This window comes from Biomphalaria glabrata, chromosome 2 (genome assembly GCF_947242115.1).
Source record: "Biomphalaria glabrata chromosome 2, xgBioGlab47.1, whole genome shotgun sequence".
Taxonomy (NCBI): domain Eukaryota; kingdom Metazoa; phylum Mollusca; class Gastropoda; family Planorbidae; genus Biomphalaria; species Biomphalaria glabrata.
Window position 1 is genome coordinate 60415817 of NC_074712.1, and position 72089 is coordinate 60487905.

Genomic DNA, 72089 nt, shown 5'->3' on the forward strand with positions numbered 1-72089 from the left:
GGTGGAAGGGGTATTACAAAAAGCAAGGGTCACAGTAAACAAAAACAAAAAAAAAACAGCCTCGAGCAGCAAGAAATAAGTAATCGATAACATTATTTTTTAAGTCCGCACTTTTGTCTAACGCCTTTATCATTGGATAAAAATATCATACACTACATATACAACAGTTGTTTTAATTATATATATATATTTAGTTGATATATAGATTAATATACAAAAAGCAAAGAAAATTTTTAATGAGCATAAAATCGCGATATCAAATAGATCTAGTTTCTTTTATACATAACAAAATAAAAATGCTAACTTAAATAGTCATTCATCAGCCAGAACATTGTAATCGAAATTTTATTTACTGAGTGAGGGTTTTCTATCTTTAGCAACGTGCTTCTTAGGAATAATCCACAACGTGGTTGTAGACTCTAGTTAGACATAAGTATAAAGCATCCCTGAAAAGCAAAGTAGACCAAACAGAGGAAAATGACTGTCAAAGGTAAATTCTATAGACCAGTAGATCTCTTTAGAATCTAAATTTTATAAAGTTGAATAAATAATTAAATTAATCTCTCAAATTCAAATCTCTGGAACTCACAGTCATGAGTCAGTGAGTGACTGAGAGTGACAGTCTCACTTTGAAACATTTGATTTAGACTCTATTGAGTCTATTTGAGTTATGACTTATGTCGTTATCATGAGTCTATAATGAGTAGATAGTAAGATACTGATAGGAAAGACTCCATGTCAACCTATGTTGAATGCTAGGTCAAAACGCCAGAAAAAAAATCATAACTTTCTAACTATTCAACTTCAACTTAGTCATAATTTATACACCATTGGTCGTGGAAAGTTCTTTCAAAGTATTTTATTTTTAATGATGTACTAACGAAAAATTAATTTTTCGAAGATAAATTTTTTATTTCACATCCCTAAACTGGCTAAACAATGGCAACATTTTTTATGTTTGAATTTGTGCATTTCGGATCTCCGCTTAGTAAGAATTAGATCTAGACCTAGGAGGAAAAAACTGTATCTATGAACTCCTCATCCATTTCATTTGTCTTAACCTTTTGAACCCGCCAGCCCATTTATCGGTCTGCGTGTTAAAAACTCCACGCCCCGCCAGCCCAGGCCCAACATATGGCGGAAAACAGATTCTCTATTGAAAATGCATTTTTCGAGTTCAATATTCATTATCTCTGAATATAGACCATCTGTGGTATATTTGCTTTTATTGATGGATAGATCTATGTTTCTGGAAGCTTCATTAGCAAAATTTTTTTGAAATTCGTTTTTATATGGAATTTGTGCATTTGTGAATATCATGAAGTATTGCCAAAAAGACAGACAACATTTACTTCTGGATTTATGTGATCCCATTTCAAAAGGTAAGAAACATATTTTAGAAATATAACTCATGTATAAAATACATACTTAGTATTTAAAAATGATTGTTATACACCATAAAGAAAAAAAAAAGTAAATAAAATGCTTCTTTTGTCTTAAATTTGAAAAAAAAAATAGCCTCGATGCAATTTTTGAAGTTGTGATGTCGCCAAACAATGTGTACATTTTTTTTTTAATATAAATTACATTTTGCCGATTTTCGTTTCAAAACACTTATTTTTGTATTTCTATCATCATAATTAATTATTTTTTTTATTTTTTGGTTATTTAAAATAAAAAAATATTTATAAAATCTCGTTTTTTTTAACACCAATCAGAATGGAGGTCGCCGGAATTGACTTCATGACCTCCCGTTCAAAGTGCTTTTTTTTTTTGTCATTCGCTCAGAAATACTCGAAGCGATAATTCTAGCAAAGGTAATTATAGACAGAATCTATTACAGATAATTCAGTTCATAATATCAACTGCTTAGTTAATTATTCTGCTTTAATAATAGGATGTCGTTTTCTTCAATAATTAACTTCAAGGACGGGAACACGGGTATCTATCTTTAGCCAGGCGCGCGCGATAAAAACAAACAAACACACGTTTTGACTTAGTCAACCTGAAGGCGCACCTCTGAATTGAGATCTTAGTCTGTAAAAGCTAAAAACCTATAATTTTTAAATTAATATCGACTACTACGGCAATTATTTTACTTTAATATTGGTGCATTGCATGCGTCATAAAATCGGTCCGGCAATGCGATGTTTCAGCGCGAGGGGGGGGGGCACATTTTGAACTTAGATTTTAGATCTAAATTAATCTATCTCTAGATCTATAATAGTTTCTACAGATCTAGATCTATAAAGACTAGATCTTAACCATATTTTAAAATCAATCTAGCGAAATGCTTTTAGATTAGTTAGACATAGATCGATCTCTAGGTCTAGGACTAGATCTAGGTCACTGGACTTAGACTCTGAGATTAGATTAGTCTAGATCTAGTCATTAGAGTTAATAAGCGTGAAATTATTTAAATATTTACTGATCTAGATCTAAATTCTCTTATCAAGATAGATTAGATCTAGAGCTAGATGATTTAGATCTATATTTATATATAGTCATTTCTAGTAGATAGTCAAGTAGCGATGTACACACGTGGATCAAGAATCAAGACCGTAGTGATCTAGTCTAAGTCTAAATGTAGACTCTAGGTCTTAGATCTATATAATTTATATAGCCTTATATCTACGTCTAAATATAATTCATAGTAAGACTTAGGACTAGATTTTAAAATGGAAAAAAATATGAGATCTAAATCTACTATCTAGATCTAGTCATTTCTAGATCTAGTAACTAGTACTACTAGTAGATAGTCAATTAGCGATGTACACGTGTGGATCTAGGAATCTAAATGTAGATTAGATCTAAGATTTTATATATCTAAATCTAATTCATAGGATCTTATAAACTCAGTAGGGTTAAATTAGATCTGATCTCTAGATCTACATCTTAAATTACTTAAAGTTAAAGTGGAAAAAATCTAGATCTAGTCAATTATAAACAAGAGTAGAAGAGATTCAATAGACATAGTGACATAGTTAAAAATAACAACAAACACATATTAACCAAATTATAAAAGTTGTTTTTATTTTTTTCTCAGCAACAGTTACTACAGATACAAAGATTGAGATTATTTGAGATAGTAAACAGAATAGTCAATAGATATAGATCATGCACCATGCAAGTTAAGCTTTATTAGGTCTAACTCTAAGTAGAGTACTCTAGACCTAGATCTAAAAAGTGATCAAGAACTAGAATAGATCTAAATCTTGATAATATTTCATTTAATATTAGATCTTTTCTAGTCTAAAATTATACATATCTATAACCTTTATCTAAAATTGATATAAATAGTATCATGTTTTAACATGAAGATAAGAGAAAAAAAAAAGACTTTTTATTGGTAGCGTGGGCCGAAGAGGGGGCTTATTTATTAATTATAAATACTTTTTAAGGTTGTTGTTTTTTTTTTCAAATGTTATATAAATATACTTTACTTTGTGACATAGTTTTAAGCAAATAATATTGTGAATTTGTGAAATTCATGGATTATTGGACATATCTTCTGTGAATTATGGATTTTTCATTATTAGGGGTAAGTGTGTTTGACCTCATTTTTTTATGTTAAATACTTGTCTGATGATAATGAATTTACTTTTTTGGATTCCTCTCTTCTTGGGCATTAAAATTGATACATAATATGTCTAAACTGATTATGTTTTTGTTATTTAGGATAATGATAAAGTATAATTTGCAACCTATTTTTTTTTACGGAGGGGGTGGGGTCTGGGGTGGCTCAATTAATTTGCATAAATGACTTAAAAAACTTGTTTTTATATTTTTTTCAAATGTTCTATAAATATACTTTACTTTGGGATATATTTTTCTATAAATAATATTGTGAATTTGTGAAATTCATGGATTATGGGACATATCTTCTGTGAGTGATGAATTTTTCATTATTAGGGGTAAGTGTGTTTGACCTCATTTTTTCAAGTTAAATAATTGTCTGTTGCTTCTGATTTTATTTTTTTTGAATTCCTCTATTCTTGGGCAATAAATTTGATATATAATATGTCAATAAAAGTAATTTTGAAATTGGTCAAAAAAATGGTCCTTAAAGTAGAATGTTGAGAGCTCAATCTGTTTTCCGCCATATCAGTCTCGCGCACCTTACCTTAAACCTAATGTCCGTAATTAAAAATCCAAAGAAAAAAGACAATCCACGCAGGACTATTCGACTTATGGTAAATGACAATAATCTCGAATGAGTTTTGTGTTTTTAAATGGTAAATTAAATTACAAAATGAAAAAACACTTAATTGATTTAGGTACTCTAGTCTACTCTGATCCAAAAAATTGAAAAAATACAAAATTATACATTTTGCATGAAGCAGGAAACTATATCCTCAATGATTCTAAGAAATGAACTAGATCTAGAAAATTATTACAAAGATACTAATGATAGGGAAATGGAGATTGACTCAACGATCATCTAGATAAAATCGGTACAGTTACAGTAAATAAAAACACTAGATCTACATCTATACCAGCAACAGATTCATCGAAGGAATGGGGGTCTACATGCTGATAAGACTGGCATACCAAGAAAATATATATGAGATAAAGATTCTAATAAATTTCTCTCAAAATAAAATAGTTCATTTAAAAGTTTTAATACCATTAGTTTGTTTTTAATCATGCTTGTGTAAAGCGTAATTTTCCCCAGGAGCCTAGGGGAATAGGAAAGTAAGGGCAGGGCACTGCGAGGATCCAAAGGGTTAATAAGCTTAAGTCTTAAAAGATATGTTTCATTGTATTACTACTCATCATTAAAATTAGATGTGATGTTAAAGTGGATCAGGTCGATGCTTTCAAGACCTTGAAGTATAAAGTTTCAAACATTTTTCTAGCGCTACCTTCAAGAATCAAACATAATAATAAACTCTCGAACACATGAGAAGTATGCCAGTATGGTGTTTTAAAAGTGTTAAAATCTTAAAATTGTGTGAAAAGTATGGTGTTTCAAAAGTGTTATAATCTTTAAATTTTGTTATTTAGAATCTACATTGCGGCCATATCAAGACAAACAGATTTTAGTCATTTTCACATCCTCCATAGTCCATATGGAAGGTGCAGCTCCATATCACCCATCTCTGCTTAGAAGTTGACAATACACATAAGTCTTAAATGTAAGATGCCCAGTAACGCATCACATAAACAGACATATTACAATACCAGTACTTATTTAGGTCTAAGCTAGGTACTTTGATAAACTGACCTAAATCCATTTTTTTTAATCTCCCAAAAAATGGCGTAAAAGTGTGTCAGTACATTTTACCCTTTTTTAGGGGTGGTCATTTCCATCAAAGTTTTAGTACATTGTATTTGATTTCAGGGCTAATTTTGATTACTTTTTGTAAACATAAGATATTAGAGATCATTTTTATTTGTATTTTACGCCAATCTGTTAAATTTTTCTCAACAAAAGTTTATGTGAATTATGCCATTTTTACAACTTTTTTCCTGTTAAAGATACAACAATGCTGTTCTCTACAATAATTGATCTTATGGTTTCTCAAACCTGTTGAGACAGAGATTTAACTCTGAATCAGTCAAAAAGAATATGGGGCTCGTTTTTCCCTTCCTCCCTGCAGTGGGGAGACATTGAGTCAAGGTGTGGCCTGTGTGGTGTGATATATGTGCCAAATGGACTGTGGCCTTTCTTATACTGTGTTAAACGAGCTTGCTCAGTCCTGGGCACCCACCACTATAGTCAATAGGGAGGTCAGATGTGATCAGGGCATCTCATGTGCTACGCATGCTTTTTGGGACTTGTCCCAGCATTGAACTATTTTTCCCATTATACTTTATTGGATTGTTGCCAGAGTCAATGTTAAACTTCTTTAGATGCTTTATGCATCTTCCCTGACTTGGTTTGAAAAAATGTTATGCATTGAGTTGATTCACTGAAATGAGTGACCTTTTATTGATTTGTTTACTAAACTATTTTTAGATCCTAAATATCCCAGGTATGAAACGTGTATAAAAAAAAAGACAACCTTTTTACGATGTAGTTTATTCTTTAAAATGAAGCACTTATGTTAATCTCTTTGTTGTGTGTTAAATAACAGTATGTGACTACAACATCAAGAATCACTCAGTCAGCGAGGATTGTACAACAAAAGTGTTGTCAAAATAGTTTGATATAATGTCAGTAATTGCTCTTGGCTAATATTTGTCGTCCCTGTTCGTCCATTTTTTTTTCCATTAAAAATTAATATTTACACTTCTACTTGTAGTACAAGGATAACATTGATACAGTTAGAAATATAAGTTTATATTAATAATGTACGTTTTATTAGGATTATTGTCTATTATGAAATTTTTTATCAAGCAACTCTCTTCTGGAGCAGTGGCATGTTTTAATTAAAGTTGTGAAATGATTTGTTTGTGTTGGATGATCTAAATTTAGTTCTTGTTCTATACTAAAAAAAAAATGATAAAAAGTAAACAAAAAATTAAAGTAAAATGTTATAAAATAGCTAGATTTGAAAATAGGTACATCTGTGAAGATTTCTGTTTATTCATGAATGGGTATTTCTTCTAATATTAGTTATGGTTCAAACAGAATCATCACGCTGGAGATTATATGAATAATTTGATAATACACAAAGAAACATTTGTGTCATCTTTCAACTTATTTAGTAAACTTCTTCAAATTACTTCTCAATTCAATAACTTTACTTATATATCTTCATAGAATGAAACTTTAACTGATATAACTAATTACTGAAATAACTTTATGTTACAAATTCAATTAAAATAACTTCAACTGCTGGACCCACAAACGTTTAAACATAAGATCGTTATTATCAAAAATCGTTACAATGCGTTACAAAACTTTCCCCATATTTATACTTTTCTCAATCATACTTTCCAGAATCATAGAAACTTCTCCCCTAATTATTTTAGTAACTGTGACCTTCTAGAAGCTGATGTGTGCTTTTTTTTTCTCCCTTATCCTTGTTTTCTGATTGGATGACTATAATTAACTTGTTTACTCTGGTCATCTCTGACTTGACCTGGGCTTCTAGAAACTGATCGAATTAGGTCAAAGTTGACTCGTGACAATCTCATTTATACATAGCTAACCTAACTGAATAGAAAAAAGTTTGGCCCACTGGTATGGTAAAACTGATGGAGTATTAATTTAAAAAAAAAAAGAGGATGGAGCATGTTAATTGACACAATTTGGATTTTTTTTTCAAACATTAATTGCTAATGTATAACATGTTTTGTTACAGGTCAGCAAAACAGAAAAAGGAAATTATCAGATTCACCAGCACAGTCAAAAGTCCCTCCAAAATCTCCCTTGTCTACACCACAAAATAAAAAAGTTAACACACCTCAACCACAGAAATCAGCGCAGAAGGCCCAAACTCCTCAACAGCAGCAGCTAAAAAACACTCCCAAATCTGCCAAAAATTCTGGGAAGAAACAAATTGTGAAATCTAAAACACCAGCCAAAAAAGAATCTGAAGAAAGTGAAGAGGAAGTAGATTCAGAGGATGAGGCTGGGGAAGATGCTGAAGTTGTTCAACCTTCTAGCAAGAAAATCAAACTTGCTTCACCTGTCAAAGCTGATAAATCTGCTAGCAATGTAAAAGTAGAACAGAAAACATCTCCCATCAAAGAACCTGCCTCTAATACAGGTAGGGGATTTTTTTTTTCTGGGGTTATCGTCAGCTTCCCATTATTTTCATTTATGGAAGACACTATCTTTAACCTTTGCTCCTGTCACATCATCATTGCTAAAAAAAAAAAAAATCCTCATTATAGCTAAAACCAGAAATATAAAAGCTCCTCAAGTAAGCTCACTATCACATTTAAAAAAAAAAGGTTTATATGCCTGAACAGCATTCCATATCTCCTTCAACCAGTCTGAACAAAAAATAAAAAAACTTAAATTAAAGACCCTTTTATTGCAAAATATTACTCCAAGTCAATTTAACACATCTGCTTGTTCAAATTGTGAATAAATTTGAAATTGAAAGGTAAATGTGAAAAAAAACTAAATAATAGATCTTTGTCAATTTCTCATAAAAAAAGATAGAAAGTAACAAATGGCTAGAATAATTATGCAATTGGAACAGGGTAATAATCAGCATGTGTGATCCTAACTCATTGACTGATGTAATGTTTTTAAAAAAATTAAAATTGTATATTTGTCTAATTGTCAGTGTTGTAAGACTGGGAACAATAAAACAAAATAATTGAATTTTCTTTTTCTTATCTCATTAAGCTTCAAAGATTACGACAGACACTGAGCGAAAAGGTAAGCCATCTGTTTCTCCATATTAAGTTTTTAAGCATTCTTGAAATCTTATTTTAAGTCTTGATATATATATATATAGATAGATACCGGTATATATAGATATATACAATACAATCTTTTGCATAATGTTTTAAATACTTTTTTTTTTCTCTAGGCAATTATGATGCAAGAACATTGTTTGTTAAAAATTTACCAGGAAATTGTTCTGTCAAAGAAATCAAAGCACTTTCCAGTGACATCAAGCTTGTTAGGTTAAGGATAAATATGAATAAATTTAATGAGAAAAGAAATAGATCAGCGTAAGTTTAACCAAAACGTTTTGTTTGATTAGAAGACTGTGTAGCTAAAACATGTATATATATAAATTCGCTGGCTATGTTGAGTTTCCCTGTTTCTGATGTCAATACTTAGTATGAGGGCCCTTTGGCCTGCTCAGCTCTTTCCTCAATAAAGTACCGACCAATTACATCTCATTGTACTAAAATATGTCAGTGCTATCTGATATCAAATTCCTACTTAATCATTTGCACTTAAACTAGCTCTTTCCCTTTCTCCTTTTGGTGAATCTATACTTCAAGGTACCTTCAGGTGCCAATCATTTAGTTAGGAAGCAAAGCATTTTTTAGATGACCACATAATACTAACCTGAAGTCAAATAAAAAATTAATTACACAATATATAAGAGCTTTAAACTGAACTAAAGTTAGCATTTATACTTTATAATGTCTAATCTATTCTGATAAACAATATATTAAATTTATTTTAGTTATGCATATGTTGAGTTTGCTAGTGAAGAAATAGCAGAGAAAAATGTCAAAGTCTTGGAAGCTGCTTCCATCAGGGGCAAACAGTTAGTGGTTGACTATGTTGGAGAAAAAAGCAAACATAAGAAGGAACAAAAACAAACAGGTAAATGGTTAATGCTTGCTAGTAGCTTAATTAAAGTTAAGGATTGAGGTCTATGCTTGCTAGCAGCTTAATTATAGTTAAGGATTGAGGTCTATGCTTGCTAGTAGCTTATTTATAGTTAAGGATTGAGGTCTATGCTTGCTAGTAGCTTAATTATAGTTAAGGATTGAGGTCTATGCTTGCTAGCAGCTTAATTAAAGTTAAGGATTGAGGTCTATGCTTGCTAGCAGCTTAGAGTTAAGGATTGAAGTCTATGCTTGCTAGTAGCTTAATTAAAGTTAAGGATTGAGGTCTATGCTTGCTAGCAGCTTAATTATAGTTAAGGATTGAGGTCTATGCTTGCTAGCAGCTTAATTATAGTTAAGGATTGAGGTCTACCATTGTCAACAAAAATGTGGGACATCTGTGTATTTTCAGAAGAGTTTGATCCACTGAAGCTGTATATAGCTGGTCTACCTGCTGATGCAACTGAAGCAGACCTACGAAAAATTTTCCCCAAGGCTAAAGAAATTGTGATACCTATCAGGAAGAAAGATAAAAAAGCATATGGGTATGTAAAGCTATTTATTTCTAATTTGCTTTGAATAATACAACTACCATGATTTTGTCTTACCAAAGAAGTGTTGCAAGGTTGTAAATCAAGTTTATTTTACAATCTGTCTGATTTTTAAGTCTATGCCATGATTGTCAGTGTATGCCAAAACTTAAATATGTATGTCTTAGACACGCTGTACTTTTAATTGGACATTCTGTTAGCAAAGTTGTAAAAATAGGAATACTTGGCAGACAGATGTAACTTAATCATTCAAATATTTAGGCTTCTTGTTGTGAGACAAAACTGTGAATCAACATATTAGATGTCTAAATGGAAGTGCAATATTTCAATGAATTGTGCATTGTATTCTTCATGTAAAGACTCTGATAGCTTACCGGAACAAGCAATTTAAAAGTAGAATACAGTTGACATTTTATGATCAGTGTCAGTTTCTACACCTAAAATTGTACCTCATCTTGCCTTGTTCACCTTTAGAGATAGGTCTAAACTTTCTGCAGGTCTTTTTTTTTTCCCTTCTCCATTTACCTTTGTCTTATCTCCTCTTACTGGTGCAGTCTCTCCTGTCCCTACATCTGGTTTGAGTTACTGTTTTAATCTATTTCAATTTCATCCTTTTAGAGGCAACAACTCCATATTTTGTTGATAGACTTAATAATGCATTATAGTTGTTATATAAGTAAAAGGTCTGCTTTTATTGTTAAAATAATCAAATTAAATGTATAGAGAGTTTGTATAATTATATAATTGAACTATCTAATTTTGTCTTGAAATTTCAACTATGTTCAGTTCATTTTCCTGGTTAATTTTAGCAACTCTGCCCAGTGGAAGCTCGTTTGGTCATCTTCTGTGCTATTTTACAATTGTAGTAGAGATGTTTAAAAACAAACAAGTCTTTTATTAGATTCAATGCTTTTAATTTCCTCATTTTTATTTCTGTAGCTATGGATTTGCCACATTCGCCACTGCTCAGCTTGCAAAAGAGTATCATGATAAAACACAGGAAATTAGCATGAAAGACAATACTCTAGTTGTTTTGTATGCCAAGGTTAGGAAGCCAGAGGAAGAGAAGAAATCTGAGAACAAGAAGGAGGCTCAAAAAAAGCAGACTAAAACCAAAGGTGAGTTTCTACATTGAAAACATCAGCACTGTTGAACTAGTTTTAAGAAGTTGTTTGGCCAGCACACACAATATTTGAAGAAAATACAAACAGCATATCATGTTTTTTGTAACAGTTCTACATAAATCAGTGAAGAGCCCCATTCAAACTGAAATAAAAGCTTGTAGAATTATTAAATTAATAGGATCCCTTTACAGACATTGGGATCCATGAAGCTGATGATGTAAGGTTGGCTGGTGGTTGGCAAGGGTTTCATTTGGTTAGCACAATAACTTACTACTTTTACTTACTTTAACCCACGAAGCGTCGTCGGCCATTTCGTTTCTGTGGCGTCCCGGCCGATATAATCGGCTGACTTTAGACTGATGATTTTCTATTCCAATCCACGTTTTAAAGTGACCATTTTTAAACTTCAGATCTATTAGACATTCTTCTTCCTGTCAGATCCAAAAATAGCCCATTTCCCCATCTGTTTTTGTGTTTACATGCTGATTATTCACCGGCGAATTTTTCTTGCAATGTCCGATGCTAGCCCGGGTCCATGAGATGTTACAAAACAAAGTTTCAAATACTTTTAGTTGTTCTTTTTTAATATTACAATTAGATTTAGATCTAGGAATAATGAGAATATTTTATATATTAGATCTAGATCTATTCATGAAGTGGCCGATGATTTATGTCCGTACTGTCCGTAGTCATCTAAAGTCTAGAGTCTATATCTAGACTCTAGACTCTATATCTAGACTCTAGACTAGAGACCGGACTCGATCTGCACCTAGACCTAGTCAAAATTTAGTGAAATTTAAGACATTTTAAGATAGATTGAAGCATATTAATGATAATATTGACTTCTTTATGCATTAAGTATTCTATTTTTTCAATCTTTAAATGCTTTTAACTTAACTGAACAAAAAAAAAACGATTTTTATCTATTTTTTTTTTCCTTCACTGTTACTTGTATTAAAAGGGTAACCAAGTCACTAAAAAAAATTTTTTTTTCAAATCTAATGGTCCATTTTTAACAAAATTATATCTATTTATAAAGGAAAATGAATGGGCTATCCAATTACATCAAAACTTTTGTTATAGCTCTAAAAATGTTTCTCACAGGTCAGCAAACAAGCTTTTTTGTTGATAAAAAAAATCAATCATACTAATTAGGTCAGGGTCAAGGTCAACTGATCAAATTCAGGTGTTCAATATATGATCTATAGTGTTCGCTGTCCAATTACCTTTCAGAATATATATAAAACATGGATATCAACCTTCACTTTATGGCATTTTAAGACCATTTTCTAACATGCATTAAAAATGCTAAAACTCCCCGAACGCCACTGAAAAGTTTCTTAAGACGCTTCGTGGGTTAACTTCTATATCAGGTACCCATTAGAGTGGACTCCTAGAAATCCTGAAGCTAAATATTCAGTGATAGTAATTTTTCTGAAAATTTTCAAAATTGTGAAAATTTCTTCTGATCCATTTTTTCTTTGACAAAGAATATCAGATTTTTTTTTAATGAAAAAAAAGAATGCAAAATAAGACTTGATTTGTCTTGAACATGTGAAATCCGTATTGGTCTACTGACAAAGTTAAAGTATAGATCTAGAGAGATTTATAACTTTTAAAAAGAGCTAAAAGTCTAGATTTGAATCAGTCTAGATAAGATTTAGATTTTTAACTTCAGTACTTTTGATCCATATCTAGACTTTGAATGGGCAATTTCAGAGTTGTAAGATTATGCCTGACCCCTATTAGCTTTGCCTGTCTGCCATCTAGAAGTTTTTGGAAGAAAATGGGAATAGAATAGATCTATATAGATTTTATTGACAATGAAAGATACCATTTAAAGGTCACAAATCTCTTGACAGCAAAACAAAATGTATGGATTACCACCTAAATTTAGATCTACATTACTATTTATTTAGTAGAAAGACTCTTACAGATCTAATAGTAATAAAGTCCTATATTTATATTTTCCTATATCTAATTCTAACTAATGCGTTAAAAGCCCTTTGTGGTAGTGCCATAGTCCTAGAGACAATCATCTTACAGACAACTTGTATCTGCATGAAAAGAGTCACACAAGGAAGCCTCATATGCAGTTTTATTGCTGAACATTCTCTCCATCATCTGGTTCTTTTTGATTCAGAACTCAGCAGAGATTCAACAGCTTTCTCACAATTGCTTTTTTTTTAGCATTTTTAGTGAGCCTAAGTAAAGTTCCTTTTCATCCATTTACAAATTAATGAGTAATGAAACAGACATACTTTTGAAGCATTTCCAATACTGAGGCATGTTTTGATTTTCAAGCACATTAATTCTTTATAGTTGTTTTAGAGAGAAGTTGTTACAGTACCAGTAAAATGTCTGCAACATTAATTTATTCCAATAGAGTGGTTTGAATAGAATACTTGGACAAGATATAAATTTGCAAAAGTCAAAAGTCCTCTTATCTTAATGTACAAACAATAAACAATAGTGTCCTGCATGCATTAATATGTAAGACTAATTAAAGAAAATATTAAATATAATTAATTCTTTCTATATAATTTAAAAAGAATTCAGCAACATCTTGTTTAAGTCACTGTGATTGGCCAATTAAAAAACACAGGTGTAGACTAAAATTTATGCAAACTCTGTTCCCATCACTGCTCTAGTCTTTGTTAGGATTACTACTAGAGACTCGTCATTTGAGAAGCTAAGCCATTTACCACACCACACATTAAGATAAAAAGATAGCCAATACTTGTATAATATTAGATGCAAAAACCTTATTTCAACCGGTACTCAAGTTTTTTTTTAGGATTAAAAAGAAAAGGATAAATTTTCAGTATCGGCCCACTTATTTAAAAAATAGAATATGTATCTGTTATTCAATGTTCTTTGACTCCAGAATTATTTTCCATATTTGGACAGAATTTATCTTTTCGCCCCTTTTGGAGTGCGAATAAATACTCTGATTAAACTTTTTTCCCTTTTTTAAAATTAGAAAATGAAATATTTGGTATTGGATTAAAGTAGAATGCATGCCCTTGTATATAACAAAGAATAATACTTTTAAAACACAAAACTTTTTATGATAATTTGAATAAAAAATTCACTGAGTCCCAAAAAGTCTCCATGATCTAGATGTTTTAAGCCCCCCTCTCTTTAAAAACATCTCTCGTTGTAGAAACACATTGGGGAAAAGGGAAGTTATAACATTTTAATTCTGGGAGCATTGTTGCGAAGTCAGAGTTATTGTGTTAAACATCTTAATCTGATATCGACCATTACAAATAAATATATAAACATATTACTTTTTCTTTTTTCTGAATCAAATTTAAAAGCAACTTATATATACTCATCACTAGTCATTAACAAATTTGAAATTTGATTCAAGTAACTTAAAATGCATAGTATACAAAATAAAAAACTAAGAATCTTCTTGTTTACCAGACTATTTTATACCGTATCTAATTTTCTCTGGTTAATTCACTCGAAACTTTTTTGCTGTTAAATATAATTCTTACATTTACATTTCTTTTCCTGTTTTAGATTTAAAAAATAATGGCTCAACACAAAATACTAGCCTTTCAGAAAATATGGCAAGCAGAATTTCACAAAATTAGATAAGAATGTGAAAAAATGAATTTTATTTGTTGATACACAATTTAAATCAGTCCAAACTGTCTCATGCTCCTCTACATGTACATACAGTAACCATTGGACTGATTCTTGTAAACTTTTTTTTTCTTGAGCAGAAGTAAAGAAAGCACAGCCTGCAAAGGGTAAAGAACCAGAAAAAATGGAAGAAGATGATGATGATGACGACGACGACGATGATGATGATGATGACGAGGTAGGATAGTATTTTGTTTGTTGTGGTTGTGTATATTGTCACCATTCATAATTATTTCCCTTGGCAAAGGAGTCTACATTAATGGGTGTTATGTTAATGTGTCAATAGAAGTCCTTCATAAACCTGGCATTATTGTAATTGGCTTATCTTCTAGTTCATTAGGACTAAAATGTTTACCTCTTATGTAGATGTAACATAAAATTTATCAAATTTGAGTTGTGTGCTTTTTTTTTAACAGGATGATGAGGAGGAGGAAGATGGAGAGGAGGGTGAAGGAGATGATGATGATGATGATGAGGAAGACGACGATGATGATGAGGAAGACGATGATGATGATGAATAAACTGTACTGTTTTTCTTGTTTTATAAAAAGAGACCATGAGTTTATGTATATTAAATTTAATTATCTTAAATGTGATATCCATTGTTTTTGTTTTTTATCTGTGTGCTCACTGAATATTTGACCAAGTTGTTTGTATGAACTAAATATAACATTTGACCAAGTTGTGTGCATGTAAGCTAAATACTTAACAAATTAACAACTGGTTAAAAATTTTTAAGTATTGAACATTTGTCCCTTAAACAAACAATAAATATACCTACACCTTTGCAGACATAACAGTCTCCTATGTAACTGTCAACCATACCCTCTTTGTAGGACTCATTTTAATTCACTTAAGACATGGGTACACAATGACCTACCAGTAACAACTTTTTACAAAAATGTTTTTTAAACTACTTTACTTTGGCACAACATTAAAACCATACAGCTTCTCATCAAATAGCTGGCTAGTAGATGGTTTGATCCACACTACTGTCACATCTAGCAAACTGTCAAAAAAGCTGTTCCCAACAAATAGAAGCAATTGTTACAGGTCAAAATAATTGGTTAGGTATTGTTACAAATCTGCCATGCACATCACAAGCCAAGTTGGTGCAGAAGCTGCGCTCTGTGCACTGACATTAGGGAGTTTAGGCCAAGTCTAGGGACTGATGAAAAGCTTTGCTTGAGGGTAGACTTTGTCATTGTGTTTGTGATGTTCTGCCTGTCCTCGTGTCTGAGCATTGACTTAAAGCACCAAACTGCTGGTAGACAACTAAATCTCTGTAGACGTATTAGATCTTAACTTGAACAACTTCTGTTGTGAACGTAACTTAAAATAACTTTTGTATGAAATAAATGTAATAGACTTCAGTACACTGGCGGATCCAGGGGGTGGTAGGGGTGTTCGACATGTACACATGCATACAGTGAACACCAAATCCTTATAAGTAATATAGGTACCGTCTTTTGTTGTTTTTTAATTTTGCTTTCTCCGTTCGAGGCGGCACACGCAAGGCCTATAGCAGGGGCTGACTTGGTGTCAAAATCAGCCCGGGCCTTTCTATACAAGAAGAAGCTTGATAAGACACTGGCCACAAAACACTCCAATAGAAAGAAAACTATATGGAGAGCTCCCTGATTTGAAAATCTCTGCACAGTTCATTTCATATATTTGTCTAGTCATCTGAACACTCCAACATAAAAATGAGAACGAAGAAGAAAAAAAAAGAATAACAAATCATGTCTCATCCTCATATGTACTATAGCACAAGCCTCATCAACCTTATCTGCAACTCATATTTCATCAGTTATGTCCACTACTCTTGTCTTTACCATATCTACCGCTGAGACACATAAAACTACCATCAGGCACAGTCACATCTATGACAAAAGTACCCATAGCAGGTCCAGGATCTAGGAAAAGGAAGCATCCTGATGCCCCCTAACACAGTGTCTCTCACCAAGTTAAAAAAAAAGTTTTCTTAATACTGAGTTTTTCATCATGTTGAGTGTTAGGCCCATAAGTGTCTTTAAGTTTTTTTTAAAAATCAAGTTGTGTATTATATTAAAAGTTTAATTTTGTCATGATCTACAATTTTAAACTTATGTTATTGTTTTTTTCAAGCATTTTTTTTTACCAGATGAAGTTCAAGTGTAGGCCTACTTGTCTTCCTAAAACCAAATTTATTTTAACTCTTTGTTTCCTAACTGACGATACCAACGTTGATTCCACCAGAATGTGGTAAATAATTACGGAGAGAAAGAGTTAATACATTATAACTATTTAAATATGACTATTTTTTTTTTTTGGTACAATTTTGGTGATAAAATAGTATCTATGCCAAGTTCGCATGGCTTCATAAGTTTGTGGTTTATGATTTCAGACCATTTCAGGGTTTGTAAAATGTGAAAGTTTGCATTTCAGGGTTTACTTGACTTCAATAACTAAATGCAGCGACAAATTTATGACAGTGCGTCTACCAAGGGCCTTACCCTTCACAAACTCAAAATTATACACTTTTTAAAAATATGCATATTAATTTTTTCAAAAGGAATATAAGATTACATTTACAAGGACTCCACTTCTTTCTTCTAAAATAAAGAATGTTTTTAGATACAAGTATATTCATTCATTCATTCATTCAATCTTTAAAGCTTTTGAAAAAATTGTAGGGGCCTCTGCATTAAGAGATAACAACCGACTTGGGCAACAGTATTTGGCTGATAACTGTTTTCTGTTCTCTCGATGCAGAGCTTATCAGCTTCACTTGCTGATATGGAGACAGACAAAAGATCACATGAGCTGATAATGCATTAAGACACAGGCATCTGAATTTGAACAAATATATATGTTGTTTTAAAAAAACAAACGACAGACATATAGATCTTTAGACTACTAAGAAAGTCATTGAATAAATATGCATTCAATAGCACACGAATCGCCTTTCACTGTCACAAGTAATTAATAAATTAATCTAATGCTAAAAAAATGCCATTAGCTGTATCTTATAGACCTGTATTACAGACGTTATTAAATAAAATAATTACGTCCTACGCATTTCATGTGTCAATAGAGTCATGCATGTTAATCAATGACTTCAACTCTGCTAAGTCTTTGGCTTTCCTGCCATAATAATTATAATAATAAGGCTTGTCTACGACATAGAAGAGAGCACCTGGCTGTATGCGCCCTCGGAACGAGACAGCCGGAGGTCACTCACAAAGGCTGCGGGATACACATTTGAGACCAAAAGAAAATCCGTTGCCGAGGACAAACGCAGACGGCGAAAAGAAAATCTAAATGGACCACCTGCGGACAATGGTTATGCTTGCCCTGGATGTGGAAAAATATGTAGGTCACAGCTGGGGCTGCGTAGCCACGGGAAATACTGCATTCCTCATTAATCTTCTGACTCGAAGACAGGCCTTATTATTATTATTATTATCAGAGTAACACCAGTAGAAAAATCACACAATTTAGAGATAAGAATAAAAAGTAAAGTAAGTTTTTAACAGGTAGATCTCTTAATGTTCTTCTTGAATGGAGTGAAGCATGCTGTTTGTCTGAGATCAATGGGGAGCGAGTTCCAAACTTTTGGTCTTTGCACCGAAATAGCCTGCAAACTTTAGGGAGAAACGTGGCACAACTAGAAGCATTGAGTCCAAGCAGCGCAGAGCTCTCGGAGGAACATATGATGTGATCAGTTCACTAATGTACATAGGTAGATTGTAGAGGATGACAAAGTGTGGCCACCTTGTAGTCGTCTCTTGCATTCACAGAAATAGGCATGTTATAAATAATTGACATCTCTCCCAATGGCTGAGTTATTATTCCTTTATATATATCATATTAGGTGGGGTAAAGTAAAGGCGGTAGGTCGTTGTGCTGGCCACATGACATCTCGTAAGCCGTGGTCTACAGAATTAGATGACCTTTACATCCTATTCCCCTTAGATTGTTAGGTCTGAAAAAAGGAAACTTTATTTCTTTTAATAGCATGTAAGAGAAACATCATCCTATGCACAGCAGTGCACTTTTGGTTGATCAATTTTCAATCTGACACTATAAACAAAATTCACAGAAAATGAAAAGGATTCGTTTTGTTCTCCACGCTTCAGTTCTTCATCATCTAGAACTGAAAACTACATCCTATCCCAAACCTTCTGCAGGTCTGCTGGGGTATGGCAGCGGGCAGGGTCCGAACCCGGGACCATCGAGACGAGTTAAGAGCGCTTACCACACGACCTGGCAGCCATCCAACAGGTAAGAAACTAAACAATTGCGAAAGTAAGTTTTTTACCCTTTCAGAGATTGTGGTCTATAAGGCAAATGATGTTAAGATCATCTGTTTCTTTGGCCTACGGTTAACGAGGGTGTCATGTGGCCAGCACAACGACCAACCGCCTTTAATTTTTCCCAACTAGTGTCAGGTACCCATTAGAGCTGGGTGGACTCAGAGGCGCCTAAGGATCCCGAAATTAAAAAATCCCAGTCTACACCAGGATTCGAGCCAAAAAAATGAACACAAAATTTGGTTGGATATAATGAGATTAAATTCATACTTTGTGTCCTGGTCTTTAATTTACACTGAAGGATCCTAGTGAACAGGAGCGGCCTTAGGGGGTGGCAAATGGGGCAACCGATCCAGGCCCCGCGATAGGAGATTTTATTGTCACCAACTTCGAAAACCAAATCAGTTTTAATAAACTAGGACTTGTTGCTCAAATTTTCCCAGTATCTTTAGGATACCAATTACCACTTAAGCTCTTCGCATACCTAAGGATCCCGAAATTAAAAAATCCTAGTCTACACCAGGATTCGAGCCAGGGATCTCGGTTCGGAATCCAAGCGTTTTACCGCTCAGCTCAATTCTTGAAAAATGCCAAAGTCTTACTGAAATGGAAAGAGATTTTTTTGTTGATGGTCGGTAGGAAAAGAATGAAAATACGAAACTAACGAATAACACTGGCGATAAACTGAGTGTCAGAATTTGTCGAGCAAAAGCTTGCATCCCCATTGTTATAGTTTTTTAAATCCTGTTAGCGCTAATTTCTCTATTATTCTATTTGAAATTAGCCTACATATAGTTCCCCACTGTTATAGTTTCAGTGTGTGAGCTTATATGCTGTCCATTTAGTTGGTCTACACGTATTGGGGGGCGTGGCATTGCGTCTTGATCTGTTAGACAGAATGTTAGTTCTTCTCCCGATATCACTGATTAACTTTTTTTCAAAGATTTGATAAAAGATTTGAGTCAAACTATTTGATTAAGTCAAAGTTTAAAAAAAAATATAAGATAGTCATATGATGATATAGTTGCTTGCTTCACTTGTGTGGCTGTATCTCAAGTCATTTGATATCTTTATTTGCTAGCTATCAGTGAAAATCATATGACAGAAAAGGGGAGACAATGAATCTTATAGACTTCACTCCCCTTACCACAGAAACAGGGCCGGTCTTAGGCCACTGCAACCTATGCGGCCGCAGTGGGCCCCGCACTTTCATAGGCCCCGCGCTAATATTAAGTGTATATTATTAATTAAAATAAACCATTACAACTTATATTTCAGGGTTCCCGCTGCCTCCTGATTTTCTACGGGCTCAAGAAATTTCCTGAAAAAAAAAAGACAAAATTGTCATATTGGGATGTCATTCAATTACTTGAGGTCAACAATTCACGAAGATATATTGAACAATTTGGCAATATTTGCTAATGCTTTTGAGCGTGATCTATGCAAGAAACAAAATTTTGAGAATATACTGTATGACTTCGCTACACGCTAGGTTCGTAAAGTTAACTTGATCGAGGTATTTTACTTGGTAAAGAATGAATAAAATGCAATTTGCACTTATTATCCTTATCCTTACCAGACTGGGCCCCGCTCTATACGTTTCGCATAAGGCCCTGCAATCGCTAGGACCGACCCTGCACAGAAACAAATCATAAAGCAATTGTTTCTTACTGGGTCTTTGATCATTCATTATTCTAACTATTAAGCTTAAATCTCTCACAAAAAAACACAACAACACTGACCCATTCAATATTTTAATTTAGATGTTGATAACCTTGACCTTTTTGTTTTGTGGCATTCTATTCAGTCATGTTCTGACTTAGCCAGGAATACCAAAATGACTTTGTCTCTGATTAACATGCACTAGTAGATTATATGATTAACAAATGGATACGTATAGGACGTAATTACCTTATCTTTCCAAGGAACGTCTGTAATTTATAAGATAAGAAAAAAAAAGTTAGTGCTTTATCCGGCACTGCCTGGTCGAGTGGTATGCGCTTCGGACCATCGTCACGATGGTATCAAGTTCTAACACTGCACTCTGCCATGCCAGGTCGTCCTGCAGAAGGTTTGGGTTATGACATAATAGTCTTCATTGCTGAAGAAAAGACCAAAACTTATAAAACATTGCAACAGTAAAAAAAAAAAAAAAACAATGAATTAGCCTAAATGACACCCTGGGCATTAGTTATGGCCGGAACTATGTTGCCCTCACAACAGACCCCTCCCCTTTCCGATGATTTTCTCAAAAGAACGGCAAATGTCCCATACTGTCTGGGATGTCTTGGGTCGCTGGTTATACCAGACTGTGTGCCGCATGCTGCATAAGGATAGCCAGCTGCTGATTTTTCCTCAGCGTTGTCTCTCAAAGTCTTTCCGATGTTTGGGTGTAGCCGCAAGGCAGCGGAAGTTTGGATTCAGTTTTCCTTCTTCTAGGCAGGTAGCCAATCAAGGCTAACGAACCCATTCGGCCAGAAAGTTTATGGTTTTTAGAGTCAGTTTCTCCCCTTTATTCTGTTTATTGGTAGGCCTAATAGAGCGTTAAATAGTGTGTACTGTTATAAATCTGGTGGTGGCACAGATGGGGGTAGTGGTGTGTGTGTGTAGTCAGCCGACGCAAATCGCCCCAGGCCAGCGCTAGACGAGCGGTCAACCGTGACGAGCTACGACGGTCAGCCGAGTCGAGCATCAACAGGATGGTTCGGGAAGGTTCGCCGTCGTGAACAGAGCTCAGGAGCGTCACGAGAGTTGTAGTCATCTGACCACCTAGAAACGTCCAGCGGCGTTCTGTCCGGTTCAAGAAGGCCAGTAAAGACCCTATATAAGAGCGGAGGTGTCGCAGTCAAGACAGTTCAGAAAAGGGTGTCACGACAGAAGGTTCCCTACAGCACAGTTCAACGGTGTGGTTCTGTACGGAGCATTACGACGGTTCAGTGCGGAGTACTGTCAAGTACAGTTGAGACGACTGGCGTCTTGATCTTGGTCTGCGATCGAGTCCGACACAACGAGCCCACAGTGTGTGAAGTCAGTCCTGAACTGTTGAACCCGGTGCAAGCCCGGTACGAGACGGAGAGGCCAGTGCAAGAGTTGATACGGCGGAACGGTGTTATCGGAGAGATATTTGTACAGTGTACGTGTTGCCAATTGTACAGTATTGGCTGTTATTTATTCAACTATTAAAGTGTTACGTTACTTTGGAGCCCTGAGTTGTCAAGTTCTTTAAGTTGGTGGTGTCTGGTGCAGTTTGCAGAGAGCTTGGATAGTGAGATTTGTAACAGTACGTTAAATACATATCACCTAAAAACTGAAATGAACACAAAATTTGGTTGGATATAATGAGATTAAATTCATTCAGTAAAGACCTGGTCTCTAATTTACACTGAAGGATCCTCGTGAACAGTAGCGGCCTTAGGGGGTGGCAAGTGGGGCAACCGATCCAGGCCCCGCGATCGGAGATTTTATTGTCACCAACTTCGAAAATCAAATCAGTTCTCATAGATTATGACTTGTTACTCAATATTTTCCCAGTATCTTTAGGATACCAATTAGGAATACCATTTAAGCTCTTCACATACATATTTGGTTACGAAATACCGTTCAGTTTCGGTAAAAACAGCATCTGCCGACCTGCCACGTAGGTGGAAGCAACCAATCCTAAATCGTATATTTCATATTTAAACATCGACGTCCAAACGGATTTTATTGGAAAATCATGGTGTTATTGAACCAGTTGATGTGCTTGTACAGCTATTTCGGACAATCAGCTTCCAGAAAGTTTGGAGATGACGTATTAGTTTTTTTCCCAATAGGCTACTGTGCATGGATAATAATAATAATAATAATTTTATTTATAAAGCGCTGTTAACAAACAAAATGTAGGCTCAAGGCGCTGTAATAACATTACAAACACGACAACTACAATCAAAAACTAATCTAAAAAAGTTTTAAACAAGTAGGTCTTAATGTTCTTCTTAAAAGTGGTATAGCATGTTGTCTGTCTGAGATCAATGGGGAGTGAGTTCCAAACCTTTGGTCCGTGCACTGAAAAAGCCCGCAGACCGTAGCTTTTGAGGGAGAAACGTGTATCCTAGTGACGGTTGATGGATATCGTGCGGCCGTTGGAAAACCCGTGTCACCATGTTAAAAAAAAAACGCGGGAGTTTTTTTTTTTTTTTTTTTACAAATTAATTTAGGAAAACCCCGTGGTAGAGCCCTTCCGCAAAAGTCGGGTCTGCGAAAGTGTAGGAACCACTGTAGCTCTTATAGGACACTTTGTTCTTATAGAACGTCCAATTGGCTTCAATTTGCAGAGTAAGAGAGGAGACATAATATTAGTAGTGCGCGAGTGTTTTCCTTTTTATTTGCTTCTGTTAATGCACAACAATTACAATGCAGCATTTAATGTACTTACGTAATGTTCTATGTTTTTGTAGCAAAACTAAGGCCCCCAGCTTAGAGGCGGACAATCTGTATTGTTATTGTTACAGCGTTAGAGACGGATGGGCGTGATGAGTTTACAGTATATATATAGTCTACCCTTACCGCTAAGGGCCCCGCACATGACGCTCGCCCAGGGACCCGCGAACTGCTAAGGCCGCCCCTGCTAGTGAAAAGTGGTGGTTGACTCCCTTTCCTACTGAATCCACGCGCCGCCACTGACCATGAAGGTATCATTCAGTGCAAATAACGGAGCTGTGGCCTATATATCTTTTATGTGTGTCATTTTCCAATCATATCAACGATTAGGAGAGAAAAAAAAAAGGAGGGCCCTGATTGATGTGACAACATGTGATCCACTCATTGGGCCTGATTAGACAGATATATGATCAGGGTGTCTGAGGCCCGAGCGACTCACTTCTCAGGTTTAGGTTTCACGAGCGGGTCTTGTCGATTCAACCATGTACAGTGTATTAGCACTCACCCTTCTAGGGGCTGCTGTGGTCTACGGCCAAGTCCCCCACCACTGTTTCTCACCCCCACAGTTGACGGTAAGTTGCGCTAGTTACATATTTTATATCAACTCACCCCGTCTGTCTGTCTGTCTGTCAGGTACACATTTTGTGCACATTATTTCTCCAATATATCAATCAAAACATTAACCAAATTAAATAGTGGTAATTGAATTAATTTTATTTGATATAGAAAAGGGGGAAATAAATCTTCCAGTATTCAGGCATATGGCTGTAAATGTACAGTTCTTTCCATTATATTTTGATTGTAATTGCCTTCAGGCAGTGTGTTTAACTGGATTTAATACTCAAATACTTATCTATAAACTTAAAGTTCTGTAGAGGAAGACAATGAGACGAGTTCATGTTCAGATTTAAAAAGTTATTTGCATGACATGTAGAATAGTTAAAGAAAATGTGAAATAGTTTTTGAAAGCATTGGCCTACAACTATTGAACTATACAGTCGATAATAGTCGATATTGTCTGAAAAATAAATCTATTCATCAGTGTTACTACGCATGCTTTGTTCATAGAATATCATGTGAGCATCACCAGCCATAGATTACACTTTCATATTTAATTACGATTGAAAGTCTCTGCCAATAACTTTCTTTGTCTTTGTGGGATTTCCTAATTGTAGCCTATTATGGAGTTAGTCATTACAATGTCTTCTACTAGCTGAAAAGAGGAGGGTGGTAAATGGAAATGAGCGAACGAAGTTTTATTTAGCATAAGGCATAAAAGACTACGAATACTTCTGAATAATTCTTGGACATGAAAATGTGAATTCTCAATAAAATATACACTGGAGATTCACTTTACTACATTACGACATCAGCTGCCTTCTCTTTGTAATATCCAGATTTGACCTACTCTCACAGCCAAATCTAGGATAAGTGCGCTTTAACTAGACTAAGACTAGCTCCAGCTGGAATAACCTGCCCGGTGTGCAGCCGAACATTCCGGGCTCACATAGGACTCACCAGCCACATGAGCAGGCATAAAACCCCAGTGCAAAGCCCTCAGCCCCGTGGATGACAAAGTGGTCATCATCGAACCACGATGGACGAACTATATAAGACTAAGACTGCTTTATTGATCCTTATGGAAATTTGTTGTGATTACAAGGACTCTTTTCTCATATAAAAACAACACAAACAGAAACATTCACATAAATAGAACAGAAAAAAACAAAGAGAGTTCATAGATTACTCAAGATGCCAAACTGACACATTGTTGTTGATTATCGTTGACTTGTTGCACCAAACTGTTGATAGACAACTTGACCGCTGTAGACGTTTTATATAACACGTAAAACTTGAAATAACTTGAGTAACTTCTTTTGTGAAAAAAACAAACAAAATAAATATAACGTTTATTACACTATAAACAAATAAAACGTGAGATACCGGTATACTTGATATTTTGGATTTTTTTTGGCACATCGGCACAATTTAGGCCCTGTTGTGCCCTAAACTTGAGACGAAATAAGCGTAGTAGACTTTAGTAATAATATGAAATGGTATTCTGAACAAAATCTAACTCATAATAAAAACACGTCTTTTTCACTGGCAATCTGGAGAGTCTCTTCAATCTAAGACCGCTGACGAGACAGTCGCTTATCTTGCATCATCCATAACCAATCGCTAACCTCTTCCCACCGTCACCATAGAAAAACACATACACACTCCATCGCACACATTAAATGCTTAGGACGTAATTATCTTCTTTTCTCAAGATAGATAGATAGATAGATAGATAGATAGTAGATAGATAGATAGAGAGAAAGATAGATATATAGATAGATAGATATATAGATAGATAGATATAGAGATAGATAGATAGAGATAGATATAGAGATAGATAGATAGAGATAGATAGATAGATAGATAGATAGATAGATAGATAGAGATAGATATAGAGAAAGATAGATATAGATATAGATAGATAGATAGATAGATAGATAGATAGATAGATAGATAGATAGATAGAGATAGATATAGAGATAGATAGATAGAGATAGAGAAAGATAGATATAGAGATAGATAGATAGATAGAGATAGATATAGAGATAGATAGATAGAGATATAGATAGATAGATAGATAGATAGATAGATAGATAGATAGATAGATAGATAGATAGATAGATAGATAGATAGATAGATAGGCATGCGGTCGTCTCCAATGCGTGATAGTCATTGGTAATGTTGTCTTGCCAGAGTATGCCCATTATGGAGCAAAAGCACCTTTGATGGAAGCGATCAAGAAGCCTTAAATGCCTTCGATAGATGACACACACCCACAAATCAATGTGAATGGCCATATCTTTAATGTTGTTGATCACTTTACCTAGCTGGAAAGCACAGTGTCCAACGATGCGCCACTGTCCAAAAAAATTTGACAACGGTCTTGCAAATGCCAACTTCGCTTTTGGTCGCCTTAAAGTGAGAGTAAGGCCTAATAGGTCTCTTCACCTAGCAACGAAAATCAATGTTTATAAAGCGGTGACTCTCTACACACTTTTGTATGTATACATTACACGCTGTTAATTGGCCAAACTATCTAGGTTAATAATGAAAGTGGAGATAATGATAATGTTGCTGAACTGACTGACACTTTATTTAGAGTAGTGCACCCTTGTTTGTAGGCTCGTGACCATTTGAAACATGTAAAAGCAAAGAAACATTCATACGCACATCTGTCAGTTTGAATGAAATATTCATTGACTGTTCATAAAAGTTTGACGTCGTTAAAAGATGGCAGAGTAGTCAAGGGGGAAAAATCAATAGAAATTCCAACAAAAAGGAAAAAGCAATGTATTAACTCCCGTACTTCCACCTATGTATCTGGGGTGTATGGTTGTAAATTAGTGATGCCAACCACATTCGGCCAGCGGGCCAAATAAGTGTCCGACACTCGTGTCGCGGGCCAAATAGAAAGCACCGTAACGTGATGTTTTTCTCTTAATTTTTAAAGTAAATGCTTTCCCCGATCTAGCATTAGTGTTGTAGACTATTGTGCTAAAAGGCAGACGGCTTCAACTGAATTCTTCACATTTTCTCTATCAATGATAGCAAGAACTTTTTTTGTGTGTTTTCGTTAGCCCTCGATAAATGACTTCATATTTCTTAAAATTTGAGCAACTCAATAGTTTGTTATTACCTCCGAGTGGCGTAGCACCCAGGCTCATGACCAATAGGTGCACAGAGAAAAAAAAAAAAGAAAGCACAATTTTTTTATTATTTTAAAATTTTGAATGTATCGTGTTCCTACATAAGAATTTATCGTCTATTTATAATTAAATGATATCTCTGATTTGGTTTTCCTCATTATCACACTCAACCTCGTGAGAGGGGCCCGAAATCATCTTCTTGAACCCGGGCCCATGATTACCTTGCCACGCTATTGTTACAACTGACCCATTTTCTTGCCTCGCTTTGGTAAATATTTTAGTCAAGCGGAAATTTCCAAGAACCATCAATTTGTCAACGATAAGGCCCCTGTAGTTTATAGACGTTTACTGCCCTTATGACAAGAACATTAAAATTATTATTACTCAGCATAATAAATGAAATGCATCCAAGAAAGATTTTGATTGAGATTCTCAGTGTAACAAAAGATACATTTAAAAAAAAACACATTCCAATTTTCGACACTCTGCGCAGACATTAAGATGGACCGGATGTGGCCCCTGAAACGAAATTGGGGCATGACTGTTGTAAATAAAAGTAACTCTGTTGCACACTAGACATCAACAGTAATGTTTGTTTCTTCTAGTTCCGTGCCACTCAATACAACCATGAGTTCACAACATTCAGACAGTTCGATGCTGAGTACGACGCCATGGGAGAGAAGATTGCCTTTGATGAAGTCGAACAATCCGGACCTGCCCCAGGAAGACAGTAAGTGACTCTTGTGCATTGCTTCCCCTGTCTTATGTAGTGGAGTGGATACCTTTTTCAGGAAACACCGGCCACCCCGATATCCACGTGACCTTTCCCCCTAGATGGCACCTTGTGTCCGCGCATAAAAAGGCAGACAACGTGGGCACTGTCCATTCTACCGGCATCTTTTGTCACTGTAGTGTCCGTACGTTACTGGACCTACGTCGTCTCCACTCCCTGTTTGTGCCTGGTTCTACACCATGTGTTTACGTATAGCTGCAGGTCTTTAATGTATAATAAACAGTTTGGAATCGTCCTACGAGTTGCCTTCGTCATGTCATTTAGTTTGTTCTGTGCCCAAACCCACCACACTTATAAACTGAGATTGCTTACATTGCCCCCCCCCCTTTCCCCAACACGCACATGAAGAAGAATGCAGGATTTACGTCATTAGTTGACATGCACAACTAAAATGCATGACGCGTAAGACGTAATCATCTTTTTTTGTAGTAACGTCTATATTATATAAGGTAAGAAGGTTATTGACTGTCATACATATATTGAATTTGAGGTTGTCAGTAAGTGCCAGCGCCTCGAGTTTTCAGTCTTTCTATATCTAGATACCTTTCAGTCTATACAGATATCATTTTTACATTGCAAACCATATAGCCAACAAGAAATCCGCAAAGCTTACATCGCCTTACTAACTAGCCAGTAAAATTATATAATGATAAGCAGGTAGAGTAGAAGTTAGATTAAATAAATCTCCACCCCCGAATCAAATAATAATTTACTCGTCTTCAATCAATACAAGGGACAAAAGAAATAAGTATAGATCTTATAGATTTAGATCAATACAAGGGACAAAAGAAATAAGTATAGATCTTATAGATTTAGAAGTCCGGGGTTCGAATCCTGGGATTTTTAATTTCGAGACCTTCGGGCGCCTCTGAGTCCAACCAGCTCTAATGGGTACCTGACATTAGAAGGGGAAAAGTAAAGGCGGTTGGTCGTTGTGCTGGCCACATTACATCCTCGTTAACCGTAGGCCACAGAAACAGATGACCCCTACATCATCTGCCCTATAGACCACAAGGTGTGAAAGGGGAACTTTACTTGACTTTAAAGGATGCATGGAAAATTTAGGCATTAGAACCATTATATTTTTCAGAATAGGTAATTCGTACAGAATATATACGCTTATTTTTACGTCTGCTTATCTACCAAATCTACAACTTTATTTAGGTATCAGCTATGCAGCCTAGAATTTAAAAAAAAAGGTATCTTCATTCTTCTAAAATAAGATTGGGTGCCTGCGGTTTGCGCGCTGGAGTGTCGTTCAGACTTATCGATGGTCCCGGTTCAAATCCTGCCCGCTACCATCATCCATCGTCCTGCGGGAGGTTTGGACTAGGAAAAAAATTGTTATTAACTCTGAAGGAACATCCGAAACAGTTATAACCTTTTACAAACAAACAAAAAAGGACAAAAACTATTTAGAATAAAAACAATGTATTTCATATATAGGCCTATAGGCTATCTCAGGTCTGAGAAATAGCCCCTCCTTCTCCCACTGCCACACACATTGTACACTGCTTGTTTAACTCCTTTCGTATTATAAGTGCTACTAAGAGCTAATCTCTCGTGTTATAAGTACTAGAGAGCTAATCTCAAGTGTTATAAGTGCTACTAAGAGCTAATCTCCCGTGTTATAAGTGCTACTAAGAGCTAATCTCCCGTGCTTTACCTCTGCAGATATTACCGTATCATCATCCTGCACAGAGAGAACATTGCCTACGAGTACAACCGTCAGACCAAGACCTGCAAGAAAGGACAAGCTGGACCATTCTTCCCATTCGCTGTTCCTGAGAATGCTACCTTCGAGGCCGAGTTCTACGTTGGTGGACCAGGGGAGGAGGTAGAGGCTGTTGAATGGTCAGACCGCAGTGCAACTGCAAGTAGGTCATTTTGGTGTCCAGACGCTTCTTTATTTACATTCGATTTTTTTGTCACTTTGTAAACATAATAATTCACATGTAGTATAGCTGACTTTTTTTTTTTCTTTCTTAAAATATGAAATTATTTTTTTTTATAATGATAATTATGGATACTACATAATGAGGTAGCCGAGCACTTAACTTCTGGACTGAAGTCTTAAGTTTGATTACTGGTGAAGATCCAATTCTAATGGTCAATTGACATACTTTGGGGAAGCAAAGGCAGTTTATTGTTGTGCTGGCTGCAAGGTACCCAGTTAACTCTCATTCATTGTTACGGATGAGCTATACATCTTATGCCCCCTTAGATTGTAAGGTCTGAAAGATGAACCTTTTTAAAGATATTATAGATTTTTATATATGTAAGCAAGCATATCATTCTTCAATTAGCAAGGACCTAAAGGTGTAAGTCAGTAAATCCTTCTTCAATTACTAAGGACCTAAAGGTGTAAGCAATCAAATCATTCTCCAATTAGTATGGACCTAATGGTTTCAATCACATTTTTTACCAAGTAGATTTAATAAAGTTTATATTTTTTTAACTTAAAGAATACATTGCAATTTATTTTGCTATTTCAGGGGAAGCCTGGGTTGGAGTCTTCAGTAGATTCAACTGCTACCCTCTTCGTTCATTTTTCCTCAACGGACGCAACAATGAAACCTTGACCACTCAGTACTTTGACTTGGTCCAGGGCATCGTTGATCCTCAGTTGTTTATCCCCCCACAGGAGTGTCTTCAGGCTGAGAAAACAGAAGGCATCTCTGACCAGGTTGCAAGACTGACCTCAATGTACACTCGCAGATTCCAATAAACTACTCACAGACAGTGTGATTGACTAAATGTTGACTGCATTTAACTCTTTATATTAGTATGTTGTGTGTCACCTTGTAAGTTGAAGATTGTTCAAGTAGTATATCAATATCTTTTATATCAACTGTAGGCTTCAACATGAACATCTTGTTAAAGTTGACAGTTTTATTTTGTTTTCTTAAAATAATGAATGTGTGTTTTGAATAAACTTTGATTCATACAAAATAAAAATGTGAAACACAAATCTATATCGTATCAGCATCTATCTAAATGATAATAAAGACATCATCTTCAATTCTGAAGATTAAGGATGAGTGTAATCTTTCCTGAGGCCACACAAACTATGTTGTGTTCTGCATATTTTGACTAAATGATGCAAAGAAATAAAAACAATTGTCCTCCAGGATCTAAATAAGGAGACAATAACAACACAGTCACCACTTGTGTTATATTAAAACAAATTGTATTCAGAAGAAAAAGAAAACAGAATGTAAATAAAAAGATATGTTTAAAATACATTTTTGGCATTGGTGATAAAAATAAACTTCACATAATTATCATGGGAATATTAATACATTAATAATATTTTGACAATTGCACTTAGAAATCTGATAAAATATCAGAAGTAAAAAAAAAGACTTTGATCTTTAGACAATGAACAGTGCATAGAGATTGAGACATGTAAGTAGCATTAATGTACATATTGATATGCACAACACATTTATCTTCAAAACACAAGGTAAGAAATATCACAAAATTAAACCTAAAGCCAACATCTAATCTAATTATAAAAGTAACACCACAAGCTAAGAGGAACAAACGTATTCTGCCACACACCCCGGAGATTCAAAACATATTCAACAGTTAACATTGAAATGATTCCTCAGTACATGAGTTATAAATGGGCACAACAAGAATGGTTTGACTGGTAATGTGATATGACAAAATATTCTAATTTTATCACAATATATATAGAAAACTAAAGCTTCTTTCAATGTTTCTAGACAAGTTAGTGAACCAAAAAATTGAAAATGTTTTCATAAAATGCTTTGTGCAGAACATTGAGAAAGTAGACAAGACTAGATATTGCAATGTTAATAAACTATTGATCAGAGACTAGATAGTAGAATATCAATAAATGTCATTGATTGTTAAAGGACTAGAGGATGTAATATCCATAAATATCACACATTTCTAAAAAGAAAAGGTCTTGGAATGTGAATAAAATGAACACTTCATTTGGCACAATTAAAAACCAAAAAGAAAAATATTTAATAAAGCATGAGTAAAATTTAAAGCTAAAAATGGAATTAAATTTAATGAAACATGTTAATCAGTGAAGTGAAATACTTTATATACTTTAGAGGCAAAACAAATATGAACCAACATGTTTTGTTACTAATATCTTGCAGGATAAATATTTTCATAACATTGAAGTTAAAATTCAAATTTAAAACAATGTAAGTACAATATAAACATTCAAATACAAAATTAAATAAAAGTTTTTACTGGTAACAAAAAAAAACTTTAAAAAAAGTTGAGGTTAAATCAGAGTTCAGTGTGTCTCCTAGTTCTACAATAGCTGCTGCATAAATCTGCTTCAAACGATACATCAGGATCATCCCATAGAGCATAGATGCCATCCTCTTCAAACTCCCCGACAAGTTCCTCACAAAGCTTTTGCATCCTGTACATATGACAATATTAAATTATGTTAATATATTCCATGACATCAATATAAAGGTTATACAAATAAGTAAAGCTCATATGAAAGGACCATAGACTCAAAAGTTAAACTAGAACTAGTGTGACAATTTTAAACCAGACTGTTGCAAATAAATGAGGAAATATTCTCGAATTAACTTTTAAGTGAATTAGGGCATCCTGAAACATAAAGCATCGGATCCCACAGAAATCATAATTATGATGATTTCCTTCCATTAAGTGGAATACAAATTTGTATTTACAGATTGGTATTGGCTTGTAGCACCAAACTGCTGGTAGACAACTAAACCGCTGAAATGACTTCAATAACTTACTAACTACAGCTTTTACATTTCAAATTTTCAAACAAACTTTCTTGCAGTTGTTTTGTGTTCTTTGTAAAAACAACATTTGCTAATCACACTGATCTAAAGATAATCCTTCACATTCACCCTGAGAATTATCTAGAGGAAATTTAGATCTAGATATGTGTAGAAATAAACATAAATGAAAAAACTGGAATGAAAGAATGTAACGCACGATAACAAAATAATACCAGTAAGTGCTTAAAGCGGAAGGACATATAATTTTGTACTTTAAACATTTAAATGTCAGTTTTAAAACAAATGATGGGTTAAAATTGTGAACAAAAATTATTTTTTTTTGTAAATTGAACTCAATCTGTTTTGATTGTGAAAAGGACTTGGTTGTTCTATGTACCTGAAAAGTAATAACAGGTGAAATTTTCTTATTTTATCTTCCACAGCAAATGGGAGAATTAGTGATGATCAGTGAGTGACAAGGGAAAGGATTCTACAGTATAGATACAGCAAGCTTCAAGTTTCACAGCTATGCCAGTTGGATAATCAGAATTAGAAAGCAATTAAGTTAATGATGCTTAATTTTTTATTTTATTTTACAATTACTCATCTCATGGAAACTGAAACTTGAGTGAACTCAGCTCTTGAAAAATGCTCTAATTATTTTCCTAATTTGAGAGTTGATGTATATTTTTGGGAAAAGAATTCTTAGCTAATTGGTCATATTGGGAAAACTCGAGCTTGACTATTATAATTTTTTAAAAGGATTATCTTCTTAAATTAAATTTGGTCTAAACAATCATTATCTTGAACGAAAAAAATGCTACTGGTATCCCCACATATAGACCATATTTATTTAAGATTTTAATAAATTAACAGACATTCAGGAAAATTTTGCTCACCGTCTTGTTATGTTTATGCGCATGATCATAAGAATTTTATAAACGCAAAGTGGATTTAAACATTCACTTAACCAGGATTTTTCCTGTGGCTGGGTAGGGGGGAAAAAGGGGCAGGTAAAAATTTCTATTTTTTAAAAATCAATTAATTATAGCAATAAAATAATCACTTTTATAAAAGGTTTTCAGATTCCTAAAGGAAGAATTGTCTTTTTAAAAAAACTTTTTGATGCTACTTGTTTGAAATTTGATTAGAAATGGTGTTTAGTTAAAACATGACATATTATCAACAATAAGCAAATGACAAAAAAAAATTTAAAAAAGCACACAAAATCACATAACAAATAATTATTCTGCCGTTTTACCGTTTCGTCCACAAACCACCAGCATCAACCATGCCTGACATTTTTGCAGCAGGAAGTCCTGGCCCTGAGAATCTATTTTTGCCTAGAACATTCTTAACACCACATCTGTGGATTCAAACAACCACAAAATATTTAAAAGATTTGATTATACTCTGTTTATTTATGACCTTTGAGAATAGCATAAGTCTTCACTGGTAAGTTTAACAAGACAGACCTAATTACTTACTCCTTAAACTCATCTTGACAAAGTTCCTCAACATTTTCTAGTATCTCTACATATGTCAGCTTGGATCCTTTCTTCTTACTTTCTGCTTTAGAAAATTTCTGAACAAACTGAAATCAAATAGGAAACATTGATTTGAAATGAAAATCTAATTATCTTATATAAAACAGACGTTACTTCAAAAAAGAAGATGATTACGTTTTTATTTAAAACTCAACCACAAGAATCCTGACTTGCAAAGTGTTTTTTTTTTATATGATATGGACATTCATTGAATAAATGAAGAGTATTATTACACCTATTGGATTGGGATAAATGAAGAGTATTATTACACCTATTGGATTGGGATAAATGAAGAGTATTATTACACCTATTGGATTGGGATAAATGAAGAGTATTATTACACCTATTGGATTGGGATAAATGAAGAGTATTATTACACCTATTGGATTGGGATAAATGAAGAGTATTATTACACCTATTGGATTGGGATAAATGAAGAGTATTATTACACCTATTGGATTGGGATAAATGAAGAGTATTATTACACCTATTGGATTGGGATAAATGAAGATTATTATTACACCTATTGGATTGGGATAAATGAAGAGTATTATTACACCTATTGGATTGGGATAAATGAAGATTATTATTACACCTATTGGATTGGGATAAATGAAGAGTATTATTACACCTATTGGATTGGGATAAATGAAGAGTATTATTACACCTATTGGATGGGAACGACCGAGGCAGGGTTCAATCTTGAGACCAACATGATGACAGTCTGAAGCGCATACCCCATGACCAGGCAGTAATCAGTACTTCTGAGAATCTAGTAATTTATTAATTAGATTTTTTAAAATGCCTCTTCATCAGTATGGCTGCCTGCCATGCGCTTTGGACTGTTGGGATGATGGTCACATATAAGACATAGATATTATATTGAATATCTTCAACACAAACTGAAGGAACATCCAAAACAATTAAAACACTTTATATTAACATACAAACAAATATAGATATCGATCTAGATTCTAGATCTGACTACTTAAGAACTGGACTCTCTTAGACATTATTATAACATATACAGATCTAAATCTTTATTCTAAAAATAAATAATTCAATACAATAAGAATCAATGTATTTAAAATTAATTATTCGGCTAACTCTAGTAGATCTAGAATAGACTATCACTAGAAGTGGATCTCTGACTCTAGTAGAAGTTAATTAGTTATAGAACTAGATTTTACTAGATCTAGACTAGTTACCATCACTGCATCAGTAACCATCTAGATGATACTTTTGATAGATCTACTAGATCTAGATTCTAGCTAAAATAGCAGTTTCTAGACTCTACTCTATTTATTGGATTATCATTATTAATTAATCTAAAATTTAAGTTACTGGATTTAATATTTGCTTACGTGATGAGCCATAGAACGACAGGCATCACATCGATAGGCTTCAGGCATAAACTTAGAACCTTCATCTTCCTCTGTCAGCTTAGGTGGACTTAAAATGATAGCATCGTCTGAGACTTCGTTTGGATCGATTCCAGTTTGCTCTTTTAATTTACTTAACTCATCTTCAGTCAAGTCTTTCTTGCGTTGAGCATTTGTACAAAGTGAATACATAACAATCAGTATAATTGCTATGAAATGCATTTCTTGATTAAATTTAGTTTAAAACTATAAAATCTAAAAAACGCTTAAAATAGTTAGATCTAGAATCTAGATCTAGTTACTAGGCTAGTATTGAAAATGTAAGCAGACTAACGGCTGGCCCGGCCTTTACGGTATTTGTTTACACAAAAGTTCTACGGGAAAAGCTATTTAAAAATATGAGCCTTAGAAATTTGTATACAAGAGAAAGTTTAAAACATAGATATTTTCATGCTCAAATATTTTTTAATTATTTTTTTTTAATTACAAAGACGATAAAAAGAAGATAAGACCTAAATAATCAACATGATTGTCGTAAACTAGATCTAATGCAAAAAGAAAATTAAATTGTTAATTTGTTTTGTTTACGAACGTAGCTGCAGACGTTGCTAAGCATCAATATTTTTAAAGCATAATCTAATGTAGAACTAGATCTGCTTATTAAAAGTTATTAATAGTTCTAGAAAATCTAGAGTGACTAGAAAAAAAAGAAGTTTATTTCAATCTAAAACTTGATCTAGTCTGAACCATAAGCTTCGAATACAAAAACAGAATATAATAAAATACTCAGAAAGACACAACGATAAAAGCACATCCCTCGTTCCATATGATAGGATATAAATTTGTACAAATGCTCCTTCTTCCCTAGTGCTATTAGAGTGGGTTGCCTGAGCCAGCCAGGAAAACCAGTGAATTTAAGTCATTGGTTAAAGGGAAACTCCGATAGTTTTTCAAATTTTAGTTATTGACATATTTAAATTCTGCGTAAAAAGTTGTAATAGTAAACATTATATCATTTTTTATTTAAATGCTCGGAAAATTTTATATTTAATAAATTAGACAGAAAATTCTCCACGCCCCCAAAAAAACGGGATTCTGCGAGATGTTTTTAGTTTTTAAAAACGTGACGTCACGAAGGTGCTGGCTAAATATAGATCTAGACCTATATAACCGATAAACTCTCTAGTCTAGATCTAGACCTATCGGATCGCATTTATTGTTACGCTTCACAGCTAGATCTAGTCTCCACGTTGATTTATAATCGGTCATTGTTTATAAACCTCTATTTCTACTTGAAGAAAATTAAATATTGTTCTTCAGCTTGTTGCAGTAGTTCCAATCACAAAGATAAAATCAGCAAGTATGCTGATACAGAAATTAGTGTCTCTTTTCATTTGTTTCCAAGAGATGAAGTTTTAAAGGGAAAATGGGGAAAATTTATTCGCCTGAAGAGCAAATATTTTACAAAGGCATTAGCTAATTCCTGTTTATGCTCAAACCATTTTGAGAGAAGCTGTTTCAGCAACTTCACTGCTGTGGAAATGGGATTTTAAAAAAAAATTGAAGTTAATACCAGGTGCAGTACCAACAATACATTGGATTTCCAGGCCAAAGAATTCAATTAATGATACTACTGAGACATTTTAAACAACTGAAGTTCATAAATATAAATGAAATCAGATTTGTGAGCTAGAAATTTACTACGAATACTAGATCTACTATTAAATTTCTTATTTAACAAGTAGATCTATCGTCTACGAAACTCAATTCCAACTTTTTAACTTTTGACCTTGGGGGTGTGTCTCGCCGGCTGAGCCAGCGTCAAGCTCTCTCATCACTTTTTCCATGTCAACCAATGTTAGGTCGAAACAGCACAAAAAAATCATAATTTTCTTACGGTCAAACATACAGTCATAATTAATACACCATTAGAAATTTCTTTTAAAGTATTTTAATGATGTAATAACGAATTTTTTTTTTTATCAAAGATAATTTCTTTTTCGCCTCCCTATCAATGAGTATCAATAGGATTTGAGTGCACCGTCGTGACGTCACACAGAAATTCAGTGAAAATCTGACTGTTTTGGATGCGCAGAAAAATTATGTCACAAAAACATCAATTACTAAGTTATTCTTGCAAATAAAAAAAAAAGAATAATATATTCATTATCTATAAATCAAAACACATATTATATCAAAAATTGTCAAAACCATCGGAGTTACCCTTTAACATGCCTAATTAGATGACGCGTAGGACGAAATCATCTTCGTTTTTGAAGTAACGTCTGTATTGTATAAGATAAGATAGTCGAGATTACATTAGACAACATAATAGTTGTGTAATAAAAATATAACTAAGGTGGATTGCCCCTAATTTGAACCCCTCTAGTATAGCTAGGACAAAATGATCTTCAACATCCATCTCGAGCACATCTCTCTCTCTCTCTCACTCTCTCTAAATGTGTGACGTGAGTAGCCTACGTCTAATTAAATATAAGGGTATAGGCAAGGGCAGACTGGATGTCAAAATCGGCCCCGGAATTACCATACAAACCGGCCCACAAGTCGCGTGCCATATGATGTACATCTATTGGTACCTGCCATCATAGTAGGCCTTTATAAAGTTTGATCATGAAACGAAAACTGAACGCTTGAAAACAAACCTGGACATTCCGTTACGTTTTGACAAGTCAACACTCTGGCTGGCAAAAAGGAGGAACTCATCGATCAATATCGTGAAGAGATGGAAGTTGAACTGGTTCGATCATATTGTAAGACATGGCTCACTGTCAAAAGTCATTCTTCAAGGTACAGTGGTGGGAGCACGAAGAAAGGGACGTCCAAAGAAAATCTGGCTGGACAGTGTAAAAGAATGGACCGGCATTTCTGTTGATATCCTACTAAGAACAGCTTCTGACCGAGAACAGTGGAGGGATTCAACTACACGAACTGTCACATCCTCCTACTACAGAGTAGGTCTACAACTTTGTGTATTTGCTGTTGTATAAGCTACTAGTAATTTACCGAATACTTTAATTTTTTTTTTTTTTTTTTTTTTTTTTTTTTAAAAGAAAGATTGCATTTTATATGTGCATAATGGACCTCATTCACCAATCGAAAACAGACAACATTTAGCCACGTGATTTTATATATCTTCTATACAAATTAAGTAATCCATAAAGGCTGTCACGTGATACGTATTTTTCATTGTTGTATCAATATTATGACGGCTAAATGTGTTTATTTACGATTGGTGAATGAGGTCCATTGTCTGCATTTTAAAAACAAGATTAAATATCAAATGTACACTGTTATTTATTATTAGCGTCATGAAAGGTTAGGTTAGGGAACCATTAGGAACTTCTCATATTGTAAGACATGACTTAATGTCAAGCTACAATGGAGAAAGCACCAAGAAAGGGGCGTCCAAAGAAAATCTGTCTGGACAACGTAATAGTATGGACCGGCCTCTCTTGATATCCTTGATAGCAGCTTCGAGGGTATTGCTGACATCTTATCAAATACAGACGTTACTTTAAAAGAGAAGATGATTACGCCCTACGACAATCCTAGGTCAATCTAGTCATGCATGTTAATCAAAGACTTAAATTCTGCCAGGTCATTGGCTTTCCTGGCTGACTCAGGCAACCCACTCCATGCTCTAATAGCACTAGGAAGGAAGTAGCAATTGTACATATTTTTCCTAGCATATGGAACAAGGAATGTGCCTTTATCTTTCTGTCTATTTAAGTATTTTATTTTATTATTATTGTTGTAACCCTATTCGCGACGCAATAGGGTTAACTGTGTGTGATCAGCTGACATATGGGACACAGGCCAGTAATACAGTTTAGCGTGCTATATCGAAGGGCAAGGGACAGTTTGACATGAACTTTGCACGTGAATAGGACCCGGGTTATGGTTATCTGATCACAATCCTGCGTGAACCAGAGACACAGTGTGTGTAAAGCAGTGCAGTTCAAGACAGGACAGCAAGTAGACCGGGACTGTTAGTGACACTGTTAGTCTGCATGAAGTCGGTCCTGGTGGAGTCCTGAAGTGAATGTACGAGTCGAGGAAGAGATAGAGACAGTAGTCTTCTTTCCTGAAGGCTTTCTAAATTTATTGATTTTACTAAAGTTGTTACTCTAATCAAATGTGAATATCCATTTGTTATGAATCTCACTGCTCTATTTTGTGTCTGTTCCAGTTTCTGTTTTCTTGAGAAGACGGGCCAAACGGAAGGAACTAGAGGCCATTCACCAACCCTATTGTTCATAGATCAATTATCAAATAATAATAATAAGGCTGCTCTCTGCTCTCCAGGTGCTCTCTTCTATGTCAGCCAAGGAAAGTTGACGCTTACTTAAGCTTCAAATGATCAAATAAATTGTCATTTAATCACATCCGCTAGACCAGGTTCACACTTAACTTTATCCTTATACCAATCAGTTGAGTAAATACTTCTAAATATTAACAATGTAGGCAAACAATACAATCATATTGGTAACACGTATATTTTGAGGGATAGAAGGGGGATTCTGTTTTTTTGAAAATATGTCCTTCATAGTATCTGATAGTCTTGATAAAATATTGAAAATCTGCCTGGTCGTGCGGTTTGCGCGCTGGACTGTCGTTTGGATTTATCGATGGTCCCGGGTTCAAACCCTGCCCGCTCCCATCCCCCGTCGTCCTGCAGGAGGTTTGGACTAGGAAGTAAACTATCTTCAACTCTGAAGGAACATCCGAAACATGTAAAACATTTTACAAACAAAACAAACCTAGCGTTTTACCTGCATTGCTGACCAACAGATGACCCACGAGTGGACCTTTCGGGGATATCATCTATGTTCCACATAATAGATCATACATTTCTTCCACTGTTCCACATAATGGATCACATATGTTTTCTAATGTTCCACATAATGGATCATAAATGGATGATACGACTGTCACAGCTTTCCTATTATATAACTCTATAGAAACTACCTTAAGTCTCGTTACGTCTAGGTGTCCCTGGTTCAGTTCTAGTTAACGAAATAAAACAATGAAACCACTAGATCAAGCACATAAACTTTAATCAGCTTTACTGCATATCACACACGCTGGTCTCTCTCTGACAACAAAACACACTTCCGGTCATTCGCGCAGATTATAAAAATAGATTATACATACATACACACATTCATCCGTGACAACGACTAAGGACGACTAAGGATGCACGATTGGTAATGAGCATCCAGCTGTCGTTGGGACACTGGGCAAGTGTCATATACCGGGAACCTCCTATATTTGTATGATGACGGTGACAAAAGAATCTAACTATTGCATTCTCCCCTCCCTCAGGCTTGGCGAGGTCTCCCAAAGTCCGCATCTGAAATGTGAATATTATCATTTAATTAATGCAAATGAAATTGGTGGGATCTTATACTTCCGTCGTCTGCTTCTCTTTTCAAAGTTTGACCTCTAAGAACTTTTTCCAAAAGAAGTGTGTCGGATATAAATCATTTAATGTATATGAAAAACATATTTTTTGTTATATAAAATCACAAGAAAACGAATCAGCCTTTTTTTTTTTTTTATGTCTGTTATTTTTCCCACACCCATTCTTGAATCAAGTTGAAATTTGGTATAATTATTTCTTGTACCTGGCAAAACAAGAATCAATCTAAACAAGGTTACAAAAGACAGTTTTTGTGGAAACACAAACTCAAAATCGGCCCCCGAAGTGGCAGGCTTCAATATTTTCAGAAAGAGCATCCGAATGAAATTATATCAAAGACAAATGAGAGATAAGAATGGAGAAAGAAGGTTGACAGATCTTGTGTAGTGCCCCAACGGTCCAGCAGATCAAAGGATAGGTGAAAGTGAATGTAAAGTTAGATGTGAGCCTGGCCTAACTAGTTCCCCTTATGGACCTTGTGGTCTATAGGGCAGATGATGTAAGGTTCATCTGTTTTTTGTGGCCTACGGTTAACGAGGGTGTCATGTAGCCAGCACAACGACCAGCCACCTTTGCTTTTCCCCAACTAATGTCAGGTACCCATTGGGGCTGAGTGGACTTAGAGGCACCCAAAGATTCTAAAATTGAAAATCCCAGTCTTCACCAGGATTCGAACCAGGGACCCCCGGTTCGGAAGCCAAACAATTTGCCACTCTGCCACCTAGATATATTCAGGAAAATGACGTTTACAAGATTAGTATTCGTTTTAAATTAGATGTAACTTATAATGCATACTAATTAGCTTTTTCTCTTTAAGAAAATACTTGCATAACTGATTTAAAAAATTAGAGTTTTCGCTTTCAGAAAAAAAAGTAGCCGTTGCATCAGAACTTTGAATGGTCTAAAACATTGTGATGTCGGATTTTCAATATCTTTTCTAGTTTACGAGATCTAAACGGGACAGACGGACAGACATTTCACACAAAACTAATAGCGTCTTTTCCCCTTTCCGGGGCCGCTAAAAATCCACTAGTTAATTGGCTATTGGTAATTAATTATTTTGTTTGGTTTCGAAAACAAGGAAAAGACATTGTACTTGACAGATGGATGTATAAGTTGAATTAGTCCCCTTTATACTTTGTGATGCGAGTTAGGTAAAAATAACGATAGATAACTATAAAACCTTAATTTAAAAGATACCAATGCTACTTGGTGAATGGGAAATAAAACTTCAATTGCCTTTAATTGAATCATTACGAGTGGTGGTAATAAAGATAACGCCCCCAATAGTAGGCACTCCTTTTTGTTAGGTCATTGGTGCCAGATTTTTTTGCTCTGATACTTTTAGGAAATAAAAATTTAAAGAAATTAAAAGAATAACAACTAAGCTTATATCTGCCATCTTGCCTAATTTAACAAAAATATGATTACAAGTTTCACACTTCAAAATATTTGATAAAGGCTAATGAAATTATGATGTGTTTTTATCTGAACAAAAAAAAAACACTTTATAATTATTGTAATAATTTATTTTTGATTTATTTGATAATTATAAGTTAAAGAGAGTGATGATCAAGACATAGAGCTACCATGGTAAAAAAAAAAAAAAACTAGACAGGAACTCACCAGCAAAGAAAAACTAGAAAACTCAGTGTACATGCAGACACTGATTAAGCCAATGCCAAGGTCACAAGATCTCTTGATTAAAACTTTACTTATAAACTGAATGACAATATACAGAGGGCAAAGACAGAATACTCAACAATAAAAGAATATCTGACAATGGCTGAACATGGAACATTGATGGAATACTGATTAATGATAGAATACTGGATAATGATAGATATCGAACACTGTTAGATTTTTTAATATTGGCTGCAATGTTGTTTTTCAGTTAATTATTTTCCTCGGATTTAATATAAATCCTAAGGTTCAAGTATTTTACATATATGCATGTTTTCAAAGAAAATTACACTTAATTGTCATTTATCATATTGAAAACATTATTTACACTATGTATATTTTATGCTGGCTATGCATAATTTGCGAATACTTTAAAGTTTGCCCATTTGAAATCATTAAACAAATATTTGATAATGAAATAAAACTGATTTCACACCACTACAACACAATAGCACACCCCAAACCTATGTACAGTGGCATAGCTAGGGTGGGGGGAAGAGGGGGGAGGAATTGAAAATCCCCCCGGGCCCCCACTTGAGGGGGGCCTCCAAATGAGTGTATTTTACAATAAATATTAAAAATGCAGGCCCCCCCCCCAAAGAGGTCAAGCCTCCGGGGCCCCAAAATGATGGAAGCTTCCTAGCTACGCCCCTGCCTGTGTAGGACAGTTTGTTTTTTTAAATCCACATCCCAATACTTACACACGTTTTGAAATGTATCAGAGTTGTCATTTATATATATTAACACATTTAGTTACAGTATAACATGTAATAACCGACACTAACAATTCTCATAATTAGATAGCATTCATATTTATAAACAGACACATTTAGTGATAGATAAATACCGAAAAAAGAACACAAATTTAAGTCCCCATAAACTTGCGGTCATCACATTTATATCCAATGACCAATCTACAGGTGGCCTTTCACTACCACTATATATGTATATTAAATATAGTGATCCTTTGAGCTTAGGTATTATAATGAACTGTAAACATGTCAACATTAAACACTTTTAGCCGTCTCAACTTTTCAAAGGCATTAGAAAGAAAGCTATTTTTTCAATGTAGATTACGGAGGTTGGAAAAGCCTCATGTCTCCTCTGTTAGTAAGAATCTGCACAGTCACAATGAAGGCAAAATGTAAGTCAATTCATTTCATTGAGAATATAACGAAAGTAAGTAGGCCTATTATAATTTTCTGATATATACCTCTGGAATTTATTTCAATATGTTAATTGGCATCTGCCCCTTCAACATCGGTATTACTTATAAAATCAGTATTAACAATATTATTAGCTGAGTAGTTTCCCTTTAACCATCTACAAAATACACACGCAATTCGTCCGATCATGTGTTTTGATTTTGGGGACCATAGTGGCTTGAAGACATTACATTAGCAATATTTGTGAATCTGCCTTCTTTTTCCCTGGGTTAAACTCTTCATTTCGACCAAGAGTATTCTAAGTATCCCAATCTTCTCCACAATTCGCATTTGATGAAGCTATTGTCAAGTGCGGGTGCTACTGAAATGTTGGTGATTCCTGTCGTAAGGTTTGCGCACTGGGCCGCCCCCGTCCTGACGAAGCTCATGATACTTTGTTTCAGCGCGTTCCCAAAGTTGACGTCACCTTGACTCCTCGAGAAAGTCATGGTCGCGGAAATTTCCGAAGAAGGCAGAGACGTCTCAGCCGATGAATGTGCAAGAGCACCATAGTGTGGGCAGGGAATATCTCAGCCATGTCTAGATATATCGAAGCAGAGTTGCCGGCCATAGTTGTGAAGGCGTCAACCAGATCTTTCACGGGGCAGACAGACTTGACATCGCTGAGCAGGTTGGCGAGCTGAGCGCTCGGTAGAGGAGGCAAGTGCTCAGGTCCGTAATAGGACACAGAGATGTTGTGTGGATTCTGCGCCTTGGTTTCTGGAAGCTGTTCACCCAGTAAGACAGAGTTGTGTCATATTCCTCCCAGGTCAAGTTAAGCATCGTTTCCTCTGACAGGAGGCTGCTCAGGTCAAAGTAGGTTGCACCTGCAGAGTATAAAATTGTTTAGTGACTTCGTTGGAGTAAAAATTACTTTTTAGTGTGTGCTAGAAATAAATTTAAATCTTAGATTTCGATGCACTTTATAAACGAGATTAACAAACTAAGAACAATTATCGACAACATATTTTATCGGTTTGTTATAAATAAATCTAAGATACGAATTACTTCAAAAAGTTATTTATAACAAGCCTTACAAAGGAGGACAGACAAGAGGACAATGTCTTACAAAGGAGGACATACAAGAGGACAATGCCTTACAAAGGAGGACAAACAAGAGTACAAAGTATTTCAAAGGAGGACATAAAAGAGGACTAAGTCCTAAAAGGAGGACATACAAGAACATAATGTCTTATAAAGGAGGACATACAAGAGGACAATGTCTTACAAAGGAGGACATACAAGAGTACAAAGTATTTCAAAGGAGGACATCAAAGAGGACTAAGTCCTAAAAAGGAGGACATACAAGAACATAATGTCTTATAAAGGAGGACATACAAGAGGACAATGTCTTACAAAGGAGGACATACAAGAGTACAAAGTATTTCAAAGGAGGACATAAAAGAGGACTAAGTCCTAAAAGGAGGACATACAAGAACATAATGTCTTACAAAGGAGGACATATAAGAGAAAAAAAGTCTAACAAAACTACAAATACAAGAGGACCAAGTCTTACAAAAGAGGACATACAAGAAAACAAAGCAGTACAAAAGAGGACAAATAAGAGGACAAATTCTTACAATGGAAGACAAAAAAACAAACAAGACAAAGTAAACCTTAAAAAGAAATAGTGACTAAACATGACACTTATACTAGCAACACCAAAGTATAATCATTGTCAGTAAGAAAAGAAGATGAATAAAATATGATAAAACAACGAGGACTTGAACCACAGACCTCCGACTTGGCACCACCGCCTACCAACGAGACTATTGCTCATTCATTTCAGGTCTAAAACTTTAACCTCAAGTCGTGTCCAGCATTTGTTTGATGAAATATTGTCAGCGAATTAAAGCCTGTAAAACTACTAACTATAATTATTATCATTTGCCTCTAAATGAAGCGACTTTTCGATGTAGATCTAATTGTACTTGTCAACGGACAGTCTATTTCTCTCATTTTGTCCATGTTTACAGTGCAATGACAAACTAAAAACAGTTCTTTAAAGAAAGTATTTTGCCAGGGAGTTTAAATAGGAAATAATCACAGAGCTTTAATGATTAACAGGTTTCTTTTGAAAAGCCTTTTATAAACAAACTCCTGTTCATAAAAGGAACCGTACTGAATACATTTCATCATTCTGCTACTTAGGCCTACATATGAGTTTATGTGAGCTAAAGGTTTGGATTTCAGTAAACAACAGGGTAAAAGCCGGACATTTTCACATTTAGGTCAATGCCTTCCTTCGAAGGACACCACCTCACAATAGAGGACATGTCCTCCTTTTTGCCAGACGCCCGGTAACCCTAGGACTCAAAACTTCAAAATTCCAGTTTCATGTGAAATAACTGTAACCAGTCATAACATACATTTATATGTATACGCAATAGGTAATGTCCCCTGAGAGTCTCGTTCTTACAACATTATAAATAGTAACTTTATGTACATTTGAGTGCCCAATTTACAACAAGACCAGCGAATAATATTTTACAACTTAAGTAAACTTCTGTGTGCATTCGAGTGCCCCATTTAAAACAAGACCAGCGAATACAGATATTTTACAAGTTAACTGGCCTTAGACCTACCTTCAAATATAGCCAGATCATTTCTCCACATCCCATTTCGTGAAATATGCAAAATGTCATCGACTGTGGCTCAAGAGACCAAGTGGAGAACTGGGTGGGGCTGAGTTTACGAAGACAGCTGGTATCACGGCATTCAGACTCCTCTAGGAAGGTTGTGGTGGCATGCCTCGGCTGTTCAGATTATAAAAGTGTTATTACACTACTGACTGCGTCATCCAGAGACAGCCCATTTAAATTACTGACATTAAACAGAACTTTAAAAATAGTTCATAATCAATCATGAATATTTATTATTTGTCCGTACTGTAAGAAGAGCGATTTTTTCCCCCCAGTAATATTTGTACATTGCAGTATAAAAAAATTAATACAGAGAGAGAAGAGAGAGAGAGAGAGAGACAGAAAGACAGATAGAAAGAGAACATAACAAATTGCCCAGACAACAAATATAACAACCAGATAAAAAAAACTTTAAAAAATAACAAAGCTTATATAATGGAAAGAGCTGCATAATCATTTCTATATCGGCCAATACTGCAAGATTTATTTCCCTTTTCTATATAAGCAAATTTGAAGCTGGTCGGTGCCCTATGCCACATACGGGACCACTGGCAGAGATGATGAGATGAAATTAACTAACTAATTTGTAGTTTTTTGGTTGTTTCATGCATTGTCATGGACAATGAATAAGTGTTTAAAGTTTGAGCTTAATCCGAGAATGGGAAGTGGGAGAAATAACGTGTACAAGTTTTGTACCAGACAGAGTGAGTTGTTTTTAAAGTATTGTAATAATGAAAACATACTCCAGCAGTTCCACCGTGCTATGAGGTTGTAAGTCTTAAAAAATTGTCTTCTTGTAAGCGTTCCCTTCACTTACACAACAGCTGCCTAGATGACACAATGCAAACTTCGTATCATTGCAGACAATGAACTTTCGGTTTATTTTCATACTTTGTATTTTCAGTTCTCTTAGATCCGATCATAACTTATACTATCATTTCAATTTATTTATTTTAATTAAAAAAAAATTATATTGATTTATAGTAAAACAATAATTTTAAATCACAAAATTTATCTAAAAAATAAATTCTTTTTAGTGTATCGTGAGCTCACCTAAAGTCTTGTTAAGTAAAGCCACCTGACTGGTGAACCTGGGCTCTATGGAAAAACACAATACTTTCAGAAGACAACAACAGCGCCTCCACAGACGATGCTCCTGAGCCATATTCAAATATCGTCACCTAGAAATAGCAATAAATGTTCCTGCTGAGCCGTGTTCAAGGCTTATCCCAAATATAATTTTAAGATAATCATATTTTGAAAAATTATCACGGTCAAGCCAGAGTTTTCACTGTTTGGCCAATTATGCAGTTATTTTTTCCTTAAATATATACATAAGCTTTCAAATATCTAGATTCACCCAGTTTCAACCCATGAAAAGTTTGCAAACAAATAGGAGGAATCTTAACAATACATTTAATAACATAAAAACAAAATAGCGGTGAAAAGTAAAAAAAATGTTAATGTACATACCAAGTATTTGTTTCCTCCCAAACTGCCAATGTTGTCTTGGACCCTAAGCAACGCCAACTGCTGGACCATGAAGTTTCCTGATGACTTGTACACGCCTTCCACCAGCTGGTCTAGCGCAAGAAAGGCGTCGAGGCGGTAGTTAAAGCTGACCTACACGGCGTTGGTAGAGACTGACGTGGCTGAGGTAATGAACATGCCATGCATGTTGCCGAAGCCGTACACGAGGTCTCCCGAATCCAGACCATCTCCGGAAGGAGCTCTTTAGGGGCCAGAGATGGCGCCCAGACGTCAAGGTAAAGACAGTCCTCGCTGCCAACTATTTTGTCGACGTCATCGAACTGGGGCTGGACACAGATGGGGCCATAAAGTGAGGCCTTAAAAACGTTGTGCCAGCACGAGTTTGTCCCCCCTGCTCCTTGCAGCAGGAGCACTCCATCGTCTGCTGTCAACAGGAGGAGGGGCATAAGGAATCCCACGAAAGACAACAGCGCCCTCTTCTGGAAATCCACGAACTAATTCACAAGTGAAAACAACATTCTCTCCCTGTTCCACATTGTTTTTTTTTTATATTTCCATCCCTAAATAACATGTTAACGCATATACTGACTCGTGATGGCATTTCCTTTTATATTTTGATCGTAATTTATTTAAAGAAGTTTCTATCACAGTGTTCAAATGTTGTTATCCAAGGATAGGCTACTACTAGTAGAAAAACAGGGTTATACACACATGTAGGAAGTTGTCCTAAAACATGCATCAAACGGCAAGCAATCTTGTGTTGAATAAGATCGCTAAAAGCTATGTGGATTACTAGATGCTGGGCCACTGCAATGTAGAATTAGGGTTACTCTAAATGAAAAAAAGCTGGGCACTTAGATGCTAAACTTATATGATTACCAATAACTAGGGCCCTATATGTAGATAAGTTCCCTTTTCAGAGCTTGTGATCTATAGGGCAGATGATGTAAAGGTCATCTGTTTCTGTGGCCTATGGTTAACGAGGGTGTCATGTGGCCAGCACAACTACTAACCGCCTTTACTTTTCCCTAACTAATGTCAGATACTCGTTAGAGCTGGGGTTCAAACATCCTGAAATTAAAAACCCCAGTCTTCACTAGGATTCAAACCAGGGACCCCCGGCTCAGAAGTCAAGAGCTTTACCGCACAGCCACCGCGCCTCATTATATGTAGCTGATCATCAAGAACTAGGGCACCTATATGTAGATTTTCACCAAGAACTAGGGCACTTATATGTAGATTTTCACCAAGGACTAGGCCACCTCTCTGTAGATCAGGAGAAATGGGGGTCATTAGATGATCATTAAAAACAAGGGCACATAAATAAAGACCACAACACAGTTAAACCGAACAGGTGAAAGCATTTTAAAACATAGATCTCTAAAGGCAGGGGTTTATTTCTTTGTATTAATCACAATATGTCATTTAGGCTTTGTGATTAATGAAATACTGTCACACGCAGTTTACTGATAATATATCAAGTCAAGCTGAGTGATATAAGAATCAAACTGCCATTTGACATGGGCAAAAGAAGTTATTTCTTATATATTACAGATCAATATGATACACATACACATGTGTTGATGATTTTTATAGCGCGTCTATTGTGACTTCATCTTCCTATATTTTATCTTCTTGTTCTTGTCCACAATGCATTTGTGTATATTGTTCAGGAGAGATAACTCTAAGAAATATCACAGCTGCCCTGTCAGGCCCGAGAGAAAGAAAAACTACAATTAACTTAGAACACCAACTGTTTCAAACTGTGATTAAAATAAACCAAGTCTACTAATTTTGCTCATTGCATAGATTCGATGGGCTTACAAGTGGTTACAAGGTAAAATACAAACTTTAAAAATTCAAAACTATAACTCCCTACTCCTCAAAGTAGGAGCACACCTTCGTCTACTGACAATAGGCTGAACAATATAGCACCAGATTGGTGTACAGGATACAATGATAACCAATGAAACTATATCTTTGGTAGGCTTAGGCTTGGTTTTCTTTGATTCAAAAATAACTGGTGGTTAAAGAATAATAGTTTCCTTTTTTTTTCAGAGGAAAAGAATTTTAATGATAGATAAAAAAAGTAAGGACAACAAAATGAACTTTCATGAACAGGATCTACATTGAATAAATGAATGAATCAACTCTATTGAAGACGACCAAGATTTGGCATTGACAACTCATTACCACATGGGAGGGGCGGGTTAATACAAAGAAATACAAAAACAAAATTTAATAAAATACTCTGAAAGACACAAAGATAAAGGCACATTCCTCGTCCCATATGCTAGGACAAATTTGTACAAATGCTCCTTCTTCCCTAGTGCTATTAGAGCATGGAATGGGTTGCCTGAGCTAGCCGGGAAAACCAGTGACTTGGCAGAATTTAAGTCATTGGTTAATATGCATGACTAAATGCATGACGCGTAGGGCGTAATCATCTTCTTTTTTGAAGTAACGTCTGTATTATATAAGATAAGATGAGAAATAGGAAGGGCGACGTGTGGACTATTTATGACTTGATGTAGATACATACATACAGAAATAGATAATATATTTGTGTATTGTCCTCGCCTTTCCTTAACCACCACAATCCTCTCATACTTATTTGCACTCGATACTAGCTGGCAGGGCGCCGCTACCTATTGTGCAATGTGTGCATTGCACGCAGGCGGCCGACTTTAGGGGGCGGCCAAATCATTGTTCCAAGTTTACTTTTTAAAAAAAATTTGTTAAATTAAAAAAAAATTACTTAAATATTTTATATAAATTCTAATTATTCCACTATCCTTTGAAAATATAAACGATAGTCGTACATAAGAAACGAATTCGGGTTAAGCGAATATAGAGAATCTAAATCAAGAATACTTTAAAATTGTTCCAAAGATACGCATTTAGATCTAGACTTTGAAGAAAATGCGCAAAATTTTCCTGAACATCAAGCTATTAAACTCTTCAGTCAGAAAAGCCTTGCATTCGGAAATTCCCGAAAGCGTTAGTCTTTTCAAGAACGCAGTAGTCCTTTCAAAACCGATGTTGGATCTAGATCTATGTCTAGATCTCTAGCCAAATTTTAATTTTCTTTCATTTTTATTTGAAAAATGATAACGGTTAAAATAGAGATTTTACAGTGTGACCAACGAGCAAGTCATTCTCAGCGATATACATCAACTGTTAAATTTCTAGAAAAACAGTTAGAGCCGTTTTTGAGATCAGCGTCCATGTTCCGCCCTCCATGAAGTAAAAACAAACTGTTCATTTGAAGGAAGGGGGGCTGGAGTTCTACTTTTTATTGCATCCCCAATAAAACTTTTTTGCAAGTAACTTAATCCAATGGGCATTGGGTGAAAACAAATAACAATAATTTTCCGTTGAAAATGACCCAACATGTCAACATACTACATTTTTACCTTCATCAGTGTTTTTTAAATTTGAGCGATGGAAGGATGACGAAGACGAAGATGAAGGTGAAGCCCACCAGGACCGCACTGAAGATCAGCAGACCGCAGATAATAATTTGAAACTTGGGGCAGGGTTCCCTCTTATGGCCGACCAGCCCCGTGCGGATGTAAGAGTCGTGGACCTCGTACTCCACGCGGCCTTCCTCTTGGTCATTCTCCCTATGCTCGTACACCCCGGTGGATGTCAGGGGCGTGTATCTGAAATTATTCTGAGCTGGGGGTTCGGTGGAGCATACGTCTGGGTCAGCACCGGGATTGTCGACTTCCATTGAGATGCTAGGCCTGGAGTCTTTAGGTGGAGCGGTCAAAATAGGTCAACTTGACAACTGCTGGACACGGCATCTGTGAGTCAAGAGAAAAAAAAAAAGAATATTTTGTATACCATTTATACCAGCTAGTTGAATTTATTTGTTTTGTGACAACATTCCTCGTGGACCGTGACGTTGGTAGATTTCAGTCAATTCATTAAAAAAAAAAACTTTTTAAATCGGAATTCAGCGAGGTCTGTAGATTTTTCAGCTAAAAAAAAGTTCCTCCCTCCTTGGCCCCCGAGGAAGGAGTTTACAGCGTCTCCCCCCCCCCCCCCCAAACCTAAAATCCCAAGCTGGCTTAAGGGATCAAACTTCAACGCTTTTCCTGAAGTGGCGATATAAGATTATTTGTCCCCTTTAAAGGTTACCGCTCCGAATTAAAACAAACTATATATAACTGGATATAAGTACCTCACTTTCAGAGAGGTTAGCACGTTAGAGGAGAGGCCGTGAGCCACGAGTTCAAATCCAGGTCATACCCCCCCCTCTTTTTTTATTTTTTTTATTTTGTAAATGCTTAAAAAAAAAACGGTAACATCCAAACTTTTGTTTTTCTTGTTTAAAGTTGTTTTTTTTCTGTTTATTTCGTTTTTTCAAGTCCTCATATGTAAAGCTTTTTCTCCCCCCCCCCCTTTTTTTTGGTCCTATTGGTGTCTATATCAACCCTGCTCCCCTCCCCAGCGTATTGTTTAAACAGATGGGTTTTTCGTGTGTGTGTATGTGGAGTATTTTCATGGAGTCACCTGTCAGCTCAACAAGTTCTCCCACACAGATCGACCAACGACCGGACTAAATGTCGGTCTGATCTAGATGGAAACAATCTACATTCGTTTACTTCTTGCGTCACTGGAGACTTTGACACCTCAAGTCGACAGAGTGAAATAATTAGAAACTTAAATGAAAGGTGAAATCAACTTTTTGTTTTATAATCTTCTGACTTTTTTAAAATCATTTCTTTTGGTTTAAAAATGTATAACATAACTGCAACTCGGGCTAGGAGAAGGACATTGAATTCTTATTCATAATGTAGATTACCTAACAAAATACCAAATATTTTCGATATGAAAATAATGCCATAATGACGAAACACTTTCCAAAATAGACAGATATTACAGAAATTAGTATATGATGACCAGGAACTCAAGTTTCTACCTAAGTTTATTGACAACATTGATCCAGGTGAATAATGTGGTCGTGCCCTGGGTATAAAAGGGAATTCCCCCAATAAATCACAGGTCAGCACAACTGGCACACCCTCTGGTCACGAGTCACAATGCAATCATCTCAGGGTGATTTCGCCCACCCATCCCCCATAAATGACTCCCCCCGCCCCGTCAGACACAAAGGTAAGGGCCTACTACTTCTTTTCAATATTAAGCTAGAAATGCTGACATTACAAATTTTACAATACCATACCGGAACTAGATTCAAGATCCTTATTGTCTGTCTGTCAGGAAGAAATCAAGGAGAGATTGAGCTTTCCGAGACGAAAATCAGTGCCAACAGAGATTGATACAGAAGACACTGGCCCATACAATCCTGTATCTGAGATCACTTTACATGCATTGATAAGCTGTAAGATGGTGTTCCCTTTTTTAAATTCGCGCCAATCGGAACGATAAGGTGACAGCGCGTTACGTAGTCCCAGACAGAGAGCGAACGAAGTCACACAGCAACTGAAATGTTTCCCCTGAACACATCAAAGTAAAAGATCGTCATTTTACAAAGCTTATATCAACCCACCCTGTCTGTCTTGTACAATTTTTGTATATGTTATTTCTCTCACGTCCAATCTCATTTACCTGACAACTCAAGAATCAATTTTTAAAAATTAACCAACATTATGAAAATGTGTTCATGATTATCCTGAATTTTTCAGGTAATGAGTTATAATCATAGACAAAATTTGATTATAACGGTATAAAATTAAAGGGGCAATAAAACGATGCAATTAGCAATGCCAGAGTTATTGTTCTTTAGTTCTTAAATCTTGGATTACTAGTACGGAGCGGTACAAAAACTCGTTCGTACCTCACTCGGTCAGACTCTATCACCGCCACTCATTGATCAGGGAACACGAAATGCACCAAGATACCTGTGTGTAGTCGCTGAATGAACTCTGTATGTTGTGTCTATTGTATTTATGTGTATTTTTCTGTTGTGTTGTCTTTATATGAGAAACGAGTCCTTGTAATCACAACAAATTTCCGTAAGGATCAATAAAGCAGTCTTAGTCTTAGTCTTAGTATTATTTGTGTTTGGTAGTACCAAACACACCTTGGTACATATTCAGTTTAAAACACTTTTATAGAGTGTGGACAATCAAACTATATAAAAACAGTAAAGAAATGAAATGATTAAAACAAATTACTGTTATGACACACCAATTATACAATTAGAATTCAAATTGTATGAAACTAATTATAATATAGATAACGGCGGGAAGGCGGTATGCATTAATGAGCACATTGCATCATTGTGGATGTCGAACCCAGGACGTGCTGTTAAGGTCCCATTAATTGGACTACAAGAGCGAGATATAGGTCTAGCTAGGGAAGTCCAGAGGCGTGTCAAATATGGATCGTTAATTGTCTTAATTACGATAAGACAGGACCAGTGCCGTGTTTGGACTTTTACCCTTTATAAGTCAATATATAATATGTCAGTGCTAAATATCTCTTGTAGGCCTTAAGATATAGCTTTATTTACTTATCTGCAGAGTGGAACTGTAATAATAGTCTTAACATTTCATATTTCGGATAAAAAAACGTGAGCTGGGTTTTCTCAAGGGTTTTTAAATTATAGAAGAATAAGTTGTTTTTTTTTTTAAATTAGACTGGTTTTAATATTACAGATGCTACAATCGTTACAATTACATTTGTTTGTATTATTTTATTAGTAGAAGTGGGACAGAATAAGAATAGATAAACATAAATTCTGTTTTCAATAAAATAGAAGTATTAATCTTTGATTCTAGTTCGTCGCCTTGTATCTTTCTAGAAATATAAGGACAGTAACTAACAACTAATAAAAATATGTACAGCTTTTCAACAAGAATAATTTCCCTTGGTTCTGTCAGTGGCGTAGAAAGGAAACAGTCGTCTGTTTGGCTTTTACCTAAGAGTCGAAGGGCCAGGCAGACGCATGCGGAAATGACGCAAAGACCATTCATCGTATCGTCCGAAAGTTCAAACGAGCAAAAAATGAACATGGAGCTCTAATAAAAGAAAAACAAGGCAAACCTTTGCAAACGAAATATACGTATAAAAGTCAGAATTACTTTAGGCACCTTTGTATTTTGTTTTAACAGCACACCTGACATAGTGCACACTCTGATTCAAGGACCCCGACAACAAGGACAACGATCTCAAGGTCAAGACCGGTTTACAAAAGAAGATGTTACTATGGCTATTGCAGATCAAAAGAGCATTTAAGCATAAAGGGAAGATATACATTTTCATGATATGTAATCCAAGCGGGACGGACGGAAAGGACGCACAAACTTAACTCTTTCTCTCCGTAATTATTTGTCCACGTTTCAAAGGAATTCTTCATTTTGCTTATTACTATTTCACTACCCTGTTATGATTAAGCTTCAATAGCTTTGTTGTTTGTTATCAGAAAATGTTGTATTTGGTATATACTTAAAGGGAAATGCTTGCTCTTTTTATATAGACAATGTCAAGTTTATAAAATTAAAGATTAATTTATTTTAATGAAGTCACAATCAACGATGGTATCGTCGATTAGGAGAGAAAGAGTTAATAGCTGCTTTTTTTAAATTTATATTTTTTTATTCGGATAATACTATAGCTTACAATAACATACACAATAAATCAGGTCATTTTGCACTAGGTCACTAGGTGATCCAAATTTATTTTTGGATCAAAAAATAATCTTACGTCTTTGGCTATTATAATTTTTGAATGTCAATAAATATATATATATATATATATATATATATATATATATATATACATATATATATATATATATATATATATATATATATATTTGTTTTGTTAACTCTAAAATGGATTCTTTGTTTCTGAATATTTCTTCAAAAATAAATTATTAAGACTCACCCAATATTGCAAAAAAAAAAAAATCGAAGAACCGATCCCAACCAGGAATAATTAGATCCTTTAAAGTAAACCAATCAGTTTCCCGGTCCCTTTTTAAAAAGATTTAACAGCCATCTTCGTGTAGTCCTACATAGATATTGATATTTTACCATCTTCGTTTAGTTCTACTAGGACATTGACATTGTACCATCTTCGTTTAGTCCTACAAGGACACTGATATTGTACCATCTTCGTTTAGTCCTACAAGGACACTGATATTGTACCATCTTCGTTTAGTCCTACAAGAACACTGATATTGTACCATCTTCGTTTAGTCCTACAAGGACACTGATATTGTACCATCTTCGTTTAGTCCTACAAGAACACTGATATTGTACCATCTTCGTTTAGTCCTACAAGGACATTGATATTGTACCATCTTCGTTTAGTCCTACAAGGACACTGATATTGTGCTCAGCTTCGTATACATATAAAACGAAATTATAATAATCTATAATAGTGAAAGAGAAAGATGAGCTCCACCAAACATATTTTAAAACATAAATTTTGTACTTATCATTTCGAGTACTTTTCGATTACCAAAATAACTCACCATCAACTCCTTGGTTGAACCAAATTATTATCCAATAAAATGTGAGTACAAAATATCCATGTCTAAATCCACACAATTTGGAATAAAATGTATAATAACAAAAATCTAATTCTCAGATTTGGCGAAAATTAAAATAGTAAATTATACAAAATTACAGCACAGCTAGAGATCTATAGACCCTCCAATGTGACAATAAAGTTGTCCCTCGTGACACGTCCTTGTTTGGCTCCTCCCATTGCCGAAATCTGGCCAACAAAAACCTGACGCTACAACGTGATAGAACTAGAGTGTCTCTCTTACTTCCTCCCCCCCCCCCCCCCCTCCTTTTTTTTCTTAATACGCAAGTACCATAAAGGTAAAATAAAAAATCTAAAGATTCGGTCGTGACTGTAAATCGCCGTAAATATAACATTGTCCTCTGGAAGAGTACGAGGGGGAGAGACGGAGGAACGGTTACAGCTGGAGTGGAGTGGGGTGAGGATTGATCCACAGGTGCCTGTTACAATGCGACCCTTGCACAATCACTATCCTCTTACTGCTTTCATATTAAGTAACTTGGAGGTCATTTTAACTTACCACGGACATTCTTAAAAAAAAAAGATTTGGAAAATCATAATTTAAAAAATTTAGAGTGGGGTGTAGTGGCTGAACGGTAAAGCTTCGCTTCCGAAACGAGGTGTCCCGAGTTCAAATCCCTACGAAGAATAGAATTTTGAACATCGGGATTCTTAGGACGCCCCTGAGTTCACCCGACTCTAATGGGTAATATTTTAATCTAATCTGAGACAGTATTATTAGTTTGAATAGAGACGCGCCCATAGTTGACAGACTTTGAACGCGACATTTAGCGACGTCACGACTTAGCTGGGTTAGAGATTATTTATGTAAATTTAGTCAGTTGGTGTTAGGACTTCAGATGGATAACTTGATATTACAGAGACCCGGTTGCGCCCTTTTCAATATTAAACGTCATTCGTGTTAGTAAAACGGTTTGGACTTAGTTCTACTTGTTACATGTGTAGGTATTGTTACTTGTTACATGTGTAGGTCTTGTTACATGTGTAGGTCTTGTTACTTGTTACATGTGTAGATCTTTTTGTTACTTGTTACATGTGTAGGTCTTGTTACATGTGTAGGTCTTGTTACTTGTTACATGTGTAGGTCTTGTTACTTGTTACATGTGTAGGTCTTGTTACTTGTTTGTTCATTACATCGAATACACCCGCACAAGAAACCGAGACATCTCCAGAGTAATCTTTCAAAGTCAGACAGGCTACACTGCGCTACACTAACTACAAGGGCAAGGCCTATCACAGAGAAAGAATGAGAGAGATTATTTCAAAATGTAGACCAACATATTATGGTACAGAAATCGAAACAACGAAATCAATGAAAGAGTAAATTGGAAGACTCAAGATCCCTAACTTACTTAACTTATTAAAAAGACACCAAAGTTTACTTCCATAATTAATTAAAGACATGTCAGATTAAAATGTACTTGAAATATTTTCTTGAAAACGATGAGCTCTTGAGTTACTTTCAGTTTTCCCTATGGACCTATGGAAAAATGCTTAGGCCTACAGTTTTCCCTATGGACCTATGGAAAAATGCTTACAGTTTTCCCTATGGACCTATGGAAAAATGCTTACAGTTTTCCCTATGGACCTATGGAAAAATGCTTACAGTTTTCCATATGGACCTATGGAAAAATGCTTACAGTTTTCCCTATGGACCTATGGAAAAATGCTTACAGTTTTCCCTATGGACCTATGGAAAAATGCCTTCAGTTTTCCCTATGGACCTATGGAAAACTGCCTTCAGTTTTCCCTATGGACCTATGGAAAAATACTTTCAGTTTTCCCTATGGACCTATGGAAAAATGCTTACAGTTTTCCCTATGGACCTATGGAAAAATGCTTACAGTTTTCCCTATGGACCTATGAAAAAATACTTTCAGTTTTCCATATGGACCTATGGAAAAATGCTTTCAGTTTTCCATATGGACCTATGGAAAAATGCCTTCAGTTTTCCCTATGGACCTTTGGAAAAATACTTTCAGTTTTCCATATGGACCTATGGAAAAATGCTTTCAGTTTTCCCTATGGACCTATGGAAAAATGCCTTCAGTTTTCCATATGGACCTATGGAAAAATACTTTCAGTTTTCCATATGGACCTATGGAAAAATGCTTTCAGTTTTCCCTATGGACCTATGGAGAAATGCCAACAGAACAAACTTAAATATTTATAATAAAATAGATAAAGAAGAGTGCAATAAAAAAAAACAACTACAGATAAGATGTACCATGAACTGCGGTGGCGGGGTGGCTGAGTGGTTAGCGTCTGGCTTTCGAAACGAGTGGTCGGAGTTCGAATTCGATAAAGATTTGAATTTTTTTTTAATTTCGTGATTTTTTAGGACGCCCATGAGTCCACCAAAGTCTAATGAGTAATTGAGATTAGTTGGGCAAAGTAAAGATAGTTGGTCATTGTGCTGGCCACACCACGACACCCTCGTTAAAATGAGATGCAATTTGGTTAAAATGCTGAAATCTTTAATTATAAATCAGTTTTAAATTATGAATCCGCTTTAGTCCATAACTTAACGCGGTCACGTGTCATATGATACGCGTGTAGGAATACATGAGCACCAGGCTTACAACGTTTGACCACATCCGCTGAAATATAATCCTCCCGATAGAACTCGTGTATGCTAATGGCAGAGTTTCCACGCAACATTTGGAATGTTCGGATATTAACGCCAAAAAAAAAATCAATTTATTAATCTCCTCCCCCTTGTAAAAAATCGTAACAAATTTTTAATTCCCCCTCCCCCCTTTGTTGTTACGTAATATCCGGACGCTCCCTTTGAGGACATTTTGACCAAATGACTTTTATTATAAGCTAATGACGTATTGTCGAGTGTCACAGTGCCATGAGAGTTAACTAAAGGACGTAGGCTTCTGTCTAATGTATTCTCTTTCATTGACAAGTTGCCCAGCACAAGTCGACTTGTCAAGATTGAATGCAAATATTGTTTACCATCTCAATGCTTGCACGCTAGTTAACATCTTATCAATGCTATGACAGTGTTTTTATATAGGTCTACTAGCTTGCAAAGTTTGGTGTCATTTCTGCTCTACAAAGGTTTAGATAATGCAATCTATATCAAAGATATAAAAAGTATAAAAGTCAAGGTTACTAGCACCCCAATGTCTCTGGCAAACCTTTAGAGAATTGCCATTTTGTGCCTGGTACCAGATATTGCCTTTTGTAATTCTGAGTCAACGCTTAGATAAGTTGACAGGACGGAATGTGCCTTGCAAAGGGACACAACCCAACGCTTTCAAAACCTAATATCAGGGTTTATCCATATCTGACTAAGGACTTGAACAAGAAATAGTTACTAAATGTATTGAGAATTAAAGTCTTTTCAACGCCGATATTTTGTTTTATAAAATATTTTTTTGGAATATTGAATTTGATAAAAATGTAAAGTGAAATTTTAAAGTGTAGAGTTTTTGATTATATAACATTAGAGCCATATGTTTTTATTTCTTTCTCAATTCATCATAAGTGGGAACATAGAACAGAAGCTAAGAAATGAAAAGTTTATTTTCCCTCCAGACTTCCTTGACATTCAGAGTAACCCCCTTCCCGACCCCTTAAATTCCCTTTACCTTTTGTTCAGAGACGTTTAGTTCGGGCAATGCCCTAATCCATTCGTTCGGCTTTCTGCCAAAAATAACCAAAGAAAAAAATTGGGTTTCGTTTCAAAAATTGCCGCTCTATTTATTTTTTTAATTCTTATCTTTTCTTCCCATCAAGCACCTCGCGTAATGAAACCATGAAATACTTAATACATAATACAATGTGTAAACCAATGTTTCTCAATCATTTATACAAAGTGCCAGATTTCTTTAGAAACGAGGTCTAGATCTATAAATAACTTTGGACTTAAGCCTTTTTTTCCCCTGATGTTATTAAATGTAAAACTTTATTTAGATCTGGCTTAAATTCAGGCAAGCAATTCAAAGAAAGGGATTCAGAATAGAAGTTTATTTACACTCTGAACAATGACGGGCAGGTTAAACTAGAGTGATACCTTTAGTAAAATCATTAAATTTAGAGACACTTCAGGACAGAAGTAAAGTAGCAATAACACATAAAACACTGAACCATAATTTGCAAATAGAAAAGCAAAACCTAATAAAATATTCAGAAAGATACAGAGATAAAGCATATTCCATATGCTAAGACAAATTCACATAAATACTCCTTCCCTAGTGCTATGGCAGCATGGGATGGATTTCCTGAGTCAGCCAAGAAAATCAGTGAATTATTAGCGGCCCCCGAAAGGGGAAAAGACGCTATTAGTTTTTTGTGAAATGTCTGTCCGTCCGTCCCGTTTAGATCTCGTAAACTAGAAAAGATATTGAAAATCGGACATCACAATATTTTTTAGACCAGTGATGCGCAAACTACGGCCCGCGGGCCACATCCGGCCCGCGACCTGGTTCTATCCGGCCCGCAGAAACTTCAGAACAACGTTCATTAAAAAGGAGTTGAAAATGCATCTTTTCCTACTTTAGGGCCCTCACTATTAATCTTTAACACATTTGCGTTTCTGAAATGGGACCTGAATGTAGAATCTACCAGGGGAAGTGGACGAATCTTTACTTTTTTGTGGAACATGATAATTAGCCAACATATTTAATTTGTAAACAAAGTGTGGTTATTTTAAAAAAACATATATAAAGGCCTTAGAAAACAAATATGACGGCATTTTTTTTTATTTGAGCCGCGAATAAAAAAGTATTAAACTACGCCTAGAGATTGGAGGATTGATGAGAATATTTACAAAAAAGCTAGCTACAATGTTTCTCACATTTTAAATAGAGAAATGAAACCACTATCCGAAGCGTAAAATAAAAAGATAAACTTCCAATGTCTCATTAATTATTGTAAGTTCCTAATCAAATAGTTTCAGGTCGATTTCATTTCGTTTTTGAACCTTTTCGGTCATGTGGCCAGCGACACGAGCGTTGGAAATGAAAATGGCCCGCAGGTCGAATTAGGTTGGGCATCACTGTTTTAGACCATTCAAAGTTCTGATGCAACGGCTACTTTTTTTTTCTGAAAGCGAAAAATCTTATTTTTAAAATCAGTTATGCAAGTATTTTTTTAAAGAGAAAAAGCTAATTAGTATCCATTATAAGTTAGACCTATTTTAAAACAAATAGTAATCTTATAAACATCATTTTCGTGAACTTAAATTGGATGCAATGGCACTCCTCTTTTTTTTTTTTGGTTAAGGATTCGAATAAGAGATCGAGCCTTTTTAAAAAATTAGATCAATTATAAGACATCAGTTAGGCCAGGGGAGGCGCGGTGGCTGAGCGGTAAAGCGCTTGGCTTCCGAACCGGGGTTCCGAGTTCGAATCCTGGTGAAGACTGGGATTTTTAACTTTGGAATCTTTGGGCGCCTCTGAGTCCACTCAGCTCTAATGGGTACCTGACATTAGTTGGGGAAAAGTAAAGGCGGTTGGTCGTTGTGCTGGCTTCATGACACCCTCGTTAACCGTAGGCCACAAAAACAGATGAACTTTACATCATCTGCCCTATAGACCACAAGGTCTGAAAGGGTAACTAGTTAGGCCAGGTTCAAATCTAACTTTACATTCACTTTCACATATACTTTGATCTGCTGGACCGATGGGGCACTACACAAGATCTGTTAACCTTCTTTCTCCATTCTTATCTTTCATTTGTCTTTGATATAATTTCATTCGGATGTTTTTTCTGAAAATATTGAAGCTTGCCTGGGTGGACTACTTCGGGGGCCGATTTTGAGTTTGTGTTTCCACACAAACTGTCTTTTGTAACCTTGTTAGAGTTTAAGTTACTAATTAGCTTCCACAGCTAAATTAACACATGAGTATTTTTTTTTCTGTTTTGATGGAAAGTCTGCAATTTATATGAAAAGACAAGATAACAGAAGTCCACCTCCATCTCGACCTTCACACTTAGACGGAATTTTTATTTATATTTCACTCACTGTTGGGCGCGGTGATTGAGTGTTCAAGCGCTTGGCTTTCAAACCCGGAACCCGGGTTCGAATCTAGGTGATGACTGGATTTTTGGATTTTTAGGGCGTCCTTAAGTCCACCGAACTCTAATGGCTACCATACTTTAGTTGATCAAAGGAAGGCGGTTCGTTGTTGTGCTGGCCACATGACACCCTGCTCGTTAACCGATGGCTAAAGAAACAGATGACCTTAATGTCATCTGCCATATAGATCGCCAGTTCAGAATGTGGAATTTTACTTTTCACAGCGTTTCGGCCCTGTTGTAAATGGTGCACACTTAGTGAATAATAAGAGAGGTGCGCAGAGCAGAGTTACAATACTACAGATGCCACATAATAGAAGATGAACATCAGAATGGTAGTCTATCATGGCTGGGGTCTAGGTCACAATGCACACGTGAGGTCTTCTACGCCTATTATGTAACTGAACAGGATAACATCTGAAGAAGGCCTAGATCAAAGAATAAATGTTCTGGCAATGTGTATTCTTGAATGGTATGAATAATTTACTGGCTAACATATTTTTTGTTAACCGCTGGATACGATCATTGCAAAATACATTGCCAATAGAATGAAGTACAGCTTGATGTTAACATTGCCCAAAAGGCGAATGATCTTATTGCGGACATCAGAAAATCCCTGGCCTATATAACATAAATATCGACATTGTTTGTTCAAGATTCGCAGGCCTTTCATTCGTTACACGCTTATCTCTAGCAGAGGCTCCTGTGTTATTTTACGGGCTGGGTTTCAAAGTAATGAACTACTTTTGATGCACCTGTAGTAGTTCAGGCTTGTATTGCAGTAAAATCTTTTCTGAAAAATAATAATTTAACTTGGGGTCAAACCGCAATACATGTACTATTGTGACACACAGTAGACATTTGCTGCCTGGTAAGTGCTATGCGCTCTGGTCCCTGGTTCGAATCCTGCCGCTGCCATCCCTCACCGTCCTACCGGAGGTTTGAGCTAGGATCTTCAATTCTGAAGGAACATCCAAAACAAGTAAAAGACAGAAAAACAAAAAAAAAAATACTTAAAATTATTTTTGTTTGTTTAGCTTTTAGTTTTCTCAATGAGCTATAATCCTATCACCAGTTGTGAAAAAGGGGGGGGGGGGAAGAAGGGGGTATCTTGGTGAATGTTTACATGATCGTTTTTTAAATGCATATGAAATGTTAACTCAGGGCTCAATAGTCCCCAGGGGGACCAATTCAACTTATACCACCACATGTCAAGTACGTCTCTTTCCCTTGTTCAAGATACCAAAGAAAATAATTAATAATTACCATTAGTTAATTTAACTAATTTTTAAAATTGATTCTTATGTTTTCAGGTAAAAGAAATAAATGTGCATAATTTCAGCTTAATCCGAGATTGGGTGTGGGAGAAAAAAAGGTGTATAAACTTTTTTACCGTACAGTCAGACACACAGATGATTTGATATAAGCTTTGTAAAAAAAAAAAACAAGAACAACAGAAAGACATTCAAACCAAACAAATGATAGGAATGCATTTACTGCAGTATACATTTAAAAAACAAATGATTGCAAAACATTCACTGCGGTATACATTCATCACCCAGAAATAAACTTCTGACTTGAAAATAAAGTTAAAAAAAAACAACATCTCTAGGTCTTAGAGTGCATTTTATTGTTCAAAATAATCAAAGTTTCACAGTAACAAAGTCTCTGACCAAGGCATGTTTGTTTTGGCTGACGGGTCAGTGTGTCTGCACAAGTTGGCACAGACATTTGGAGCTCCATCAACAAGTTCAAATCCATTCGTAGCCAAACTTTTTCTTTGCATTGAAAGCGATGACGTGTCATATGTTAGTAGTTGTGGATAATCTAATGACTGTTGCCTGACAATACTTTAATAAGTAAGGACATCATAGGATACTTCATACTATCAATATTTCCTATAGGGATAGAAAAGGATCTGAGTTTTTATTTATTTTTATTTATTAACAATACACAATTCTTATTCCACATGATAGGACTAAATCGTGCAAGTGATTTTTCTTCCCTGGGGAAATGGAATGGGTTGCCTGAATCAGTGACAACAATGATTTACTATCTTCTCTTCTGTTTGTACAATGTTTTACATGTTACGGATGTTCCTTCAGAGTTGCAGACGACGGGGGATGGCAGCAGGCAGGGAATGAACCCGGAACCATCGACTAGTCCAAACGACAGGCCGCACGACCAGACAGCCATCCTAAGATAAAATAATATAAAGTAATTGAACACCTCAGACCACGGTTACAACGTGTAATGCTTTTGCACTGTGCACTTGCGCTCAGTAATAATGTTATGGATATGGTGCTTCTCTCTTGGGACCTTCATAAATTTCGTAAATCTCAAAAGTCTCGTAAATCTTAAATTTCGTAAATCTCAAAAGTCTCGTAAATCTTAAATTTCGTAAATCTCAAAAGTCTCGTAAATCTTAAATTTCGTAAATCTCAAAAGTCTCGTAAATCTTAAATTTCGTAAATCTCAAAAGTCTCGTAAATCTTAAATTTCGTAAATCTCAAATCTCGTAAATCGTAAATGTCGTAAATCTCAAATCTCGTAAATCGTAAATGTCGTAAATCTCAAATCTCGTAAATCTTAAATGTCGTAAATCTCAAATCTCGTAAATCTTAAATCTCGTAAATCTTAAATCTCGTATCTCTGGAGCTAAGAAACAACAACTCTTTGATAAGTTCTTTAAATTTGTTTGTTTTACATGTTTAGGATTCTCCTTCAGATTCTGAAGATAATAACATCCTAAACCTCGAGTAGAACGAAGCGAGGTTGCAGCGGGCGCGGTTGGAACCCTGGACCTTTGAGACCACCAAACCACAGTCTACAGTGCATACCACACATTCAGACATTCAACCTTTGTTTCTAACTACAGTAACGTATAAAGAAATTAGTTGTGTACGTGTGTAGGCTATGTGTGAAAGTGTGCGTCATTAATTTCTGTCCAGAAAACATTTTGTGTGTAAGACTCACGTGCCAAGCTGTCAGTTGAGATGCTAAATCACTTTCGGACTGCTAAAATTAGAAATGTCCGCTAGCCCCAAGGTTATGTAATACGATAATACACATAGAAAATCCAGGTGTCCAGTTGACAAAAACTATTTTAGATCGGACCTTTTCTCTTTTCAATATTAAAACTATATGATCACAACATTTTAAAATTATTTCGCAATGACGATATTATGATACAAAGTATCTTATCTTATCTTATCTTATAGATTACAGACGTTACTTGAAAAAAAAGAAGATAATTACGTTCTACGCACTTCATGTGTCAGTTTAGTCATGCATGTTAATCAATGTGTTAAACGTGTCTTAAACTCTGCTAAGTCGTAGGTTTTCTGGCTGATTCTGGCAACCCATTCCATTCTCTAAATTATAACATCAGCAGCTTCTAAAGTTATGTAGTGAGTCTTCATATTTGTTTCTAAAAAAAAATAATTTATACATCAATGCATTCATGTGTAGAATAAAGGCTCAGAATATATTCTTGTGAGCCTAGACTTATATGTAAATGCATCACTCGAAACATCATCAGGAGTTTGAAATGCATCAACACCCTAGTGGAAGGTTTCAATAAGTTAAAAAAAAGGATGTTTGATTGTTCTATTTTATATAACAGTATTGTATAATACTACATTATTAAAAATTCGAACTATAGATGGGTTTTGAAGGATCTTAGGTATCACATTTAGATACTAGGTTACTACAGCGATTGGACCCCACGATGACCTACTAACTATTGTAAAAAAAAAACGCAAACTAAAACTCTATGGCCATATTACAAGGTCTTCGGGGGGCTAGCAACGTCCTTCCTTCAGGGAACAGTACCAGGAAAAGAAGACGAGGCAGAGAAAGTGATGGGAAGACAACATAATAGAATGGACAGGCCTGTCATTGAAGAATGTTCTATCCAAAGCAAAAGACAGAGAGTAATGGAGAAAGACGCTCGACAAATCTTACGTGGTGCCCCAACGATCCAACAGACTAAAGGATAGGCGAGGTGAGGAAAGATTTGAACTTTACTATAATTAAATAAACATGTAATAAAAAAGTAAGCTTGAACCGTGTTACTTATTATCTATGTTTCTTTATTTTCAACTACAATTGAGTGATGTTCTATGTATCTATAAAATGCTGGATTAAAGTTGGTAACTCTTAATTACATGTAACTTTTTGCTAGCAAAAGAAGTTATTTCAGATAAGAAAAATTGTTGTCCGGTGTTGACTCACAAGGGCAGGTAGCCCATTAATCAACAAGAGTTACCTTCACTTGTTCCGAGACTGACAACTTCCGACTAACGGACGTGAAAACAAAGGAGCCTCAAGTTATATTTAGATCTGATTACGTGAGAGAAAACATTCCAGACATGGATATATATCCTTAGGATAGGATATCACAGGGATATATCACAGAGATAACATCCTCTCGTAGCACATCACAGACATAAGATCCTCTCTTAGCACACCACAGAGATAACATTCTCTCTTAGCAAATCACATAGATAACATCCTCTCTTAGCACATCACGGAGATAACATCCTCTCTTAGCACATCACGGAGATAACATCCTCTCTTAGCACATCACAGAGATAATATCCTCTCTTAGCACATCACAGAGATAACATCCTCTCTTAGCACATCACGGAGATAACATCCTCTCTTAGCACATCACGGAGATAACATCCTCTCTTAGCACATCACGGAGATAACATCCTCTCTTAGCACATCACAGAGATAACATCCTCTCTTAGCACATCACGGAGATAACATCCTCTCTTAGCACATCACGGAGATAACATCCTCTCTTAGCACATCACAGAGATAACATCCTCTCTTAGCACATCACGGAGATAACATCCTCTCTTAGCACATCACGGAGATAACATCCTCTCTTAGCACATCACAGAGATAACATCCTCTCTTAGCACATCACAGAGATAACATCCTCTCTTAGCACATCACAGAGATAACATCCTCTCTTAGCACATCACGGAGATAACATCCTCTCTTAGCACATCACGGAGATAACATCCTCTCTTAGCACATCACGGAGATAACATCCTCTCTTAGCACATCACGGAGATAACATCCTCTCTTAGCACATCACAGAGATAAATATAACATCTTCTCGTAGCACATCACAGAGATAACATCCTCTCTTAGCACATCACAGATATAAATATAACATCTTCTCGTAGCACATCACAGATATAAATATAACATCTTCTCTTAGCACATCACGGAGATAACATCCTCTCTTAGCACATCACAGATATAAATATAACATCTTCTCGTAGCACATCACAGAGATAACATCCCCTCGTAGCACATCACAGAGATAACATCCTCTCTTAGCACATCTCAGATATAAATATAACTTCTTCTCGTAGCACATCACAGTCATAACATCCTCTCTTAGCACATCACAGAGATAACATCCTCTCTTAGCACATCTCAGATATAAATATAACTTCTTCTCGTAGCACATCACAGACATAACATCCTCTCGTAGCACATCACAGAGATAACATCTTCTCTTAGCACATCACAGAGATAACATCCTCTCTTAGCAACATCACAGAGATAACATCCTCTCGTAGCACATCACAGAGATAACATCTTCTCTTAGCACATCACAGAGATAACATCCTCTCTTAGCACATCACAGAGATAACATCCTCTCTTAGCACATCACAGAGATAACATCCTCTCTTAGCACATCACGGAGATAACATCCTCTCTTAGCACATCACGGAGATAACATCCTCTCTTAGCACATCACAGAGATAACATCCTCTCTTAGCACATCACGGAGATAACATCCTCTCTTAGCACATCACGGAGATAACATCCTCTCTTAGCACATCACAGAGATAACATCCTCTCTTAGCACATCACAGAGATAACATCCTCTCTTAGCACATCACAGAGATAACATCCTCTCTTAGCACATCACGGAGATAACATCCTCTCTTAGCACATCACGGAGATAACATCCTCTCTTAGCACATCACGGAGATAACATCCTCTCTTAGCACATCACGGAGATAACATCCTCTCTTAGCACATCACAGAGATAAATATAACATCTTCTCGTAGCACATCACAGAGATAACATCCTCTCTTAGCACATCACAGATATAAATATAACATCTTCTCGTAGCACATCACAGATATAAATATAACATCTTCTCTTAGCACATCACGGAGATAACATCCTCTCTTAGCACATCACAGATATAAATATAACATCTTCTCGTAGCACATCACAGAGATAACATCCCCTCGTAGCACATCACAGAGATAACATCCTCTCTTAGCACATCTCAGATATAAATATAACTTCTTCTCGTAGCACATCACAGTCATAACATCCTCTCTTAGCACATCACAGAGATAACATCCTCTCTTAGCACATCTCAGATATAAATATAACTTCTTCTCGTAGCACATCACAGACATAACATCCTCTCGTAGCACATCACAGAGATAACATCTTCTCTTAGCACATCACAGAGATAACATCCTCTCTTAGCAACATCACAGAGATAACATCCTCTCGTAGCACATCACAGAGATAACATCTTCTCTTAGCACATCACAGAGATAACATCCTCTCTTAGCACATCACAGAGATAACATCCTCTCTTAGCACATCACAGAGATAACATCCTCTCTTAGCACATCACGGAGATAACATCCTCTCTTAGCACATCACAGAGATAACATCCTCTCTTAGCACATCACGGAGATAACATCCTCTCTTAGCACATCACAGTGATATTTTATTATAATTTTATATGATGGCTAAAATAGTGAAAATGTTTCTTAATATATAAACTTTCACATATATTGTTCTAAGCCTCTGAGACTATTTAGAAAAATATGGAGGGGAGTTAATGTAATGTGTTTGTTTTTTCTAGACAGGTTATCGTTCTTTGTTAAACTGCTCTTACTTCACTGTATCTATGTCAGTGACAGCGGTTGTCACTGGATAGAAAATTGTCAGAAAACAAACATAGATCTACTTCCGGTGTCATTTATCTCCGCGTCTGCTCCAGTTTCCTGTCCAGGGCGGATGTTGTCAACTCTACGTAATAATTCAATCCCCCCCCCCCTCTCTCTCTCTCTCTCTCTCTCTCTCTCTCTCTCTCCCTTTTCTTCTTTGATTTACGTTTACTAGCTTTCCTTTTTAACTCTATCTCTCTAATTCTCTCACTCTTTGTTTTCTGTTTCTTTCTCTCCCCCTCTCTCTTTCTCGCTGTTTTTTTATTAAATCTCTTTTTAATTTCTCTTTTTTTCGTTCTCTTTTCTTTTTTCTCTCTATTCTTCTCTCTTTTCTGTTTCTTTTTCTCTCTATTTAGCGTGCTCTATTTCTCTCTCATTTCTTATAGCTCTTGTTTCCTTTATTTTGCTTAATCTCAGCAGACGCAGCGCTGGGGATTGTGGGAGGCTGGCTAGAATGTGCTGGGTTTTTGTGAAGAAAGAAAATCTCGAGGTGTTTGAAAGCAGGCACAACGCTGTCTTTGGTTTTGATTTACTTAGACCAAAGTAATTTTTTTTTCTACAACAGGAAACCATCTCAAAAACATCGGTTATGGGTGTGACCCATTTTAATCTCCCTCCTAGCGTCGCCTCTGAAATGTTTTCAATCTTATTCAATGTCTCTAAGATTTAATTATAACAAGAGCACTATTATATCTTATTTTTTGTTTATTATCTCTTTCTCTCTCTTTCTCTCTCTCTTTCTCTCTCTCTTTCTCTCTTTTTCTCTCTCACCCTTTCTCTCCCTCTCTCTGTCTCTCTTTCTCTCTCTGTCTTTTTCTCTGTCTCACTCTATCTCTGTCTCTCTTTCCTACTCTTAATCTTTATCTTCAAGGTTAAACAGACATTTTACTAATTTTTTTTCAAATCAGTTTTCTTTTCAGCCATGAAGTTTTAATTCGAAGATTAAAGACAGGTTTACCAAAGAAATGTGCAAAACAAACAGACCACAGGAAGAAATGTAACTTGGCCATAAAGTTTACATAATTTTTGTTTAAGCTGTAGAGTGACTTCCCCTCCCTCCACCAAACTCCCTTCCCCTGCCTCAAGTGTTAAAGGTATGTCTAAGTTTATGACACTATTTAAAGCAAATGTTATCAACCTGAAACCTTCACGGCTACGTGGTTTCAAAGACGACCAACCTTCACGCATGAGAGATAACTCTAAGAGACATTGACCTAAGACTCTGGCATTTTTCTGTGACGGAGTTGTCCTTAGGGTTGACATGAAACAAGAGACAATCACGAGACTGCTTTGAGGGGAACGCCAGAAGCTAAGAGGAAAAGATGGCGGTCAGAGGAGTCGTCGAAAATCTCAATGGAGAAAAAAGGCGAGGGCGGATGTCTGTAACCTCCTGACACAAAATGAAAAAAAAAAGAAAGATTCCCTCGCCAATGCCTATGAGCGTGAAGAGATGATGATGATTTAAGGGCTGACTGTGCCGAAATGTCCAGATCTAAATGACATTTAATATTTCTCTACTCGTGCAGTACAGACTGGCTTTCTCACTCCCTTCATTGGTAAACAAGTTTAATTTCATGCACTGACCCATACTTTGATGAACCATTGACTTAAAGAAATGCAGTAACCACTGGAATTAGGTCTAAGCTGCAGACGCCAGGCAGCTGGGCAAGACGTGGGGATAGTTGGAGAGACTTGCCCGGAACCGAGACGCCTTACGAATCTGGTTGGTGACCTATGACCCAGACGGGACCAGAGACAGAGATAATGAGACAACAATTAACTGACTTAAGGGGTTACATTGTTCACTTAATGTGTGTCTTTATTAGTTTAAATTCTTCACTTCAAAAGTTTTCAAACGGAGAGAGAGAAAAATGATTAATAGTTAATACACAGATCTAAGTTGCTATAATTCATTTGCTCAGAGTTATTATTTAAAAAAATGGAGATGCATACAATATAAAGCTAAATGTCTGGTGGCCGCCTGGATGTGTGGTACGAGATTTGGACTGTATCAAATTTAGGAAAATATAGTCTAAAAATCTCAGTCTAAATATAATTATTGCTTTCTGCTAAGCGCGTTCACCTTTGACACACCACTGTTATTAAACACAGGGGAAGTCATTCATTTTTTAAATAGTGAGAACATATTAAAAGAGTTATCGAACATTGTTATACCATTGTGTACTGTACGGTAACTCGCAGAGGTCGACATTTAATATTTTCAAATCCGACATGCTGACCATGTAGATAAAAGAAAAGGAGATTACTCTGGAAATATCTAAATTACAGAAAAGTTACAATATTCAAAATGGAAGAATATATTCATAACTGAGTCTGTTTATTTTTCTCTTTCCTAAATGTATATGCTTATGTACAGTGGCGTAGCTAATGATTTGGTAGCCCCGTGGGGGGGGGGGGACTAGACATCTGCATTTTTTACATGCCCCTGCATTTTGACATTCGACATCATGACATTAGATAATGGCATAATATTTAATGTAAAAACAAATTTTGGACACTCATTTGGGGTCCCCCTCAAGCGAGGGCCCCGGAGAAAATTTTCAAATTTGGACCCCCTCTCTCACCCAATCTAAGCCACTGCTAATGTAACCATAGATC

The 72089-nt window shown here is 35.6% G+C and overlaps 3 protein-coding genes and 1 long non-coding RNA gene across 7 annotated transcripts; 2 read left to right on the forward strand and 2 right to left on the reverse strand.

Moving 5' to 3' along the window:
• The first annotated feature begins 328 nt into the window (after positions 1–328).
• Positions 329–15126, forward strand: LOC106053514 (nucleolin-like). The gene is made up of 9 exons (XM_013209074.2): positions 329–490; positions 7254–7661; positions 8252–8284; positions 8439–8583; positions 9051–9193; positions 9611–9743; positions 10689–10867; positions 14611–14708; positions 14947–15126. Exons 1-9 carry the CDS (start codon positions 478–480, stop codon positions 15049–15051), a joined length of 1257 nt encoding a protein of 418 aa, XP_013064528.2. The 5' UTR covers positions 329–477; the 3' UTR covers positions 15052–15126.
• Positions 15127–23651: 8525 nt separating this feature from the next.
• On the forward strand, positions 23652–30629 carry LOC106053510 (mammalian ependymin-related protein 1-like). The gene is made up of 4 exons (XM_056021754.1): positions 23652–23816; positions 27557–27681; positions 29419–29621; positions 30240–30629. The coding sequence occupies exons 1-4, from the start codon at positions 23727–23729 to the stop codon at positions 30470–30472; spliced, it is 651 nt and encodes a 216-aa protein (XP_055877729.1). The 5' UTR covers positions 23652–23726; the 3' UTR covers positions 30473–30629.
• On the reverse strand, positions 30289–37374 carry LOC106053512 (marginal zone B- and B1-cell-specific protein-like). Its single transcript, XM_013209073.2, has 4 exons — positions 35410–37374; positions 33986–34092; positions 33760–33864; positions 30289–32158 (listed from the first exon to the last, which is right to left on the reverse strand). The coding sequence occupies exons 1-4, from the start codon at positions 35647–35649 to the stop codon at positions 32020–32022; spliced, it is 591 nt and encodes a 196-aa protein (XP_013064527.1). The 5' UTR covers positions 35650–37374; the 3' UTR covers positions 30289–32019.
• A 3114-nt stretch (positions 37375–40488) lies between these two features.
• Positions 40489–56616, reverse strand: LOC106064917 (uncharacterized). Of its 4 annotated transcripts, none has more exons than XR_008776712.1 (6): positions 56347–56608; positions 51308–51700; positions 47874–49157; positions 47454–47581; positions 46344–46514; positions 40489–44585 (listed from the first exon to the last, which is right to left on the reverse strand). It is a non-coding gene; the product is annotated as an uncharacterized LOC106064917 (long non-coding RNA). The 4 variants fall into 4 exon arrangements; XR_008776713.1 differs by having other exon boundaries at positions 47874–48698; positions 56347–56603; XR_008776714.1 differs by having other exon boundaries at positions 47874–48722; positions 56347–56603.
• Between the last annotated feature and the right edge of the window lie 15473 nt (positions 56617–72089).

Bases quoted from the DNA above. Each gene is read 5' to 3' on its own strand.
- LOC106053514 (XM_013209074.2), top strand. The intron at 8,584-9,050 runs GTAAGTTTAACC...AATTTATTTTAG, and splicing joins GAGAAAAGAAATAGATCAGC to TTATGCATATGTTGAGTTTG. The intron at 9,744-10,688 runs GTATGTAAAGCT...TTATTTCTGTAG, and splicing joins AAAGATAAAAAAGCATATGG to CTATGGATTTGCCACATTCG.
- LOC106053510 (XM_056021754.1), top strand. From the start codon at position 23,727: ATGTACAGTGTATTAGCACTCACCCTTCTAGGGGCTGCTGTGGTCTAC. The intron at 23,817-27,556 runs GTAAGTTGCGCT...TGTTTCTTCTAG, and splicing joins TCTCACCCCCACAGTTGACG to TTCCGTGCCACTCAATACAA. The intron at 27,682-29,418 runs GTAAGTGACTCT...TTACCTCTGCAG, and splicing joins GGACCTGCCCCAGGAAGACA to ATATTACCGTATCATCATCC.
- LOC106053512 (XM_013209073.2), bottom strand. From the start codon at position 35,649: ATGCATTTCATAGCAATTATACTGATTGTTATGTATTCACTTTGTACA. The intron at 33,865-33,985 runs GTAAGTAATTAG...TTGAATCCACAG, and splicing joins TGTCAAGATGAGTTTAAGGA to ATGTGGTGTTAAGAATGTTC. The intron at 32,159-33,759 runs GTAAAACGGCAG...TCATATGTACAG, and splicing joins GGTGGTTTGTGGACGAAACG to GATGCAAAAGCTTTGTGAGG.